The sequence below is a fragment of the Sciurus vulgaris genome (genome assembly GCF_902686455.1).
Source record: "Sciurus vulgaris genome assembly, chromosome: 4".
NCBI classification, from domain to species: Eukaryota; Metazoa; Chordata; class Mammalia; order Rodentia; family Sciuridae; genus Sciurus; species Sciurus vulgaris.
Genome location: NC_136464.1, coordinates 148,340,263 through 148,412,351, shown reverse-complemented (window position 1 = coordinate 148,412,351; position 72,089 = coordinate 148,340,263).

Genomic DNA, 72,089 nt, shown 5'->3' with positions numbered 1-72,089 from the left:
GGGAGAATATCTTTGCCACTCATACTTCAGATAGAGCACTAATCTCCAGAATCTATAAAGAACTCAAAAAACTCTACACCAAGAATACAAATAATCCAATCAACAAATGGGCTAAGGAAATGAACAGACACTTCACAGAAGATGTACAAGCAATCAACAGATATATGAAAAAATGTTCAACATCTCTAGTAATAAGAGAAATGCAAATCAAAACTACCCTAAGATTTCATCTCACCCCAATTAGAATGGCGATTATCAAGAACATAAGCAACAATAGGTGTTGGCGAGGATGTGGGGAAAGAGGTACACTCATACATTGCTGGTGGGGTTGCAAATTAGTGCAGCCACTCTGGAAAGCAGTATGGAGATTCCTCAGAAAGCTTGGAATGGAACCACCATTTGACCCAGCTATCCCACTCCTTGGCCTATACCCAAAGGACTTAAAATCAGCATACTACAGAGATACAGCCACATCAATGTTCATAGCTGCTCAATTCACTATAGTCAGATTGTGGAACCAACCCAGATGCCCTTCAGTTGATGAATGGATAAAGAAGCTGTGGCATATATATACAATGGAATATTACTCCGCCATGAGGAATGACAAAATTATGGCATTCGCAGGCAAATGGATGAAATTGGAGGATATCATGCTAAGTGAGATAAGCCAATCTCAAAAAACTAAAGGACGAATGATCTCGCTGATAAGCGGATGAGGACATATGGGGGGGGTAGGAGGGGTTAGTGTTAAGGTTAGGGTTAGGTTTAGGGTTAGGGATAAGGAGGGTGGTAAGAATGGAGGAAGAAAGGAATGTATAGAGGGAAAAGAGGGGCGGGAGGGGAGGGGGGAAGGGAAAAAATAACAGAATGAATCAAACAACATTGCCCTATGTAAATTTTTGATTTTTAATTAAAATAAAAATAAATAAATAAATAAAAATAAAAACTAGAAAATAAAAAAAAGAAAAAAAAAAGAAAAGCTTATTTTATAATATACAAAAATCTCTTCTAAATAGAAGAGAGACAAAAACCCAGTAAAATAACGGGCAAAGAATCTGCAGACAAGTAAATCAACAAGCAAATGAAAGGATGTATAAATTCACAAGCAGTAAGTATGGGTATGCAAATAACAACATGATCATCACCTTATGCCCATCAAACTGACAAAATTACAGAGCCACACCCCTGGTGCTGGTTAGGACAGAATGAAAGAATATTCTCAGATACTGCTGGAGGAGAGGGAAGTGATTTAACCTTTGGGGGAGGTATCATCTCTTATAATTAAAACACATATTCAAATTAAGACCATTCAGCAATAATATTTCTGGCTATTCTATAATAATAAGAGTATTTCTTTGTAAAGATGTATATAAAAAGATATTAATTGCAGCATTGTTAGTGGGGGTAGAAGAAGAAGAAAAACTAGAACAAAAGAAATGCCCATAAATAGGAAAATGGCTTTTCAAAAACTCCAGTCATTAAAAATAGTGAATTGGAGTCTACTAGATGACTTGGAGAATTTTCAAATGAGATATTTTTGAGTGTAAAAAGCAAGCTGCACAAAACACAAAACATATGAACCTACTTTCATTTAAAAAAAAAACACACATACAACCATGTTGTGTACATAATGTGTGAACGTATGCATATTTGCATTTTATAGAAGAGTATATAAGGATAGATAGGTAGGTATATAACTATATAGCATTTTAAAAGATATTTTAGTATATATTGAATTTTAAATATTTTCAGGAAAAAAGATGAGAACACCAATAATAATAATAAAATGACTTCTCCAATCATCAAAGAAATTCAAGCAAGAATAATAGAATAGCATTTTTCCTTGGAGGATTACAGAAGATTTTAAAAATTGATAATATCCACTGGTTGTGTAAAGAATTAAACACTTTCACGTGTTTTTAAATGTGTATTGTCAGAACCTTACTGGAGGATACTTTTGCCCTATTTATGAAAAGGCTTTAAATAACCACTGTGCAATCATGCAGAAATGTATATAAAAATAAGAATGTGAGCAGTATTGAGAAACTGTAAGCAAATTAAATGAATGAAACAACATATATAAATTGCATAACACAAGTTTGGAATATTAACTAGCACTCAGTAAATGTCCTGAAACTGAAGGATTAATTAATCTAAGGAGAGTCCAGCTCACTAGGACAGAAAAAGATGATGAAGTATTTTAACAAATGGTACTAGCATCCTAAAATGGATAACAATGCAAATTTTCAAAATGATACTGGGAATCTATATTCATGCCTTAGACACTACCAAAATACAAAATATTATTGAAGAGAAAAAGGAAGGTGCAAAGCTGAATCCATCCTTGAAAAATGCATTGCGATTGCACTTGTGTAGAAAAAAATCTGGAAAACTATGTACAAAATAATAGCAGTAGTCATATGTGAGTGGTGGAAATTTTTTGAGGTTCATTTCTTTTTTTTTTTTTAAATCCATGTTTTCAGTTTTTCCATGAGAGTGCATTTTTGCATAGCTTTTAAACTTTCCAAAGCATAGCAAAGTGGATGAGTGTTGGGATACAGAGTAAGAATTTGTGCTCCAAACTTAATAGCAACGTGACATTAGATATTTGACTATTAAAAATCCATTTTCTCATCTGTTCATTAATTACACAAAACGAAAGCAACCCATCTCCTGGTCTTTCCAAGACAACCAGCATTTACTGTACATGAATTCACAGGCAGAGTGGAAGGAGGGTGCATGCTGACCTTAGTTCACACTAGCAAAATTTTTATGTTGTTCTAGTACATATTTAAAAGACTGGAACAGACGTAGGAACTTGCGTGGTTATTTTCAAACATCTCATGACTTGAAAGAACAGGTGTTGGAGAAAAATGTATCCACATATTGCTAGGCAAGCATTCTCAGGTTTCTTTTCTAATCATGGAAAAGATGATACATTAATGGGACTATTACCCCTACTTTCTGAAAACAGTCAAGCAACCAGATGCATGAAACCCACATTCAGGAGCAATGAAGTCATGGGTTAGAGTCCCAAGCATTCTAGCAATGAAGCTAAAAGAGTTGCATAACCTACAAGTCTCAACAAGTTTTCCCAGGTCCGCCATGTACCTAATAAAACTTTTCCAAGGACTACTGAACAATTTCCAATTCATCTATCATGACCTTTGGACCAACTCCAACAAAATACAAAGTGTCCCTGATGGGGATGTTTAGGGATGCAATTCTTGCACGCTCAAGGTTACTTTGGAAATGTTTGATTCACAGATGAAAAGAGGAAAGGAGGAGAGGACATTCAGTTCTGGAACCAAAAGACTACAGTGACAATGACGAGTAGAAAGTGGGATGGATGCCTCCAGTCGCCTTGGGAGGCAAGGGGAGGGAGGACAGTGAGACCTTGCAGGGAGCTTCTGCATCACCCACCAGCCCAGCACCAGTACCATTCTTGGATGCTGTGATTTCCTTTAAAATTGAAAGCAAGTGATTCTGCTTCAAGAATAAAAAGAAAGTTGAGTGCTCAGGATGAATTCAGTGTGGAGTAAAATTAAAATGATGCAAATCAACCCTCTTTAAAAGTTAGCTGTCATCTGTAGCCTGGGCTTGTGCCATGGCCTCCGCACTGGTCTCCCTATTTCTAGTCTTGCCTTCCATTAGTCCACCTTCCAGAGTGATCCTCTTAAACCACAAATCAGATCGTGTGCTAAAGATTTCTCTTCACAGTTACAATATCCAAAGTCTCTACTGTGGCCTAGAGGGTAGTTTTCCTTTAATAATCCTGGTTTATGGCTATGGAGGGTGGCCCCACCCCATACTCTCATGGGCCATTCCTTTGCTTGATCCAGGTTTCTGGTCATACACCATCTCCTGAAAGAGGTCACCTCTGTTGAAGAACAATGTTCTATCTTCATTACATTTTTATTTCTTAATATCTCACTGACTGGAATTATGCCCTGAGATGGCATCACTTTGTCATCTTCACTTCCCTGCTCCCAGCACTGACAGTCTGCATCTGGTAGAGGCTCAGGCAATATCCAAAAAATGAATGAATAGGAAAGTGACTAACTCTGGCCCTGCCTGCAAGGACTCATTCACGCTGCACTTGTACTAAGCATTACTTGAGCTAGTGATTTGTAGAACCTATGGCATCAGGTACAACTGCACATGCTCAAACTAAATTCGTATTTTACTTCTCATTACTTTACTAGTTTCCAGGTGTCATGGGCATTATCTGTAGAAAATATTTCTAAGACAAGGCCTGAGTATGGCTTTCCAGCATCAAGCTCTCTGTATGGGCGTTTCGCCCAGCCCCATGGTCCAGGCTTAAGGGTCTTTACCTACCTATTAGACACCCCTACCATTGAACTTCACCCCTCTGCATTCAAGAGCTGAGCAAGGAACTAAGAGCAAACCTGACCTTGCATTTGTTATAAAAATGTCCTGAAAAATACAGAACCAAAAAAAAGAAGTCACCCGAATCCCAACATATCAAATTTCTGTTGAAGCAAGTCACACAGTGTCACTGAGGTAAGGAAACTGATTCTTTGAGGGTTCATGGGATGTGCCTCAGTTCACATAACTGATAAGTGACAAGGCCCAAATGTCTAGATCTACATCTGTCTGGCACCAAAATCTGATACCTTCTAAAACATGAGGACGCCAGTTTTTTGAAGGGAAATGGATTTTCGTAAACTTTTTAAGTAGCTTATGTCCCAAAGGAGACCTGAAAAACATATTCTTGACTGGACGGTAAACAGTTGTCAACAACAGCTCCCCAGTGACTCAAACTCCAACACAGCCTATCTACAAGTTTCATTTCCCACAGCTTTGAAGACAGGCTATAGATGGATGGGTGGATTATACTTCAGCCACACTGCAGCCCAGGGCTCCTCCCTTGGCCCAGAATAAGAGGCACATCTGCCTTTGTTCTTCTGTTGCCAATAAATGGTTGCTCTTGAATAATTCCACTAGAAGAAAGAGCTGGCCTTTTGTGCAGCTCTCAGGGAGCTTAACAGTTACCACTTAAATCACTCACAAACTAGATTTCTGTTTTCAGGTCTCAGAACCTGTCAGCAAGACCGCTGTGGGAGAAACTCCATCCCCCATAGGAGGTTCAGGGAGTAGGTCCCCAAAGTTCCTGTTTCGCTCTGTCTCAAAGCAGACATTTGAGATCCCAGTCAGGAGACCCATAGCATCCAAAACTGTAAGCTATGGAAAGCATGTGACATCCCTAGGCTTGCAGGGGCAGCAGGTGGATGGCACCATATTGAGCCCTTCACTTGAAAAGTCTTAACTTAGGAATTGTTAACCCTTGCAAACAGAGAGCTGCACAAACCCTCTAGCTCAGTTCTCCCTGCACCTAGCTTTGAATGTCACAAGGGAAGCCCACTGTCTATTTTTGATTGTCTCTTGGCTTCCCTCTACCTCCAATTTAACCCATGGTACCATTAATGGGTCTGAAAAATGGCATCTCGTCTCTGGAGATTCTTCATGATATCCACCCCAGAGAAGGTGGAGAGGACAATCCTGAGAGAATGAAGACATGGGGTGGCCGGACACCCAGGAGCCAACCTATGCTGAAAGCCCACCTCCAAGACCTGGCAGAGATGCTGCGCTCCAGGATGAGTGGGTGCAGGCTGAGATCTAGGGGGATGTCGAACAACCATTTCTTAGGGGTGAAGAAGGCTTGCCCTACATCCTGAAAGAACAGAGGTCACCTGGGGCAACTACTCCTCTGGTCTCTGTCTCTATGATTTTGCTATTTCCAAAAAGTCGTATAGATGGAATTCTATAGTATGTAGTCTTTGGAATCTGTTTCTTTTATTCAACATTACACGCTTGAGATCCATCTATATTACTACTTGTACAACAGTTGTGTCTTTTTTATTGCAAATAGTATTCCATAGAATGGACATACCCATCAGTTGAAAGATATTGGGGTAAATTCTAATTTTTAGAGATCATGTGTGAACCACTATTAATATCTACTATTTCTTTTCTCTTGGGTAAATATTGAGGAATGGTACTGCTGGGTTCTATAGTGAATGTGTGTTCAACTTTATAAGAAACTGACAAATTCTTTTCTAAAGTGTCTGCATTAGTTTGTGTTCCCACCAGCCATGTATAAAAGCTTCCATTGCCTCTCATCCTTACCATCCATGATATTTTGTTAGTTTGACTTTAAATTTTACTTCAACTATTCTAATATGATTGTAGTGTTATATCATTGTGGCTTCATTTTACATTTTCCTAATAACGAATGATGTTTAGCATCTTTTCATTTCATAAAGTATCAGTTCAAATATTTTGTTCATTTTAAAAATTGACTTGTTTTCTCGTTGAGTTTTGATAGTTCTTCATATAGTCTGAACACAAGTCTTCTGTCAGGTATGTGATTTGAAAATATTTTCTTCCAATCTGTTTCTTGTTCTTCATTCCTACAGCAAAAAGTTTTAATTTTGATGAAATCCAATATCGAATTTTCCTGTTATAGATTATTCTTTGGGTGTCAAGAATTGTTTTTGATAATCTCAACACAGAATATTCTGTGAATATCAAATACATTTCATAAGCATTATTAAAAATAAAAAGCATAGCCAGGTGCAATGGAGTGCACCTATAACCCCAGAGTCTAGGGAAGCTGAGGCAGGAGGATCGTAAGTTCAAAGCCAGCTTCAGCAACTTAGCAAGGCTGTAAGCAGCTTAGCAAGACCCCGAGTCAAAATAAAAGGGGCTTAGGGATGTTGCTCAGTGGTTAAGCATCCCTGAACTCAATCCCTGGCACAAATAAATAAGTAAATAATAAAAATAGAAAGATTAAGAGAGGTTGGGGAAGTGCCTCAAGACCTCACCAGAAGATAGCTGAACGGAAATCAGAACTTCACTCAGGAGACTCTTACAGGAACACAGCATGTTTAAATAGAACTTTACAGTCTTCAAAACACTTCCTTAGCCATGAGCACATGGAGGTATACCAAGTGAGGGAAGAACATTCAGAAGTCCCTTTTCACAGAATCGACATTGGTGCTGGCCACAAAGGAGAAGCTGAATAAACATTTATTGAATAAATTACAGAATGGGCCAAAGGAAAGAGAGTCAAAACACCAGGCAGTTGGGAAGAGGAACTGGAGAGCACGCGCCTTAGACGTGTTCAGAGAGGGAGCTCAGTTCCAACCGCTCACCTCTACTGGCCTCAGGCCATGTCTAAGATCCAGCAAGGCTATGAAACCCAAACTCCCCGATAACTGAAACAAGTTTAAAAAAATAAAAGGCAGCTAAAGCAGCAGCTACCTGTCATTACTCTCATTTTCATATTCCTCTTTGTTTTGTATGCTTGAGTAGTTTCCTTACTTTTTTGAGAGCTCAAATATGCACTTAAAAGAATGTTTGTTATAGTCCATCCAGCACTTCCAAGTGCTTTTAGCAGGAGGGTTTCAGGTTATCTGGTTTGCCTGTATTACTGGAAATTGAACCACATTTTTAAAAAAGTATATGTTTTCCAGTGGTAATGGAATTCTACTTCATGTACTTAGCCTAATATTACTCACCTAAAGTCACCCTACTTCAATACGTGCTTGGAAAAAATACACCCAGTGCATGCTCTGTCCTGCCTCCAGGTTCCTTGTGAATGCCTGCTCTACATATTACCATACGTCCACCTCCCTTCCCATACTGACCCTCACTCAGGTCCATTTCCCCCTTCCTTTTCCTACCTTGCTTCAGAGATCCTTCATCCCCTGTTCTCAAACTTAGGGAATCAATTGTCCAGCCCAAATCCAAAACAGCATTCTCCCAAAAACAGCTCCATGCACAGACCAAAGCAGGTCATAGTCTCTTACTTGATAGTTTGTCAAATGTTTTTACAAACCATTTTCTCATTTTAATCTTCTTAATATCCCAGGAACATGGGCCCCATTGTCCTCATTCTAGAGGAAGGGGAACGGCTCAGATGGCTTAGGTAGCTTACTTTTTAAAGAGAGGAAGTGGTGGAGGCGGCTTCAATTCCAGGTCTCCTGAATGGACATCCAGTTACCCTGGGATCACAGCAGTCAGCACCAGACTGTAGCTCTACTCCCTAGTCTATGTCAGGGAGCAACTGGTTTCTGAGCACTTTACATCTTTGGCACTCAAAGTGTGGTTGAGGGCATCGACTGGGAGCTTGTCAGAAAAGCCGATTCTCAGGACTTGCCCCAGATCTGTAAAATCAGAATTTGCTTAACAAAAACTAGTGATTTATGTGCATTTGAAACTTGAATGAAACTACCCAAATGACTGAAAATCCATAGTGAACTTGCTCTTTTCAGAGGCCTTTATTATTTCTTCTCTCTAATCACGGAGGATGGTGTTCGCTGGGCTTTGTATGCAAATTGAGCAAGGTCAGATGCTCTATTGGTTATTCAAAAGAACTATTCCCCTTTAGACTCTCCAAAGTTATTTTCAACTTTTATTCACTCACCAAGTTGGGTGTTTCCTCTGTGCTTTCTTCTCTTCTCTTTTTTCTCTGAGGCACCAGTGAACTTTCATGGTTATCATCTGGGGTGAGTTTGGTGATGTCATCAGCAAAACTCTCCAGTTGGAGAGACAGCCACAAAACGAAGAAGTTGGTATGTGGTCCAAATCCTGGCTGTACCAGAGTGCAAGAAACTTACTTCGCCCCTCAGTCTCCCCAATTTTATCTGAAATAAATTCATATTTCAAAGTTTTGTTAAAATTCAAGATAACGTAATAAGATACCAAAAAGTACCTGATTCTTTGCAGACAATGACTGGCAGAAGGAATAAATACACCAAGGAATTAAGAAGTCACTAGGAGAAAGGAGGACTTGAATGGGAAGAGGTCAGAGGTAGGGAAGGGATAACAACTAGAATGTTTTTTAAATGCTCTTTCCCATAACTAAAAGAGGGAAGATGATGAAGAAAATTTTGATATTAGGTTTACTAACCTGACAGGCTCTTGATTAATTAAAGGCCTATGAATGCTAGAACAGGGAAATATCCAAACTGAGCAAAAGCATCATGGATATTATCAAGTACTTTCCAAACATGAGTACTAGTATTACAGGTGACAAATAGAAGCACTGCTTCAGTTATACATTCTTTTTTTTTTTTTTGCTATTCTTTTATCCATTACCCTAGAGACAGCAACATTTACATTTCTGCAACTGATCAGTATAAATCTGATACACACTAATGTCTGAGAACTATTTACACTTTTGAAGGAAGTTTCCAGAGGACAGTCAACAAATGTGGGGAAGGTACAATAAGAGCTAGATGAGGAGTGAGCTAAGCAATGGGGATCTATAGGGCCAGAGGACAGGGACTGGGCCCCGATCATGTAACCTCCTTTGCCTTACTGCTTGGGAAATGAGTTGTAAGGAAACAGCTTCTTCCATGAGGCTTAATTGGCTATTTCACAGCCCTGCCACCTTCTATACTCCACGAGGTAGCTGGGCATCTCTTACTCTTAATCAGTTTGCTCTGAGGGTCAGTGTTAGTTATCCTGACCATAATAAAAATATTTGGCTATCCTTCAGCCTATGTGTGCACAGGGTCTTTAGACATAATTGTCAAGATTTTAGACAAAAGAAAATCAAAAGCATTGAAACCAATTTTTAGAGCACTCTTAGTTTTTCTTCAGACCTGTTACTAAGAATCTATGACCAAACTTGGTGCCAACTGAAAGCATCAAGGAATCTGTGGGTCATAGCTAGAGATGGTCAGGAGAAGCCAGACACAAGCCAGGTTCCCAGAGCAGTGAACTGGACTGAGGCTGCTGCATTCTCTACTGACAGAGGTGAAAGTCAAACAGATGTGCAAGTCAATTCTCTTTACATCTATATTTTAAAATATTAAAGCAAAGAATTACATTCTTGTTTTAATTTTTTAAAAATCTCTTAAAACTAAGGAGAAATAGCACATTTTTTGACATGTATAAAGTTCCACCAAGGACTTCCTATATCATTTTATCTTTCAGTAAACTTTCAAAACAAGACTAATTTACATTTATTTAATTTGTACTATCCTTTATGATGGAATTTATTTATTTATTTTGCCATCAAATGCTCCTGTTTTTGTTTTGTTTTGCTTCGTGTGGAGGAGACTATTTTAAATTTTCTCTGCCACAACAATCTACTATTGGGGGTGGAGGTGGGTTCTGAGACTCAAAGAATCAAAGGCAGGTGCCTGAGAATGAACCCAAAGTAGGTGACTTTAGCCAGGCATTCAAAACCGAGGGTCATCAACAAATGCATATATCTTATCTGGAAGATTTCTCTTCAAAGACATGCTTGCTACTCTTCAAAAATTCACAACACAGCACCATCCAAACTCCATTTTCTAAAACGCTGTTGTCTAAAATGTGTTCTAGAAACCACCAAATCCATGAGCTGCTTTGTAGGGGGGAGAAAGCAATCTGTGAACAAATCAACTTGCAAAGCTATGTTTTCTGACAATGAGGATAAAAACAGTAATTATAACAGTTAGTGGAGACTCAGGCCCTAGCAACATTATTATTCACAACTAAAATAGGAACAGCAATAGAGATCACTTCACTCAGTTCAATTGCACAACCCAAGAGGAAAGACTGGGAGGGTGTCAACACATAACACAAAGAAATTGCTCCATAGCCTTGCACACAGAGAAAGTACTGGAACATGAGCTCTGTCCTTCTTAGCTGCAAAGCCACAATGTTCCCCAAGATCAGGACAGAGGGGTCAAGACTCTCTGACAAATGTTCTCCAGCACACAATCCATTTCTTCAAGCATCCAGTGTTTTACAATGATGTTCTTTCTTTTCTTCCCTCATTTACTATGTAGTTCTCCAACCTAGAATGTAAGCTCCAAGAGAAAAGAATCATATCATTCATGTTCCCAGCTGATCTAGCAGCAAGCTTGACATAAAACATAAATATTTGTAACTAAGTAAATGGGTGAAGTCCCTGATTAAGGCCTGACCTTTTTTTTTTTCCTACATTTTCTTTTTTTTATTCATCTTTTAATTTTTTACAGACTGCATTTTGATTCATTGTACACAAATGGGGTACATCATTTCATTTCTATAATTGTACACGATGTAGATTCATACCATACATGCAATCATACATGTACACAGGGTAATGATGTCTGTCTCACTCCACCATTTTTCATACCCCACTCCCTCTCATTTCCCTATACATAATCCAAAGTTCCCCCATTCTTCTGTCACTCCCCATCCCCCCCCCCCCCCATTATATATCATTCTCCACTTATTAGGGTAAACATTTGGCCTTTGGTTTTTTGGGCTTGGCTTATTTCACTTAGCATGCTATTCTCCAATTCCATCCATTTATTTGCAAATGCCATAATATTCTTCTTCTTTATGGCTGAATAGCATTCCATTGTGTATATATACCAGAGTTTCTTTATCCATTCATCTGTTGAAGGGCATCTAGGTTGGTTCCACAATCTAGCTTTTTTTTTGGGGGCGGGGTGGGATACCGGGATTGAATTCAAGAACACTCAATCACTCAGCCACATCCCCAGCCCTATTTTGTATTTCATTTAGAGACAGAGTCTCACTAGGTTGCTTAGCACCTCACTGTTGCTGAGGCTGGCTTTGAACTCACAATCCTCCTACCTCAGACTCCCAGGCCTCTGGGATTACAGGCATGCGCCACCACACCCAGCAAGGCCTGACTTTTAAGGGGTAGAGTTCACTAAGAGTCATCAAAGTGATAAATTTTCAAGAGGAACTGGAAAACCACATCATGCCAATCCTGAGAATTACATCTAGACCATGTCGGCTTCTCTCTGCCACTTCCCACAAGCCCACCCTACTTGCATTCCCAAGGTCTGCTCCACTTCACGCCTAGAACCATTCAAAGGTCACAATATGGGGTCACAGGTTTTCAGCTGACTTACAATTTTTCCAGACAACTCTGCTTGTCTTTATATTTTAAATAAATCTTGTTGATTGAGATTCAACCAGAAGGGCCAGGAGAGGGGGGACTCTTCCCTGAGCTTTGCCCTCAGTCCCGGCCAGTCCACATGAGTTGTGACTCAAAAGGACAAAACAGCCTTAGGCTTTCACACATGAGAAAGCACAGCTTGGTGGAGCCCTGAGGGAGGACTGTGTGCCTTGAAGAATGTGTGTCCGCTCCTTCCACCACTTTCTCATCTAAAGTGGAAATCCCACTTACCACTCAGTCTTAGACAACAGTTCCCTTCAGAGCAAAGGAACTCAGTCTACAGGCCCAAATGCTGATCAGATCATGAAAGCAAGAAGCGTGATCATAACATCCAATGCTTAGGTGGTATGTACCAGGAGTCTGTGTGCCCTGCTAGGCACAGCATATGCATGGTGATCACAACCGAGCCCCTCAAACACCCTACTATGCAGATTTTGCTGTTGCTACCATTTTACAGAAGAGAAAAGTGCAATAACTATTAAATCAAATGACAGAAACCCAAGGTAACAATCAAAGCAACCCAGGCCCCTTGCGGGTGACAGAGAAGATGGAAGGACTAGAGTCTAAGCAACGTCTGCCTCTCCTGGCCACCCAGTCGCACCTGAGAAAGATTTCATGGTATTGATTCAGCTCATCTCAGATGCATAGGCTATGGGTCTAAACAGACTCCCGTACCTGCATTAGTCACCCCAGAGCCTTGAATCCATTACTTAATGCATTACTCAGATCCTGGTACTGGGGAGGGAGCGGAGGGAAATCGAGTTCAGTTATACATGGATGAAAACAATAATAATCTTGAAAACACCTGCGCCTGTGAAGAAAGAGCCATAGTTTGAAAACATCTGACTGTCTAAATGTTTTAAAATTTGACATTTAAAATGCCTGCCATGGATCTTATTTTGAAGCACACAATATCTTCATGTGAGTGATCAAATTTTTAAATAATCATCCTCTAATTAAGAGTAACCCCCAATCAAAAGTGAGTCACTGACCTTTTCTTTAGTGTTTCATTTCAGTAAGCCAGTATAAACACATGAAATTGTTACTATGGAGATCAAAAGTACTGAAGAGACCCAGCCTCTCATTAAAAAATTGAGACACCAGCAGGAAAAAAAAAATGATGGATGTTGTAGTTATTTTAGGGAAAATCATATCCCAAATTTGAGGTTAAGTCCACCACCCCTTTTCCTCCAGGAAAAAAAAAAATTTCCGATGCAAATGGTTTGAATTAATGCCATGGATATTTATAACAACAGTCTGGTTAGGGAACTTACTTGCTATTCATCAAGTAAATGTCCCCAAGGATTAAAAGAGCCCAAAGAAAATATTTTTGAAATAATAAATGAAATGTCTTTTGGGGTGGGAAGCAACTATGTTCATATTCAGCAACAAGACTGCTGGGTAGAGTCCTCAAAGCCCAAGTCACCAGGCGGGACAATTCTGCAGTGTCTTTGGAAAAGATAGCAGGACATGTGTCTCCACCCTCAGGCCCATGGGACAGCCAGGGCTTTCTTAAGCTAATATTTCAAGGAGTTAGAAGCCAAGAGTGGCCCCAGCATGGTACTCAGATCTAAAATTGGAAAGGCATTGATGGTCTCTTCTTCCATCAACTCCTTAGGTTTTAGAGAGAAAAGATGGAGTGAAAGAGGCTTAACTGGTTAAGTATATCATTGAAAAATGCCACCCTCACTTTATTGATTGATCGATTGATTCTTTTTAATTACACATGAGAGTAGAGTCCATTTGGATATAATTATACAAGCATGGAATATATCTTATTCCAATTAGGACCCCATTCTTGTGGATGAACACAATGGTGAGTTCACTGTGTATTCATATATGTACATAGGAAAATTACGTCAGACTTATTCCATTATCTTTCCTACTCCTATTGTCCCTCCCTTCCCTTCATTCCCCTTTGTCTAATCCACTGAACTTCTATTCTCCAGCTCCTGCCCCCACTTATTGTGGGTTAGCTTCCATAAATCAGAGAAAACATTTGACCTTTAGTTTTGGGAGATTGGCTTATTTCATTTAGCATGACAGTCTCTAGATCTGTCCATTTACTAGCAAATGTCATACTGTCATTCTTCTTTAAGGCTGAGTAATACTCCATTGTGTATATATGCCCCATCTTCTTTATCCATTCATCTGTTGAAGGGCACCTAGGTTGGTTCCACAGTTTATCTAGTGTGAGTTGAGCTACTATAAACATTGATGTGGCTGCATCACTGTAGTAAATTGATTTTAAATCTTTTTGATACATACCAAAGAGTGGGAGAGCTGGATCAAATGGTGGTTCCACTCCGAGTTTTTTGAGGAATCTCCATATTGCTTCACAGAGTGGTTGCACCAATTTGCAGTCCCACCAGCAATGTGTGAGTGTACCCCACATCCTTACCAACATTTATCATTATTTGTATTCTTGATGATTGCCATTCTGACTGGAGTGAGATGAAATCTCAGTAAAGTTTTTCTATATTTTTGGATTTTTCTAATTGGTAGAGATGGTGAACATTTTCTTCATATATTTGTTGACTATTCATATTCTTTTGAGAAGTTGTTCAGTTCCTTTGCTGGTTTATTGATTGGTTTGGGGTTTTTGTTGTTGTTGTTGTTGTTGCTGTTGTTATTGTTTTGAGATCTTTGTATATCCTGGAAATTAGTGCTCTCTCTGAGTCTCTGTTTATGTTATTGTTTTCTTTGCTGTTAAGGAACTTTTTAATTTGATGCCATCCCATTTATTGATTTTTCAAATTTTTCTTCTTGCACGTTACGAGTCTCATTAAAGAAGTCAGTTCGTGAGCCAATGCTTGGAGTGCTGGACCTACATCTTCTTATAGTATGTGAAGGGTTTCTGGTCTAATACCTAGGTCTTTGATCCACTTTAAGTTGAGTTTTGTAAAAATAGCAGGGAATGAAGACTGTTTTGGTGATGTGAAGCCTACAGAGGCACCACCCAAGTTGTCCTCCGGCAGGGTGACTCTGTGAGGGCCACCTGAGCATGCAGCGCATCCAGAATCAGGCCAGGAGGCCAACATGTTACCAAGGGCCAGAGAAGGCCTTGTAGGGGTGGGGATAGCATTGGGTTCATCCTCCTGCCTGGTCTTCTCCTAGCTGTCTGGTCCCAGGTGATCCAGGACCATGTTGACTCTGTCTTTATTTTAAATATTGATATTTCATTCAGGTGTGGATTTTCCTTCTCATTCGTTTTTTAAAACTTTATTTCAAATATTTACCTGTTTATAAGTATTGCATTAAAAATATTTGTCTTGATTATCATATTTTTGATGACCCCTGACTAACTGTGTGCCTGAGGCAAATGGCTCACTCACCTCACCCTAACACCTCAACCTGTGCTCTGCAGCCTATCAGAAAAAGAGAACCTGCTTCCCCGGGGGATTCTGCTCAAGGTCAACTGCTGTCAGGGAGAGTCAGCTCGCCAGGGGCCCTCTAGGCAACAACTTAAGCTCACAGAACTTCCCTGCTCTTAACCAATCAGTCCAGAGTCCCCTCCAGCCCCAAGCTGAAAGACAGGTCTGGAGTGCTGGCACTGGGGCCCTGTGCCAGCCTCTTGCCTGCCAGTTAGCCAGACCTCCAAGCCTCGTGTTAACTAGGGATAATAAAGTCTTCAACCTCCTGGATTTGCTGTGAGGAGTCAATGGGGCAATAGAGTCAATCACCAAGAAGTACAGAACTTTATTTTTGTACCAGGGATTGAACCCACAGTTACTTAACTACTGAACCAAATCCCCAGCTCTTTTTTATTTTTCATTTAGAGACAGGGTCTTGCTAAGGTGCTTAGGGTCTTTCCAAGTTGCTGAGGCTGGCTTTGAACTTGTGATCTTCCTGCCTCAGCCTCCTGAGTTGCTGGAATCACAGGTGAATGCCACTGTGCCCAGCTATAAGTACAGAACTTTTGATCAGTGTCAACCATTACTATTGTTCTCTAAACCTTCATTCCTCCACTAGTAACTTCACCTCCCAGAATCTCAGGTTCCTCTTCCTTAAATGGGGAAATATTAGCAATGACTCTTAAGGTTGCTGTAAAGATTAAATGGGTTGCTGTGCACAAAGTACCTAGAATGATATCTGCATTTGGTTAACTACTGTTATTAAAACACAACTGCAACTGTTGTTATTATCACGAGTTTATTCTCCCTCCTCCTATAAGTACTGCTGTTGCTACCGCGGCTGCTGCTACCATTACTGTTCTGGAAGTTTGGGAGTGTTATGGTTTGGCTATGAGGTGTCCTCCAATACTCCTGTGTTAATGGTGAAATGATTAAATTATGAGAGCTATAAACTAATCAGTGGATTGATCCATTTGATGGGTTAATAATTGAATGGACTAACTGGTGGTAACTGTAGGTGGGTGGGACATGGCTGGAGGAGGTGCATCATTGGGGCCATTCAGAAAGGTTCATCTTCCCTGCGGCCCTCTTCCCCTCTCTCTGTGATTCCCAGCTACCAGGAACTGTGGAGTTCTCTTCGCCACCAGGCCTTTTGACCATGATGTTCTGCCTCGCCTTGGGCCCTGAGAAATGGAGTCAGCAGGCCATGAACTGAACCTCTGAAACTGTGAGCTCAATAAACTTTTCTTTTTCTAAGTTTGTCTTGTCGGGTATTTTAATCACAGCCATGAAAAACTGATTAGCACGGGTAATTAATACAGTTATAGTGAAACAGCAACTTTTTCCTCCATGTGAGGGACACTTAGGTTATGTGTTATGAACGAGCTATGCCTTTAACAAAGACCAAATACATTTTTGTTTTTCCAGAAAGCCAGAATTTACTGAAAAATAGTAAATTCACAAGCTACACTGCTTTCATTGGCTGCAGTTCACTTAATACTCATAGATCCCCTGCTGGGCACAGGCTGAAAAATCACGTTATTTTATTCCACTCCAAACTTAATTTCTAATATTGATAAGGCTCAAGCCCCATATTATACTTCACACAATGAGATATGAGAAAGAGAGAGAGAGAGAGAGAGAGAGAGAGAGAGAGAGAGAGAGAGACAGAGAGACAGAGACAGAGAGACAGAGACAGAGAGAGAAGAAAGAAGAAAGAAATATGAAGCTGACTGCCACAGGGTTAGAGGATGCTATGCCAAGAGCAAAGGCAGAGAGAAGATAGGAATACAAAGAGTCACTGTAGGTGGTCAGATAAGGTGCTAACAAATCAGTTCTGTACAGTTGCCTAGACTAGGGGAAGGTACCAGACTGACATTAGTTTCAGAGTGCCAGTTTGAAGTGTCAGCTTGAGGCGTCAGGTTGCCTTAGCCTTGCCCTGTTGTCACTGGCAGGAGAAACTACACTGAGCTGAAGCCCAGGGACAGAGAATAGGAGCCTCAGCACTGCAATTTTCTGGGGCAAGACTCAGGATGAGTGACCAGGTGATGGGGTCAGGGTGCCACTGTGTGCAGTCTTAGGGGTCTCTTCCTTTAATGGGGCTTAGGTGAGGGGATCGCATTTGCTCCTGTGTCTAGTATTTCTGATACAATCTGGGATGCCCACATGTCCAGGTGCCCCTGATTTGATTTGATAAGTTGGTATGAATAAGTTATTTATCAACTTTTGCTGTATGGTTGTGCCAAGCAGATGGTGGTTGTTGACTTGTACAAACAAGGTAGAGTTGTTTGACCTTGGCACTTGCATTCAAAAGGGAGTAACTCATGGCAAATTTGTTTTACAAAATAGAATAACTCGGGGTTAGGCTTTGGCCTGAAAACTACTATTCCATACATCGTGGGGTATTTCAGAGCAGGGCACAGGCTGCTCTCCTCACTGTGTTTAAACATTCACATTAATTTACCATATGCTATGCTATTTAAAATGTTTTAAGCTGTTTAAATATTTTTATATTTTCTTCATACAATGCCCAATAACCTGTTGGGTTGATTTGCTCCTTTTTTAAGCTTAGTTGTTTGGGTATGCTATAGACAGAGCCTGAGACAGCAGAAGAGTTACTATACTTCAATTGTTTATAAGGGAGCAGCATAAAAATAATCTTTAAAGCTAAGGGAATGCTAATATTTAGATCCATCTAAGGGAAAATAATAACAGTTTGTGATTTCCTCCTTCCTCACTTCCAGGGCAAACATTTTTAAGGGAGGATCTTATTTTGGAACATAAATTGTTTTCTATATAACCCAAAAGACATGAGTGATTAACAGTGAGCTATAGAAAGAGATGTCCTTAATTAGCAGCTTGGATACAGTCAGATATAAACACATATTTTGTTTGTGAAACATGTAGATTGGAAAAAAAAATCACATCTTGCTAGATGTCATAGTAGGGTCAAGATGTGAAGAAAAAGGTTATTAGAACAATGATATTTTTAAATAAAATCAAAATGTGATGTGATACATAGGCACAAACATATACCACAGTCAGCCTGAGACAAAACTGCATCCAAGTTTTTCATCATCATCATCACTGTTGCTAATCATGACTTATATCAATACTGGTATTACCTTGCGATTCTTATTTAACTGGTATAACCTTTGTGTTTGTACCTTAATCAAACACAAGTACCTTGAATGCAGATAAATAAATGCTTTTCATATAATGGGTCACTAACATTTTAATACTGTACAATGTATTCTATACAATTTATTATCACTAACAATAGAATTAGTAGCCACCTGGCAGTACATGCCTGTAATTCCAGCGACTCAGGAGGCTGAGGCAGGAGGACTGCAAGTTCGAGGCCAGCCTCAGCAACTCAGCAAGGCCCTAAGCAATTTAGTGAGAACTTGTCCCAAAATAAAAAATAAAAAGGGGTGGGGATGTGGTTCAGTGGTAAAGTGCTTCCTGGGTTAGATCCCAGTAGAAAGAAAGAAAGAAAGAAAGAAAGAAAGAAAGAAAGAAAGAAAGAAAGAAAGAAAGAAAGAAAGAAAGAAAGAAAGAAAGAAAGAAAGAGAGAAAGAAAGAAAGAAAGAAAGAAAGAAAGAAAGAAAGAAAGAAAGAAAGAAAGAAAGAAAGAAAGAAAGGAAGGAAGGAAGGAAGGAAGGAAGGAAGGAAGGAAGGAAGGAAGGAAGGAAGGAAGGAAAGAAGGGAGAGACAGAGAGAGAGAGAGAGAAGGGAGGGAAGGAGGGAGGGAAGGAGGGAGGAAGGAAGGGAGGGAGGAAGGAGGGAGGAAGGAAGGGAGGGAGGGAAGGAGGGAGGAAGGAAGGGAGGAAGAGAAAGGAAGAAAGGAAGGAAGGAAGGAAGGAAGGAAAGAAAAGAAAAGAAAAGAAAAACAATCCACTGTATTGGCACCAAGATGCAAAGACAATTAAGATGAGGAGCCTGTCTTGCAAGCCAGAGGAGAAAACAGATACTACAACACGAAGCAAAGTTCTATCAAGAAGAACTTCCTAGGACTCGGTTCCATTTTTTGTGTTAAATGATTTTGGACTAATTAAATTTAGCAGAATTTATTTAGCAAAAAAAAAAAGCAGATCAGCCCTCAGAACAGAACAGGTTTAGAGAAACTTGCTCTGATATGCAGTAAGAAAGCATCTATGAACAGAAAATAGAAGTGAGGCACAAAAAAAGGAAATGAGGTACAGAAACAGTCCCACTGCTTGCAGCTTGATGTCTGCCCTATTTTGACATATTTAACACTTTAGGCGGCCTGAAATGACTGCAGCTTGGCTGCTGTGATTGAGACTCAACTATTGTTATAAGAGTGTACTCCTGAGTTAGTGTCTCCTGTTGGTTTTGCTTAAGCTGGGTTGCAGTTCCTTGCCTAATGGCCCAGTAGGGAGGCCTCCTCAGACAAAATTTAGTTTAAGTTAATATCCATATTATGTTGCAGGACTAGGCTCATCATCCACTCAGTCTCCACAATGGCCCCAGTTCCTTTCCTCCAATTCAATCCAGATTACATCCGTCTCCTGCAAAAAACTTCAGTGGCTCCTGAGGGTGCACAGTGGTATTTCCCAATCTAGGTTTGGGAATGCTACTTCCAGGAAATCTGATCAGGTATTATGCAGAAAGGGGGCTGATGGTTAGCTCCTAAGTAGGTAGATCTCTTGCTGAGTTCTTACCTACAGCTCTCCACTGACAATGCTCCTCAGCCTATTCCCTTATCCACCTCCCTATTCTCCATGTGAATTCTTACCAGTACTGCCAACCCCACGCGAACATCACCTTGTCCACACTGTCTTCCCTAATCTTCCAGTCTGGGTGAATCAGTCCTTTTCTATATTTCTGTCAACCTATATGTTATAGAACGGGTCACTTTGTATGACGCATGTCTTTGCCTCTATCAGTAGATTTTAAGCTCTCCGGGCTTCCTCTTTGTACCACCCCAGCATCCAATGCATTGTTTGACACACAAATGTTTGCAAACACACTGAAAATTTCATGCCAGTGTTCCACACATTTGGAAAAAGACTCCCTCATTTCTTTTGAAGTCACCAAAAAAAAAAAAAAAAAAAAAAAAAAAATGCAGGTCTCAATTTGATCTGTACCTTTCACCTAAATTTAAATTCCATGTTTGAAAGAGAGATCTTATCAATAAATAGGCATCTGCGGTTACTCCAGAGTGATTCCTAGGTCATGCACTGCATCTCAGTTTTTGTTTTTCTTCTGGCTGATGATCAAATGACATGTCATTAATTCCCATAGTAGTTTAAATTTAAAAGTTTAAGTTATATGAAATTGCTCAGTATCTTCCTATAAACAAAAAGGAAAAGAGAGGAAGTCATACTTTATGTCTTCACAGTATGTTTCAGTGCCTGAACCAACAAGTATTGGTTGAATATGTTTTAAAAAAAAAAAAAAGAAAGAAAAAAGAAAAATTATACTCTCTTGAGAAAAAAAAATAATCCGTCTAAATCCCAGATGGAAGAAGCCAACCTGCCTGCTGCCTGGGTTCCCAGAGCTTTTCCTTTAAATTTTCTTTCTTTTGTGTTGTATCCTGCCTCCTTATTTCCAGACACTTCCAGAAAATCAGAGAAATGGTGGACTGTGGCAGTCTCGGCCCTCTCTTCCTCCACATGCACTGTTCTCCCTCCTCCAGTGCCTTCTCACTGAGACAAAGGCAATTTGTTCACTTCACCAAATAATTTGCAAACACTTTCAACTCGGCAAAGAAGTTGACTTATTTTGCTTGCTGTTGCTTGCTGATTGGCAAAAGAAAAAAAAGGACATTCTCCTTATTGTTAAAACACAACTTGTTCTGGTCATGAAGGGAAAAACCTGCATGCATATTGGTTCCCAAATGTTAAGATGATCAGTTAAATGGCACTGTATTTTAGTCAACTTTTTCACTGGCTGTGACTAAAAGATCTGAGAAGAACAATTTTAGAGGAGGAAAAGTTTATTCGGGGGCTCACGGTTTCAGAGGTCTCAGTCCATAGACAGCCAGTTCCATTCTTCTGGGTTTGAGGTGAGGCTGGAAATCATGGCAGAAGACTGTGGGAGAGGGGAGTGGGTCCACGATGATCAGGCAGCAGAAAGAGATTCCACTCACCACATGCAAATTATATAGACCCCAAAGACACTCCCCCACTGCCCTACCTCCTCCAGCCACACCCCACCTGCCTCCAGTTACTCAGTTAATCCCAACAGGGCACTAATTCACTGATTGGGTTAAGTCACTCATAACCCAATCATTTCTCCTCTGAACCTTCTTGCATTGTCTCATACGTGAGCTTTTGGGGGACACCTCACATCCAAACCATAACACACTATTTCTCCACCTCTAAACCCTCAGGCTCTTGCATATACATGCAGTTTCTCCCAAGACTGTACTCCTTCACCTTCCTTCTTACTATGCCCAGCTCCCCAGAACTAGCTGGAAGCAGGGTGCAGCTTGCTTGTCAAGGCCTCTGCATCTGGGATTTCTGCCCTCATCCCAGACTTCCAAACACAGCTCAGGAGCTCCTCCAGGAAGTCCTTGCTGACTACAGGGCACATGGTGATCCTTCCCTATTTGCACAAGGTATTTTATGCACTAATGTCTTTGTGGGCATTCAGAATGCTCCTAGCCTTATGTTCATTGTTATGTCTTGACTCTCTGACCAGCCAGGCAGGGAGCTGAAGGAAGGGCATGGTATCTGAAGTCAAGCAGCTGTTGGTTCTAGATCCTAATTTCTGAGCTACATGAGGCTCAATTTCATTTCTGTAAAAAGGAAGAAATTAACCAGACCTTGCAAAGTTCAGGGTTGCTATGAGCCCTATGCAAGTTCTCCCATGTGAAGCACTTGCTTCATGCCCTTCGTGAGCTAGCTGTCTTACTGCTTCCCTGAGGGCAAGACCATATCCTTCACCAGCTCCTGGATCCATGGAATGCCTAGCACAGTTATGCAGGACCTGATCAGCACCAATTCTTGATATGCCCAGAATTAACAAAAAGTTGGCAAGGAAATGAGACAGATCTTTAACCACTCAAGACCAATGTGCCGCTAGAGTGGAAGTGGAAAATGAAATAGCATAAAAAAAGCAGACCAGTCATTGCACACAGATCATCTCAATAGTTTGAAGCCTATTTTATTGAGCACACATAGGAAAAAAAAAAAAAATCTAACACCTTTTGTAAGGGCTGCCTTGAGTCTTGCTGGGATATGCAATAAAAAGATGCCTCCTTGGTTTTTTTAACTAACTGAGGTCTTCTTAGCTTCTATAATACAGCAGATCAAAAGGCAGGGATTTGAAATAACAATCAGATATGAAGTACATTTCTTCAGTTTCTATGTGAGCAGAGAAAACGCTGCACTGTTAAGTGGTGGGGTTCACTGACTAAGCCTTCCTCTTCACTTCAGAGGTCAGAACAAAAACAACAGAACTTTATCAGCTACACAATGGGTGTGAGGCGAGGACTTCCAATTTACATGATTCCTTTAATTTTCGATCACTAAATAGAAGAAAATGCCATTCATTCACATAAGGGGTTTCATTGAAAAGCAAAGCACTTCTCTCTGCTTACTTAAGCACTGAGCTAGAATACAGAAAAGCACAATAAATTCTAAACATGGTGCACATCTGGTCCAAAAACCACAATCAATTTATTGCTGCATCTGAAACATTTTCAGCGACTGTCATATAATATATTTTCACACATTTCTAACAAGACATTTTCTTGGAAACAAAATAGACAGGTATATCTGTCAGTTCAATTTCTTGCAAATGAAACAGAAATATGTTTGGCTCAGATGTCTGTATGGTCTTTGGAGCAGCGTAACTATCATATGAGAAGAGTATTAGTCAAAGATGCCAAAAGCTCAGCGATTACTTCCAAAGGGTGGAATCACTGGCCATACAGAAAAATGAAAAGATAAATGTGTGTATGTGTGTGCCTTCCTTTTTTCCCATTCCAACATAACCATTTATTGAACTTACTTAAAAGAGTTGTGCCCGCATCTTGTTAAACCCATCTATCTCTGAGTACTAAAATATTGGAGTCCTTATTAAATGAAACCTTTTGATCCCTGTGGCTTTTTAAACAGAACTTTATTAAAAGTTTCATTAAAAATTAAAATGCAATTGAAATCACATTAAAATGCTTAAAAGCTCCATGTTTTCACCCTAACCCCTCATGGGTGTTTGCAAAGAGAGTAACAAAGGTACCTGATAGCCAAGGAGTCCCAAGCCCAATAAAGAGTGCTGCCAAAGTGTCCCAACATTGGCCCCAGTGAAACCATTTACTGGCTCACTGTTGGCTGCGTAATCTGCCTTTAAGCACTTTCTCCTCGGCAAAAACCACAGGACTCCTTTAAGAGCTGTGTCTCAGTGCATGAAACTTTCAAGTGACTCACCCTTCTCTCCTTCCTTCCCTGCCCAGCTCCCAACCCCAACCCTAACCCCCTTCCGTACAGGCTTAGACCTTTCCTGATAATCCACTCAAACCCATGTTCTATTTTCAGGGCTGGCAAAACATGAGAACAACATTCCTGGACCCCTGACAAGGTTCAGAAACAAAAAGGACATGGTCAATCTCATGACAATTTCTGAGCCCTTACCTGGGTTGCTCCCTCTACCTGCCCTGGCTGACTTTGCCTAGTCAATGCCACATCATACTTCCAAAGCTCAGTTCAACTAAGACTTTTTGATGGTGCTTTCCCAACACTCATCCATGCCCTAAATGAGGTGGTCTGTTCTCCAGCATGAAATGAAGCATCCCAGGAACCCCGACACCCTCCCTCCATTACACTTGTATCCAATAGATGATAATGCGTGTCATCGTGTCTGTTTTCCACATTAGCCTGTGAGTCCCTTCAGGGCAGCCCCAATCATACTCTTCTCACATCCCCAGCACCTAGGATACTGTGATTTATAAGAAAGGGGCTCAACAAATGTTTAGTGAATGAAAGAACCATCACAGCAAGCCAGAGAATTCCTAACAATGTTCAGACTGATGAAGAGCTTCAGTTTCAGTACATGAAACTTTCAAGTGACTCACCCATGAATATGAAAGAGAAACTCAGCACACAGCCAACTCAGAATTTTGGGGTCTTTTGACCAACAAGAGATGACAGTAAGGAAGTCTAGCTGATTGTGAAGAAATAAAGGAGAAAGACATTTGCTTTTACAACTGGGGCACAATGATTTGCTATCAGAAGTAGAGAAATAGGAAAGTGATCAAGGAAAGCATCCAGAAGGAAATTTAAGGGATCAAAATGAATAGACTCAATGGAGCACACACTCCACTCAGAAAGACAAGCTGAAGACAGGGTCAAGTGAGGAAACCAGGCAGTGGTGGGCAGGATAGGATTTATCAGGCAAATTTCAGCACCCTACAAAAGGCCTCTTCAATATGAAATGAGGTGTATTCAGGAAAAATGTTAAGACTCTCCTTACATTAGCAAACAAAAAAAAAAAAAAAAAAGAAGAAGAAGAAGAAAAGCAAAGGAGACTAAAAGGAGGTGGGTGGAAGCCCACAAAACAAAGTGACCCCATGTTGTGCTCATTTCTGTTGAATGAACTGTACTGATGAATGAATGTGGGTCTGATCTGGTGCTGAAGTTCACAGAGGAGAATTCCGATGGAAAACAGAAAAACATATGGGCAGTTCCAGGAGTACAGACGGGTGCCCACGCACGTGTGGGGAAGGGGTGGTGCAGCCACAAACACGTCGTGTTCTGCCTGCAGGGGCAGGGTCCATAAAGCAGAGCAGGTGTGTTTGTAGGAGAACGCCTAACAGCAGCTGAAATAACCAAAAACAAGGTGGTGAATGGCTTTCCTTGGCCAACATGGGACAAATTGGCAAAGTAGGTCATTCCACACAGAGCTCTCTCCAGCTGTTTGAGAATTCTACCATCTCTCCTGAGAGGCCCTGGAAAAGGCGGAGGGGAAAGGTAGAGGCTTTTAAAACCTTCTATGGTTTCTCAGTCATCTGAATTTTTAACAAAAAGTTCTTAATAATGTTCTGGATAAAAGACTGGGGTACTTAAGAGATCCTTTTTATAATGCCAAACTCTTTGTGCAGTGTATGTATATATATATTTTTAAAGATCGTGGTCTGGCAAATACTGACAGCCTCTAACACACACCATATTCTCCTTCTGTAGATGGAGCTGCTTGATGCTGTGGCCAAGGGCGAATCTGTTCAATGCTCTGCTCTGACTTTGCTTCATGTAAAGGTGAGGAGTTTAAAGTGAAACGTAACATAGTAGTCATTTCCAGTAGCCTTAGCCACTGATTTGTGTTCACCCAACAGATGCTGTCTAATGCTAGCTTCTGACACATTCTGAAGCCCAAGCATATGAGTGGCATGTGTCTCGGGTGCACTTCTGGGGGTGAAGGCCATGTGGGAGTTGGCCATCACAACTGCCTCTCATAAGCACAGAATGGAATCCTTGACACTTTTCTGTCATTCAGTTAATGCTTTACAATTGACAAACTCCTATTTTTGAGGCTCACAGAAGTTTCATGATTCATCAAGACTCTGTGGCTCAATGCCAGGACCCGAAGCTTCACAGGCTTTCTTCCTGCAGGCCAGGTTCTGAGGACCATCTGACTAAAGCACCTGCAGCCAGGGGCGAAGGCAGCAAGAGTATGTAATGATTGACAGCTCAGTTCTGGAGTTGTGCAGAAAAGTGGCCCTTGAGCTAGATTCAAGGGAAGAGTCCAAGGCACCTCTCAAGGATGGATTAAACATCGTGTTCAAAGAATAACCGAGAAACCATCCTCATCACAGGAGAGAGGTGGTACCACAGCATGGTCAGGAATGAATAACGGGGATCCACATTACAGAATTCAAACATTTTTGGAAAAGAAAATAACATTTCATGAGTCCTAAGCATCAGGAAGTTGCTAAAGGTTTAGACATATAGACAAATGTGCCACTCAGAAAATGAGTCACTTGATTAAATCTTGTTACCCTTTGTCTGAGGAGGAAGTGTCAGGGAAGCTTGAAGAGAAAGACAAGGCTCCCTCAACAACGAAAAGCAACACAATGTTGTTTTTTTGTTTTGTTTTTTTGTTTGTTTGTTTGTTTTGCAATGTTGCAAAAGCAATACATTTTCCCAAGCTATTTGTATCCTGCTTGCAAAACCAGATTTTCTTTTAGCTTCCTGAATTTATGTCATGGGTTTCAAAACTCTTATCTGAATTCAAAATTTGATTTTTTTTTTCTTCAAAGAATTAAGAAGTTAACAATATCCTGAGAACACAGACCAAACTGGAGAAGGAAAATCAAACAATAAGAAAGTGGGAACTTTTCCATTCATTCTTACATGTGGAACTTGACTCATCTTCTAAGGGAACAGTACATTGATCCTACTCTGTAATTTAGCCTTTTTGTTCTCATCTATAAAGAAGGAAAAATAATAGTATCTGCCCATGCCCATGGGTTGTTGCTATATATTACTTGGAACAGTGGCCAACATAATAAATGATAAATAAATGTTAGCTATTATTCTTATTCCAATGAGTGCTTTGGTTCCTATAAATCATAAAAAGTGATCCTTGCACACATGGGTGCAAGCAGTTTCCAGTGTTTCTTTAGGTCTATGAAATTTGATCTCCCTTGCCTTTCCTTGGCAGCAATCTTAACTAGCAAAAGTTATTGATCCAGGTAGCAAGATCCACAGCTCGACATGACTGTTTCCACTCACTGAAAATTTCCAAAAGGTGATCATTTCAGGCTGAAATTGTCCACACTTGGTCTCAGCCCAATGGAAACACACTTGCATTGGAAGATGGAAGCAGAAGCTATGCCCTGCTTAGGAGTACCTAGAGTTGAAGAGCAATAGACTAATTTCTATCCCAAAATCATGGCTAAAATTTAACTGAACTTTAGAAATTTCACTGAAACATTATAAGTTTAAGCTTCCCTGATCCCTGCATTTAATGAATGTGGGACCACCCACTCGGTCACTGATGAAGACACTTGTCTTGAAGTTCCTTGTTTGGAGAGTAGGTCTCACTATGTTGCCTGGGCTGGCCTCGAACTCCTAGGCTCAAGTGATCCTTCAGCCTCAACCTCCTCAGAATCTGGGACTATAGGCACATGCCACCATTGCTGGAACTCCTGTCAATTTTAAGGTGTATTTTTTCCCCTATAAGACAGAGTGATCCCAGGTTGAAATTTTGTTTTTCAGGTCCCAGTTTTTCAGCTAAAATACTTTAGATTTTCATAGTTTCTTCTCTGATTTTTCTCTCTTATTTAACTTTGCAACATATTATACAGCTCTGAGATGCTGGTAAACTGGTTTTGGAAAATATTTTTACCATATATTAAATGCCAGAAGCCCTCCACCCTACCTACCAGACCTGTGCAGCCACAGTTTTTGTCTTCATGGTGCCAAGATTAGAGCCCATTTTTCAGTGGTCAGACAGAACATAGTCTGCATCTAAATCATCAACATCCTCAGCAACTGGCCCAGCACTCACCTCACTGGTAGGAAGTAAATGTGTTTAATGGATAAAGAAACTATGGTATATATATACACAATGGAATATTATTCAGCCATAAAGAAGAATAAAATTATGGCATTTGCAGGTAAATGAATGGAGTTGGAGAATATCATGCTAAGTGAAATAAGCCAATCCCAAAACACAAAGGCCGAATGATTTTTCTGATAAGTAGATGATGATACACAATGGGGGGAAGAGGTGAGGATAAGGGAAGAATGGAGAAAGGATGGATTATGTAGAGGGAAATGAGGGGGCGGGAGGGGGAAGGAAAGACAATAGAATGAGACAAACATCATTATTCTATGTACATGTATGATCACATAAACGGTGTACTCTACTTTGTGTACAACCAGAGAAGTGAAAGTTATGCCCCATTTGTAACAATGAATCAAAAATAATTTAAAAAATCAGGGTTGTAAAAAAAAAATGAATGGGCATTAAGTAGGCCAAACTAGCAGATGGTTTGCTGAATATTTTACTTATCTAGAGATGTTTTCGATCTGCTGTAAGGTTTCTTTCATTATAAGCACTTTATTTCTCTATCATGAAGGTCTCTTTTCTCTTTGACCAAGTTATAAAAGCAGTGGCTACTCATCCTCAAACCCATGACCATTCAGGGTTATAGTGGTTTTGACTGCATGACAATCAAAGTACAACCTGCCTTAAGAAAAGTGATTCTGAAATGAAAAATGAAACCCCTCTGGCTTCCCTTTTCTCTGCCACAGTTCCATAAATCAAAGAATCTATTCTGATCTAAATTAGGAAAAAGCATGGATAGAAGGAATGGAAGAGGGACAGGGGCAGAGGGACCTTGACACAACAGAGCACACCCAAGCACCTCCCCTGTCTTGATTCTGCATCAGAGCAGTCCAGCAGGACTGTGCAAACTCCCAGGAGTGAAGGATACAGAACTCTGGCCCAAAAAGCCTGCACCCCATTCACACCACCACCTCCACAATACGAGCTCTGGTCAGCCTGAAGTTCCTAAAAAATAAAGTCCAAGTCTCTACTTTCTGGTATTCTCAGGAACCTAGTGCAATTTGGGGCGGGGGGGGGGGGAAGGAGGGTTGGGCATCTTGAGTATTTGGGGGATGAAGGAAAGATGGAATGAGAGAAGAAATAAACTAAGCTTCCTTGGAACCTGCATATTACTAAAATATTGCTATCAACGAAGCTGCCTGATGCCTTGGAAGCAAGTTAGTTCTTTCTCCTTTCTGCACTCATTCATCATCCCTAATTTCATCTTTTCCAAGCTCCTTTTACAACAAAGGAGGCAAACTGTCAGCAATCATCTGATCTACAGATATGATCTGTGTTCCACCACTGTTGCCAATTCTCTTAGTCTTTTCTAACAAAAAGCCACATACTGGATGACAGAAATTTCTTTCCGCATAGTTCTGGAGGCTGGGAAGTTCAAGATCAAGGTATTGTGCTAGTTGGTTTGGTTCCTAGAGGGGATTCACCCCCATGCAGATGGCCAATTTCTCACTAAGTTGTCATATGGCCTTTCCTCAGTGCATGCATGTAAGGAGAGCGAAAGGAATCACTTCTCTTCCGATAAAACCACAAATTCCACCATGAGGGCCCCAGCCTCATGACCTGATCCAACCCTAATGACCTCCCAAAGCACCATCTCCAAATGCCATCCCGTGGGAGTTAGGGCCTTAATATAACATTCTGTCTATAACAACCATTTTCAAATCTGGAATCTTCACGCAGGTTCTTGGTATCTCCTGAAGAATGAGAATATGAAGCTATTTGTCATCCCTTCACTCAGTTGTCATCTGGCACAAACTGGTTGCATCTGAATATAATCTGCCTCCTGTAGGGAGAGCAAGTCCCTGCCAGGTCACCATAGCCATGATGACTTTCTAATGTCATGCATCCACCTCTCTAATTTGTGCCTGGATCATTTTCAGTATTCTGGACAACAGGAGCCAGGAGGAAGACCTGATATCAGGTTGTTGTCTTATGTCTCCATGTCTGCCTGTGTGGTTTCCTTTAAACACACTGTTTGGCTGGAGGTAGGGGTTGATACAGAATCCTATAAAACACGGAATCATTGTGGAAAATAATGAAGCCCTTCCCTTTAATCTTCAAGATTTGTAGGCATGGAAAATTAGACACCAGAAGCCCATGATATTATCTCTGCACCCAAAGGCCAGATTCTTTGATTGGGCCTCAGGCTCTTGGAATCTCCTAATTGTTCATCTCATCCTAATGACCTGGGGGAAATACTAGAAGGTGAGTTAATGATGCTCATGCTGACTGGACTGGAAGGGAGGCACCTGAAATATCAGTGATTGGCTGAAGAAATCATTACAGGCTCACTGAATTAAAAACAATCTCTACAGTATTTCCCCACAAGTGAACAAGATTCAATTTATAAAATACTATGAAGGAAAAAAAAACTATGTACATTTATCACTGTGCACCTTAGAAAACTGGCTACTTTAGCTATGCACTCCCCAGAGTAATATCCCAGACAAATAGCCCCCCAAAACAAGATACAACCCCCAAACAAGAGGTACTTAAAAAGGTAAACCCTCAAACTAAATCCACCAGAACTGAACATGCCACCAGGTCCTTGGCCACCCAGGACCCAATGAACACTGAGCGGTCACTAGAAGTACAGAGATAAGGAAGAGCTCATCTGTGGGCTTCTGATTGGAGATGATTCTTCCCTGGGAGGAAAATAACAGGGAACCACATTCCCAAATTCAAAACCTCTGAACTTTGAATTCCCATGCTGGGGAGCATGCACTTAGTCCAAGTTCCTCTAACCGAGCTTGTGGGGAATCCCACCTTTGGAGTCAGGGGACACCCAGCCAGGTCGAGAGAGGCTGTGAGCTGGAGACCGGCCTTACTCCAGACTGCCAGAGACGGGCATCTGTCATCTGTAACCATTGCCCCCGTCTCTGTCTGGGTTTCCCATACAGAGGTTCCCAATGTGTTATGCATCAGAATCACTGAGGGAACTTTTTAAAACTATAGAATCCAGACCCTACCTCCGTATTGTTGAATCAGAATGCCTGGACTGAACAGAATCTACTTTTTAACAACCTTTTCAGGAAACTTTTATGTCATATTAGAGAACCACTGGGCAATACAAAGAACTTGGGCATTGGTGCCAGATAAACCAAGATGTGAAATCCAACACAGACACTTAATTAACATAATTAACCCTAGGGGACCTGGCTTAATTACTTAGCTTCTTTGTGACCCAGTTTCCTGTGTAGCAAAATGGAACAATGCCCAGTGTTGTTGTAAACTTAGAATCTAGTATGCAAAACACCTGTCACTGAGCTACTCTGATAATCTCTTCCCACCTCTGTTAACACCTGCTCGCAGGAAAACACATCAACATTCTAAAATTTGATTCAGATTTAAGTTACATTTCTCCAGGATTATTGTTCTATGGGTAAATTTCTAGCTGTAGAAAGAAGAACTTTGTTGGTTAATTTTAACACTCCAGGAAACAGATTGTAGATAGAAAAGATTCAGAGAACTGGGTTGGTTTTAGCCATCACGGTGCGCTATGTGTACCTTTCCATGGAGAGACAAAGTCACTTATAACCTGACCAACTGGGAGCAAGAGACATAAATCTGTTGCGAATTATGGGAAAGGAAAGAGGCCACCATTATTTCCCCTTCCATTTCTGTAATGTTACCATTTATTGTATGGTGAGAAATATTGTATACAAAAGGGCAATGGACCAGGAAACAGAAAACCCAAATTCAAATCCCAACCAAGTGACTTGGACAAGTCATTTCTCAATCTCTTAGTCCATGACATGAGAAGTTCAAGGTGCTAAAATTGTATTACATGGCTTATCGCTTCATTTCTCTCGAAGTACACAGTCTTCTACCAACAGTCACATAAGTGAAGCGGGAGGGTTCTGGCAGCCACCAGAGCAATGAAGAGCAAGGACCACCCTCTATCTAGCATGGTCAACTCCCAAGAAGCATGGGTCTAGAATGTCTTACAGGAGTCTGACTTCAGACAGCATTTACCCTGAATTTGCCGACCCTCAATCACATGAGCACTCTCGACAGTTAGCTTCAGTTCAAACCCCCTGTAAAAAGAAATGAGCAGAATGTTCTCAGGCTATCTATCCCTGGATGTTCCACAGGCAGGAAGCCCTCCAGAAAATGCTGGATTAGAAGTGGGCCATATCCAAGACAATACACAAAAAGCAAAAGTTCCCAGCTGGTATCCAAGAAAGTCTGGAAAAGACCATCAAGGGATGAGAAACCAGTCAACGGGGTCACAGGGGAGTTGAGAGCTGCTCTGGTGCTGCTGTGGCCGCTGTCACTCGTGACCCATCAGAGATTCAGACATACCGCTCCGTGTTGAGCCATCATGACTGTGGCAGGGTCTGCGACTGAATTACTCCTGGGAGGATGTGCCCTGATTGAGTAACCCCTGAGGAGGGCCATCAACGCAGTACTTTGAGAGAAAAAAATCAATGAACATTGTACTTCCTTAAGAATACCCAGGCCCTGGTACGGCCTCCCTCATCCTTGCCTCCTCTCCACTTCCTAATGGACTTGCTTTTCCTCACACCCTTCCTCTCATCTCTCCTCTCTAAGTGGATGAAATGCCCCCTCACTAACACCTCTGTATCCTTCCATCCTGAATAAACACACACCACCCCTTCCTAGGACCACAGAAAGACTGGCTCTTCCTCCTGGACATTCCTTCAATTGGTTTCCTTTAATGTTTTTTGGGCTTTTTCTCCTCAAAAATATTGTATCCACACTATGGCCTCAGCCACCACCAACCCCCAAATCAATATTAGAGTTCCCAAAATCAGGCTTAAGTTTCTGATTTCCAGTGCCCCTTTGTTTCCCCATTTTAGAACTAAAAGAAATGACCTGAGCTACAAGAAGGAGTCCAAAGTAGGATGTACCTCAGAAGGCCTTTCCTCCTTGGAAACTAGTTTGGGGATATTTCTTGTTTTCCTATTCAAATCACTCTCCCTTCCCAACCAACCCCACAGATTCTAAAGCAGATAGAGAGATAAGAAGGTGTTGGCACCTAGATTTGAATCCCATCTCCACCCTTAGGCAACTTACCCAACCTCTTCAAGTCTTAGCTTCATCTTTTGCCTCGAGAGGTTTGTAATAATATCCACATCAGTGAGTCATTATGAACATGAAATGAGATAATGCCTATAAAGTTCCATAGTGCCCAGCACTTAGAAAGAGCTCAATAATGTTAGCAATTATTATATGGTTGTGGTTATTATGCAAAAATGGCGGTTCACACTCCAACTTGTGCTATCTCCATCAGGTAGAAAAAAGAGAATGTGTTCCAATGCTTTCTAAATCCCTTAACCCCTTCCTACCCCACAGCTACATATAATGCCAGGTCGCCAGGCAGAAGAGGCTCATAGAGGGGAAAGACTCCATTTCTTTTGAGTTCTTCCAAACAAAGGATTTTTCCTATTAACCAGAATGAGTTCATTCATGCTGTTGTAGTCAGCTTTTTCACTGCTGTGATTTATTAAAGACCTGACCAGAATAATTTTAGGGAAGAAAAGTTTATTTGGGGGCTCACAGTTTCAGAGGTCTCAGTCCATGGACAGCAGGCTCCATTCCTCAGGACTCAAGGTGAGATTGAACATCATGGTGAGGTGTGTGGCAGAGAGAAGCAGCTCACCTGATAATCAGAAGCAGAGAGAAAAAACTCCTCTCCAAGTACAAAATATATATCCCATAGCCCCGCCCCCAATGAACCACTTCCTCCAGCCACACCCCACCTGCCTCCAGTTACCACGCAGTTAATCCCATCAGGGATTAATTTACTGATTAGGTTAAGGCTATAACCCAATCATTTCTCCTCCAAACCTTCTTGCATTTTCTTCCACGTGAGCTTTTAGGGAACACCTCATATCCAAACCATAACACAGGCCAAGTATCCTCCAACACAAGGTGAAGCTGGAAAGAAAGACTTATGTCTGAATTCAAATTGCAATGAACAAAAGAGATGAACATCAGGCAGAATCAGGGGAACAAAGTGCCAAGTATGGGAAGCAAGTTTTTTGTGTAAGAGAATCCTTTTTCAAAATTTGCCTTGCACTCAAATCCCACATTTCCCACATTTCCCACTTTAATTAAAATCCCACATTCTTTTTCTCAATCAAAAGGGGTGGGACAAAGAAAACTTGAGATCCCATAAGAGACAAATGATAGGAGAGACAAATTCTTGATCAATTAAAATAATGCCATCACTTACACCCTTTACCATTGGAGAAAAAAAAATTATAACAATCGCCCCACAGCTTCATTCTGCCCTCCCTGACGCTGTGTTTGTTTGCATCCTGCCCTGCTGAGCACATGCCTTCCCTCCTGCAGAAGTTCCAGCTTTTATTTTTTTCTTTAGAAAGCAACACTTAATTCACTGGAGCCTGCTGATTATGAGGGCGCACAGGCCCAGATGAATCATAGAAGCAGGCAGATGACACAAATACAAATCCTCTGCATTGTGTCTCACGCCCACACTAACCTTCTCATATGGCCTCCCTTCCCAGCATCCCTTTCCTTGATGACCTCATCCACACCCCAAGCACAATCAGTGCATTCAGACACTAAGACAGCTAACAATGCAAGGGAGAAGACAGGAGAGAGCCTCTGATTCCTAGATGCTAGGCGCAACACACAAGCAAAAGAGTTATAAACAGTAATGGAGGAGGGCAAGTGAGGTGGCATGCCATCCCAACCCCCACCAGAGCCCACGTACTCATTGCCTCAGCTGCCAGGCGTGCTGACTGCCAATGGCTCAGCTGAGTCCTTTTCTAGGTTATGTCTGTGGACTAAGGGAGCACCCTTTCCCACGGTTCTCCTCCTTCCCAAAGACAGACAGTGTCGCAGCCAATACCTACCTAGTCGATGTGGAGAGTTCTCTCCGCCTAAATTCAGAGCAACTCTGAATGGCCATCTCAGGTCCAGCTCTCTGAGCAGCACTGGTCAGGGCTATTATTTGGACCACACCACAGTTCATCTTTTCTTTCTACCCAATCCCCCTCTCAGCACTCCCTGCAAAAATCTCCTGGTTGCAAATCTCCACCTGAGACTCAGTTTGCCACTGAACCTGTCCAATAACGGGAACTCAGAGAAGCAAACATTTCAAGGCACTTGGAGACTGATATTCCAGGAAGGAATATCAAGGAATATTCCAGCAAGGAATACCAAGGCTGGATGCATTCCTTAAGATCCATGGAAAGCCATGGGGTTGTCTGTGGTGTTGGAGAGACAGGAAAACTGGTTCCAGGGCGAGATGGATGCTTAAATTAAGCTCTGGGGCATGGAAAAAGCTGGGATTGAAGCCAAGATGCCCTAGGCCTGGTCCAGTGTCACTGCTGTGTGCCCTTACAGTTTTTTTAGAGCAGTCCTTTTCAAATGATCAACGTTATGGGACCTTTTTCTTTTTCCAATCTTCAATATATCATGAACCGGTATTTTTATAAAGTACAATAAAATAAATTACAACTCCCATTCAAGCGTGGGCTGCACATGGTAACTTCCTTCAAAGATTGTAGTTTGGAAGGGAAAGATAACTTTAGAGTAGAGAAAACTGACAAACACTGCCTCAGTCAGGTGATCAAGGTCAGTGACTACATTGACAAGCCATGTCAATAGCATCTGGCTTTGATCTGATGTGATCAAAATGGCATTTCTGGTCTTCCTTCCCCAACTCCATAAACCCAGATTCATCATGAGAAAGATAAATCCCAATTGAAAAATACCCTACAAAACACCTGGCCCAAAATCCTCAAATCTATCAAAGTTGTCAAAACCAAGAAAAGTCTGAGAAATTGTCACAATCAAGAGAAGCCTAGGGATAAGACAACTAAAGGTAATATAGTATCCTAGATAGGATTCTGGAAGAGAAAAAGGACATTAAGTTAAAAACTAAGGATATATGAATAATGTATAAACTTGTTAATAATACTCTATCAATTTGTTCACTAATTGTAACAAATGTACCATCAATATATTAATCATAATAGAAGTGTCCTGTCAGGAATGTGGGAACTCTCTGTACTATCTCCACATTTCTTCATTCTAATGCTCTCCCAACTGAGCTATTTTAGCTCCACTCCTCCATGTTTCTGTAAATCTAAAAACTTGTCTAAAAATAAAATTTATTATGAAAAATAAAATAAATTACACATAAAAGAATTCTTAAAGGCATACAAAATATAAGCATAGGCATGGTTTATTATTTTTTAACTTTTTTATTTATCTTTTAATTTTTTACAGATTGCATTTTGATCCATTATACACAAATGGGGTACATCATTTCATTTCTATGGTTGTGCACGATGTAGATTCATACCATTTGTGTAACCATACATGTACATGGGGTAATGATGTCTATCTCATTCCACCATTTTTCATATCCCCCTCCCTCTCATTTCCTTCTACGTAATCTAAAGTTCCCCCATTCTTCTCTCATTCCCCGCCCCCATTATATATCATTCTCCACTTATCAGGGAAAACATTTGGTCTTTGGTTTTTTAGGCTTGGCTTATTTCACTTAGCATGATATTCTCCAATCCCATCCATTTATTTGCAAATGCCATAATATTATTCTTCTTTATGGCTGAATAATATTCCATTGTGTATATATACCAGAGTTTCTTTATCTATCCATCTGTTGAAGGGCATCTAGGTTGGTTCCACAATCTAGCTATTGTGAACTGAGCTGCTATAAACATTGATGTGGCTGTGTTACTGTAGTTTGCTGATTTTAAGTCCTTCGGGTATAAACTGAGGAGTTTAATATGAGTTGCCATAAATTTCTCTGTCAAATTGCTATAAAAGTTTCTAGGTACTTACTCTTGTTTTCAATATCTCTGGTGTCACCAAACAGTAGCAAGAGGCTCTCAGACAGATACCATCTGATGACTACATTCAAGGAGCTGTTAGTTTGACTCTAGGGCTTAGTTTTCTCATCAGTAAATGGAATAAGAGGATTAGATCTCCTCTATTCTTTCAAAGATGGCCTCTGTCATGCCTTAATAAGAGTTTACCTTTTGCCAAAACCAGCAGGTGCTCAGAATGAAATGCCCAGAACCAAGTCCTTCTCCTGACAATAACACAATAACATAAGGTCCTTACTGCCCAGCAGCTATTCTCTCCCCAAATCTTCTGTCTCTAGGCTTTTCCCTTTTCTTTTTTTCTTTTTTTCTTCTTTCTTCTCCTCTTCCTCCTCCTCCTTCTTGTTTCTCCCTCTCTCTCTCTCTCTCTCTCTCTCTCTCTCTCTCTCTCTCTCTCTCTCTCTCTCTCTCTCTCTCTCTCTCCTCCTTCTTCACCTTCTTCTGCTTTTGTTCTTTCTTTCTTTTTCAGTGCAGAATTGGGAAAGGGAGAAACGAACCATAAAAACAATGCTGTGTTCAGGCTATTACAGATGGTCCTCCAGCCAGGGTGGTGAGTGTTCCTTTTCTCTCTTTCATTTGAACCCCCGGAAACTAAGAGAAGCCTCTGTGCCAGGAGATTGATGGAGTCACGACCCAGCCATGAGCCAGGAACCACAGGGTTGTCTGCAGGCCATGAAGTGTCAGAGCAGAGACAGGGCACACTGTGCAAGAAGACACAACACAGATGGGGAAGTTGGTAAAATGATTAGAAGGCAAGCCTTTCAATGAGTAAGAAAGAAAAAAATTAACCGTCGAAAACAGATGGTAGCAACCTGTCCCATGGAATACACTTTGAGACATGAGTGGTAGCTTTCAAAACAACCCAGGGAGACAATTATATGGCTGAGAGGACTAGAGATGATTCAGTTACTTGTGGGTCTTGGAAAGCCTGGAGCTGATGCCTACAGCTGAAGCCCCAAGAAACAGGAAACACATGCAGCAAAAGCCAACAGGGAGTTTAAAACAAGAACACATGCCACCACTCAGCCACATGAATGAGATAAAGGACAGTGAAAGGTTGGAATGTGGGGGGATTTAAATATTAGAATATTGATTTATGTGTCACCCATATTATCTCTTATTAATTAAATATTATTTCTATTAACTAAACTGCTATTTCAATAATTCTGTGAGCCACCTTGTCTACACATTTGACCTCCATTGCAGAAATTTCCAGAGATGTGTCAGTGTAGACAGCAGGCTGTGCCCTGCTCTGAGTTACTCCATGATGTATGGAACATTTTTCAGATTGTTTCTCACCCTGAGTGAAAGAATAGTTTGCCATGAGTTACTCCATTTTGAGTATAAGTGCCAAGGGAGACTGACTCTATACCTCGTTTGTACCAGTAAATAACCACCATCTGCCCAGCACAACCATAGGCACAAAATGAAAAATAAATCATGCAATAAAAATGACCACCTGTGAACTTATCAACTTAATCAGAAAGCCCATGGATGCATGGGTGTATCCACCCCCAATAAGAAAAATCAGAATACCAAATGAAAAGAACCCCATCACCTGAGACCCAAAAAAGTAGGAGCAACCCAAGACTGGACACAGCAACTTCCTGACCCCATCACCTGGTCACTTATCATGAGCATTGCCCAGGAAAATCACCACAGTGACAAACATTTGTTTCTGTCCCTGGGCTTCAGCAATGTGAGGTTTCTCCTGCTCCTGACAGCCACACAAAGTCCACTCCAAGCTGACACTCTAAAACTACAACCCATCTGGACCCTGGCCTAGAATAAGTTCCATGCTTTGACAGCTCTGAGCCATGAACAAGTTCTTAGACTGGTTCTTAATCTTATCTGACCACCTATGTCTCTGCATTCCTATTTGCTCTCTGCCTTTACTTTCTGTTCAGCCTCCTGAATCCCTCTGGCCACTAACCCTTTCTTAGCTTTCCTGTTTTGTATGTATATAAACACACACACACACACACACACACATGCATATACACATGTTATATATACATATATTTTATATATAAAATATGTATACATATACACACCTATGTATGTGTGTATATATGTATGTGTATTTATGTATATGTGTGTAATATATACATGTATATATATAGTTGTATAAAGTATGATGTTTGACGTGGGTGCTATCTATAGATATTAGTAGTTAAGAATAGAATAAAAGAACTTGTGATGGTTCCGCTTATAACTAATAAGTGGCCCAAAAAGTATTCAGTGAATTGCAGCAGCTAAAAGTGGTATCGCTTGTGAATTTATTGTTATTCAATAAGATCTGACAATGGAAAGACACAAATGTGTTTGGTCTATGTTAATGGCATAGCTCGCTCACCACCCTCAGCAAAGGTAATATTCCACAAGAGTAAAGTATTAGTCATGGTCTGCTAATTGCTATAATAAACAATCTCAAGCTCTAAATTTCAGTAAATTTAACACATCAAATGTGTTTTGATGCTGGTCAGCAATAGGGGCTCTGCTCCAGGTCCTTCAGGAACCAGGTTCCTTCCATGTTGTGACTCCTCCAACTTGAACAGAAACCAGAGGGTGAGTCTGGGGGAGTAGAAAACAGAGAAAGCCCACCTGCTTTTACCTGCTTTGGCCCAGAAATAACATTGTTTTATTTACATCTCCCACTGGCAAGAACTTGTCACATGACCTCACTAGCTACCAGAGGGCTAGGAAATAGTTTGACTAAGTGCCCAGGAAGAAGCACTAGGTTGGATGAGCACCGAGACTGCCAGAAGTAATTATAAGAGGAACTCACAGAGAGCTGCCCAAGCATGTTGGTCTTCAATGGCTTCACACATCTTGGAGAAGAAAATACTCAGAAAACACAGGCACTGTCTAGACAGCTTTCTTATTAGCACTTTAGTCAGTGCCCCACCCATTAGCATGTATTCATAAGATTGAAAATGTGGGTTCTGGAGTTGGCTGCCTTCCTTCAAATCCGGGTTCTGCTACTTGCCTCCTGTTTCTCATTTCATAGGGTTATAATATTTAAATGAGATAATTCTTATAAAACTTTCAACAGTGTCCAGCACATAGTAACTTCTTAACATTTGTTAATACTTCCTACATGCCAGGGGGTACCTTAAGAGCTTTATATTAATAAATAAGCAACACTCACTGAGATAGGAACTGTTTTCCTGTGCATGTATGGACATTTCACAATGAATGCCACTATTATGTATAATCACAATGCACCAGTAAAAAAAAAAAAATTAAAGAAAAATAAATCTTGAGGGGTTATTCAGTGCAAAGTCATACAACTAGCAAGTGTAAGACAAGAAAAATTGGTACCCAAGATGTTCTGGCTTCAGAGTTCAATCTCTCTACACTATGATCACTCAACTCTCAATAAACATTTCCTTTTGTTATTGGTATTTAGTGCCCTATTGAGATAAAATTGGCATATAATAATCTAGACTTGCTTAAATTTTGCAGTCTGCTAAGTTCTTTCTCAGATGCACACGTAGCTGTGAAACTGTTGCCACAATCAGGATTGTGAACATTCCCATCATCCCTAAGAAATCCTCCAGCCCCTTGGGAATTCTTTGCTCCCACCATTCCCCACTCTCATCCATCCCAGGCAACTACTCATCGGTTTTCTGTCACAATGGATTATTCTGAATTCTCTAGATTTATATATAAATAGAATCATACGGTACATTCTCATTTTTATCTGATTCTACCAGTGTACTTGTAATGAATTTTACTTATGTTGGTGCATGTATCAATAACCCATTTCTTTTCATTGCCAAGTATTCCATTGTATGGATAGGCCACAAATGGTTTATCCATTCATCTACTGATGGACATTTGGCTTGTTTCTAGTTTTATTAGTATTATAATAAAGCTTCTTTGAATAATCGTGTTCAAGTTTTGTATAGACATATATATATATGTTGATTTCTCTTCAAAAAAACCTAAGAGTAAAATGTCTGGGTTGTATGGTGGCTATGATTTTAGCTCCTTACCAATTGGCCACACTGTTTTCTGAAGTGATTGGACCATTTTTCACATCCATGAGCAATGTGTTTGTTTCTCCACATCTTTGACTTACCATGATCAATCTTTATCCTAACAGATGTGCAGTGGTATCTCACTGTGGTTTAAAATTGTCCCTAAAGAATTATTATATTGAAAATTTTAATGTACTTATTTGCCATCTATATTTCTTCTTTGATGGTGTCTTTAAATTTTTTGTCCATTTTTAAACTTTGATTGTTTTCTTATTACTGAGTTATGATAGTCCTTTATTTCTTACACAACCTTGTTAGATAATTGATTTTAAACTATTTCCTTCCAAAACATAGCTAAACTTCATTCTGCTAACAATGTTTTGCAAAAAATAAAAGCTACTGATTTTTGGTGAAATTTAATTTTTATTTTTTCTTTTATGAATCATGTTTTTGGTATGAAATTTATGAAAACTTTTGCCTAATACAATGTCATAATTTTCTCTTATGTTTCTTTTTAGAAATTTTATATTTTTGAATTTTACATGCAAAATTTTTATTGGATTTGTACACATTGCCAGGTTTGACTCAAAGGGTTTTGTTTTGTTTTGTTTTTGCATATGGATGTCCAACTGTTCCAGAACCAACTGCTAAAAAGACCATCTTTTCTCCACTTACTTTTAAACTTTTATCAAATATCAATTGATGGTATATGTGTGGATGTATTTTTCCATTCTACGTATATATTTATCTATATTGACACCATTACCACACTATCTTGATTACTGTTATTTTTATGGTAAGTTTTGAATTAGATATGATTCCTCCATGTTGGTTTTTCTTAAGTTGTACTTTGTACACTTCTATATAAAGTTTAAAATCAGTTTCTCAATATCTAAAAACAAAAACCTATTGGGATTTTGATTGGGAATGCTTTAAAATATTGATTTAGAGAGAATTAATGTCTTAACAATATAAATTCTTCCAGTCCAAGAATTCAGCATGTCTCTCCATTTATTTAGATCTTTAACTTCTCTTAGCAACATTTAGTGGCTTGTAGAATACAGATATTGCTACTATTTTAATAACTCCCATCATACCCACATTATTTCTCTATCCAGATTGTCTGGGAGAATCACATTTTCTCTCCTATATCTTCACTTAGTTTCCATTTTCTCATCTTTGACAAGGAGAGAAAAGCAACTACTTCGCACAGTTGGGCAGAACTGCACATGACATCACCTAACATGTGTGCCTACTGCACAATTCTACCGATTACAGGGCCAATCATTTTATTTACTGCAAGAATGAAGGGGAAAACAGAGAAGTTAAAGATGAGGCAACAAAGTATGCATTCAAAGCATAAGACATCTGAACCCATAAAACAGAGACTAAGAAAAGGACCAAAGACAACAGCAGCAGGAACTGCTCAGAAATTAACCCCACGGCTCAGATAACCAAATGAGAAGCTGTTGTGGTGGCAGCATGGATACTCATGGCTAGACAGATAACGTGCAGCAAGAATCTGCTTTGTGCACATACATTAGAAACGAACAGGTGATGTGCCCATTAGGAAGGTGACTACCAAAGAGAAAGTCAGCCAGGAAAGGAGCTTGGGTATGAACATCCTCTGCATATCTGTAACTTTGTCCACACCCAGATAAGAACTTAATAAAGCTGACCTGGCATGCTTCTAAAAAAAAAAAAAAAAATTGGGGCAAAGGGTACTGGGGAGTGAATCCAGAGGCACTCAACCCCTGAGCCGAGATAGGGTCTCACTAAGTTGCTTAGGGCCTCTCTTGCTGAGGCTGGCTTTGAACCCTAGATCCTCCTACCTCAGCCTCCCGAGCCACTGGGATTACAAGCATGTGCCACCATGCCTGGTTAACATATCTTTACCTCTAGTCATTTGGTCCACCCAAATGACTAGACTGGGTAACAAAATACCCAGTGTAAAGTTCAGTGCATAGTAACCCACGATAAATTCTTGGTTGAGCAATCTTTTTCTAAGTGTATCAGAGTCCTAAAGGCTTTTTATTGACTGGTAGGTGTGTACAGAACATATAGATTAATCAAAGTCATCAGTATTTGTTATCATGAACAACAAACCAGAAATCTTAGAGGTTCAGCATATATAACTACAGAAAGCAGCACTGCTAATTCACAGCTACACTGTCTGGAACACCTGGCCTCCCCAGCTGCCATGTCAAGGAAAGAGAGGCTCGGAGGAAACAACCTGGCTCTTAACTGCCTGAGTCAGAAGGTCTACCATAGCCCTGGGGCCAGAAATAACCTCGAGGGAGACTGGGGATACAGGGAAGCAGCGGTGTTGCAAGCATCAATTACTTTACTGCAGACAAACCTAATTCCACTCCCTTTCTCCCTCCCTGAAGTGGAAGGGCACAAACTGTTTAAGCAAATGGTCTGCCATGAGGAGTGTGTGTGTGTGTGTGTGTGTGTGTGTGCACGCATGTGCGTGTGACAGAGGGGGAATCAGGCCACAGTGATGAAGGAGATAGCTCAGTGTTCATGGAAGGACTTTTGGAGAAGCATTGTCAAAATGACAATATTTCTGTACCCAAATGTTCACAACCAAAAAGCTCTGAATATGTTCCAGTGTACTAAACATATAACCAAGGTATGGGAACAGGAGGGACCCCAATTTCTATCACCTCCAGTGATCCACTGAGAGATGTGGTCCTTCCTGACCCCAGTTCTAAACTCTTTAGAGTTAGAGGCTTGGCCCTAAAGGGGTCCATTCTAGGCGGAGTTCTCAGCAAGAATTCCAGTGAACTATGCTATTACTGTTGACAAGGAGCAGCAGACCTCTCGTGCCCAGAAAAAAAACAGGCAAAAGCCATCACATCTTATGATGTGTCTGTGGGATCTGTGGTTAGATTGTGTTTTTCATTCCTGATACTGTTAAGTTGTGTTCTTCCCCACCCCCGCCTTAACCAGTCTAGTGACAGATCTATCAATCTTCTTGCTCTTTTCAAAAATCAACTTTATATCTCTCTGTGTGTTTATATTTAAAATTATATTTAAGGGTATCTCTTAAAACCAGCAGTCTCTCTCACGTTGTGTACTATTTCGTAGATTTCTTTTTTATCTTAATTAGTTCCATCCTTTGACTGAATTGGGACTTAAATTGCTCTAATATTTTTAGTTATCTAAGGTAGCACTTTAGGTCATTGATTTTACCATTTTTCTAATATAAGTACTTAAAGATAAAAATTTCCCTTAGGTATTATTAGTATATAATTATTTAAAATTTATGTCTGCCAATCCTAATATCTGAGCCATCTCTGGATTTGATCCACATTGATTATATTTCCCTTAAGCATTAAATAAGAGTCTTAAATCTTGCTCTTTGTATCTCAAATAATTCTATATGATATTCTCAATATGGGGGATGTTCTGTTTTATTGTGAAGACTCTGGACTCTATTATACTTCCAAAAACTCTGATATTTTTGTTTTGGTATTATAAACTCTGTTTTGGGGGCAATAGCTCAGATCTCAGTTCAGGTCATTTATTGAGTAGCTTATGGTCTGACTGCCATATGCATACATGGTTCAGGGAACAGCTAGAAACTTGGGCACTTGATATGCAGAATTTGGGGCTCCCCTCTCTGATTCTCTCCTTTTAGAATTTTCCCCTCATTTTTCTCTGGCTATGGTTGCTCTGCACTCTTTCCTCCAGTTCTTCAGGCCTGAAAGACTACTAGTATTATCTATAACCTGCTCTTAAGCCAAAAACGATAAATTAAGAAAACACATTTTATCTTGTCCTTTCATCTACGTGTCTTCCATAACTTGCTTGCCTTGATTCACTTCCTGAGATCTTCAGGTAAGTTGCTCCTTACATTCTTCATCTGTGGTCAGACTGGTAGCAACTTGGCCATCCCAGGAGCAAAAATAGTTAAGTGTATTTTTAAAATAACTATTAGGCATAAAACATTTAAGTGTGTGAATTAATTTCCTATATTAATATTTTTCACAACAAGATTTAGAGGAGCAAGAGAATACAAGAGAGCTTGGAAGAAGAGGGTAAAAGTTTCAGATCCAAAAGTGGAGAAAATACAGAAGGGAAGCAGAGTCACCAAAGACAACCTATTTTTGCATGAGGTTGTCTCTGGACTGAATCTGACCAAAGTAAAGAAGGTCACTGGTTAACAAATAGGAGAGCTTTGTGACCATGCTCAATACCTTCTGTTTGCCCCCAGGCCCACTCCCCACTTTCTCCACCTACCATCTGCCCTGCCATAGGCTGTTCTGTAAGCACCACATCAAGAGCTCCCAGGGCCTCAGGCTTCCCTGAGGATTCAACCAGTAGGGAGTATATGCAGGAGATGAAAGGGAGGCAGGAAATTGAGATCACGATCCCTCCTCCTCCCCAAGATCTTTCCCTGGTAGGTTTCTGTGGGTTGATGGAATCTCTCCACCAAGGTCACAGTGCCTCTGCAAAAACTCTCTAGATTCTGGCAAACGCTCCCCCTCATCCCCCTTCTGGCCTAGCGTTGGTAATGACTCCCTATTGGGGTACTGCAACATCCCTAGTTGCTTTTCCTAAATCCTGCACACACCTTTGTAAACAGTCCCTTTATTAAACTCTTTCCAGCATGAGTGCACCATCTGTTTCCTGCCAGGATCCTGATGAATTGAGCACTCAGAAAAATAACTTTAACAGGTCCTTAGAAACAGTGGATGGTAAAGCACCAGCCACCATCAAGCACAGGACGAGAACTCAAATACCTCCAAAAATAATACTTTGCAAATTTCATTCCCATGTGTTGTCTAATGTAATGTTAACAGCACTCTGATTGAGTATGTATTGATATCCTTTACATTATAGAGATGTCAAAACTGAGACTCTGAGACAGAGAGGGGTCACTGGAATCCCATGATCTTCTTTGGGTTATAAATCCCATGACCCTCCCACTACGCCCTGCCTTGCCCTGTTGGGGCTAAATGCAGAAATGTAGAGCTCTCCAACTTCTGGTGCAGCCAGGACATTTTTTAAGTCCTTGAAGCCCAGGGAAGGAAATGACCATTCCAACTTTACTCTCTGTTAAAAATCCAAATGCTAGGGAAATACTGGGCCAGTTCAGAGACCTGAGTTTATTGTTCTGGGACCCCTCTTACCTTTATTTAAAAGAAACTATTTCAAAGAAACTACGAATAGGAGTTAAAGTATGTACAGCTCATTTAAATATCTCTTTAATATCACCACGTGATTCCCCAGGAGCTCCCAAGTTTCACTTTGTGTGCAGCTTTCCTAGTCTCCTGATACAGAACAAAGAATGCAGAATAGGTGGAGACCTCCAGTTCTGGAGACAGGCTTTGTTTCACACTTGTTAGTAGCAATGTCCTAGGCAGACTGTATAGCTTTTCTGATCCTCCATTTCCTCTTCTATATGATGGGAACAATAGTACCTATATCACAATGTTAAATAAATTAAGTAAGCTAATGCATTTTAAGTACTTACCACAGGGCCTTGACTCTCCAAAATCACTAAATAAAATGTACCCAGTATTAATACCCTACCCAGATTCAAATTCACAGCAAAGATTCATCTTGCTATAAAATGGCATGTAAATATTAAAATTTTTCAAAAACCCTTCTAAGTACATATTAAAGCTCCCCAATTCACAATTTGGAAAGAAAAAGTAAGCCCTCAGTGTACCCACCATTGCTTCCATTTCCATTTTAATTAGAGAGAGAGAGAGAGAGAGAGAGAGAGAGAGAGAGAGAGAGAGAGACTCCAGAAGTTGTTGGCCTAAATAAACCTTGTCACTTCCTAAAGTACCCTATGTACCACTATGTATAAAATATAAAAGAAAGCTAAATGCTCATTTTCATCTATAGTTTCTTACCTATTCTTTTCCATTTCCTGTTTTAAAGCTGTACACACTCCTTAAATTGAAGTAAAAATTATTATTGTCATTGAATGTCTAGTCTGGAGGACACTCAATCCCCCAGTGAACTACTAAGGAGTATGTTTTAAAATTAGGACTGGAATGACTTGGGAGGCTGAAGTAGGGGATCACAAGTTCAATGCCAGACTCAAAATAAAACATATATATATATATATATGTATATATATATAATATAACACATATATGTATGTAAGTATATATGTGTATATATTTTTGTTGTTGTTGCTGTTTTGTTTTATTTTTTAAAGAGTTGGTAATGTGGCTCAGTGGTTAGGGGATTTAATCCCCCTGAGCTCAATTCCCAATACCAATAAATAAATAAATAAATAAATAAATAAATAAACAAGGGCTGTGCTGTTTGCTCTGCACATGGTTGTGGTCTTGCCACTCAGTGTGAGCTCTTTCTGCAGATGAAATTGCTCTAATATGCATTTTTGGATCCAGATTTTGACCATGAAAGGCATTCTAAAAATATTTATGGATTGATAGATTTATCAGAAAAGGGAATGTTTCTATAGTATTTGGTCATCTTCTACAGGGAGACCAGAGATTCCCCCTTTCAAAGTCTTTTTAACATTTGAACTATTTCATCCCCAAATTCCATTAATTCTTTGGGAGAACCTCCAGTCTATCCTTACATGCCACAAAAGTGGCCTTCCAGGTCATCCTGCAGCACTGGATCCAAGGCCAGTCCTTCTTCTCCCAGGAATTAGAACCCAGTTCAAATCCCTTACACACTCCCATAGAAATAACCATGAAATCAATGCTATAATAAAATATTTCATGTATTTTTGTTTGTTAGTTGCCTTCTTCATAACCTGTGTTCTGAAAAGTTAGAAGAAGTAAGTTGCAGTGGTTAAGATTTTGTGCAAATGGTCTCCCAGATGGACAGCAAGACCCTGAAACTATACACTTGTGACAAATTTTATCAGTCGTAAACAGGCATAATCTAAACCACAATGACTTTCAGCACCCCAAGACTTGAATCAAGTAAGCTTAGGTGTCTCTGGGGAAGAACTACTGAATTTCACTTCAAAATATTACAAGAACTTCATTGACTCTGAAGACAGATATTTAATCTTTCCTTAATAGTACCATAGGCTTGTGAGACACAGAAGTCTTGGTGCTACCAGTATAAAGATCACTAAACTGTTGGACGAACTGTCTACAGCAAAAACCAAATTTCAGATTTCAATCACCCAAAAGAGCACATCACTGTGGCCACTGTTATCTCAGGTAGACCCACCACCGGGCTGGGTCTCATTAACAGAAAGGAAGCCATTGAGTGGTGCTTCTCAGGCTGTGAGCTGCAAGTTTGGAATCCAGGAAGTCTGCAGATACGCGCAGAGCATCTGGAAAGCAGGCTACCTGCCGCCTGGTAGGGAGGGGACAGCACCATCAGGCATGCTGCCCCACCCACCACAAGCTAAATATCAGCAGTTGGAATACACAGGGTGGCTCTGGCTCCCATTGCCACCAGGCCTCCAACTGTCTCCATCGCTGGACACACACCCCTGGCCCTGACCACTGGGAGGTGTCACAGGGAGAGGCTGTGGGGGCTCCTGCTGTCTACATATGGGAGGCTCTTTCAAGGGCTGCTTCCTCGGCCTTGTAAACCACCACCGGAAATTGGAAAAATCAAAACTTTGCAAGCAATGATAAGAGGACTGAGAAGAAGCAGATTTCCTGAGGCTTGAAAGGAAAGGTCATTGGAAGATATTTTTCTCACTGGCCCGCCTGTGTTTTCTTAGGCCCAGTAAACCCAAGGCTGGTCTCTCCCTATCTGAGACTCTCCAGAAAACTGAGGGCAGGCAGCTGCCCAGGGGACCAGTGAGCTTGCTGCCTAAGATGTATGGCCATGAGTCCAAGAAAAGGATACGAAACCCTCAGAAGAAGGTGTGTAATATTTTTGTTGAATCAAATCGTGGTTTTGTAAGGGGAAAAAAGACACACATAAAAGTCCATTTAATGTTTGGCAAAAGGATAAGGGGAAAAAAAGGGCTTTCTGTGTTCAGTGCAAACTCACTTCAAGGGAGCTGTAGATCAAATTACCAGCCTGTGACATGTGGAGATTGGCCGAGGAGCGGGTTAACAGTAACTCAAATTCCAATGCTTCTGGACTATTCCCGAACCCATAAACTACACAGAAAATGATCCTGTTTGCTGAATTTTCAGTTGCAACAGCTGCTATAACAACTCAGAGAATTTTAATATGTATATACAGGCCTGGTGAGTAACCACTTCAAATACCCTGTGATGGGGTCTTCTCCTTCCTGTCAGTCCTTTTAGCTGGAGGTAAGAGAGTTGCCTTGAGGGACCCAGAAAAGTGACTGAGCATGGGTGCACGTTCAAGGGGGTCACACAGGAGTAGAATTAGCACTGGAATTCCAAGTATATATCTCTGCATATAAACATACATACAATAAACATACTGGTGCCTTACTTTTATAATGTAAAAAAGTGAATGTTTTTTAAAAATATGAATAAACCTCAAACATCATCATGATGAAGATGCTATATGAAAAATAAGTTCTCCAATGAGTTTGGAATTTACCAAGATGGATGTGCAATTTACTAGGAAGTGAATATACAAGTGGGATTATGGAGTCGGCAGACGAGGTTTGGTTGGTGCATGGATTTGTGGACCTCTTGTAATAATAAATCAAGGGAAGCGGGATGAAGCCCAAGTTGTGGTGTCCTGGAGTCAGGATTGGAAGGACATGTTCTGTTGGTTGGAACAGGGCTTTACAGTGTTTGAATATGAATGGCCCTAAGAGAACACACCCTTGTGTTGTCACAGCAACCACCACACCCCTTTATCATACACCCCTGATTCACACATCCACAGGCCTAATCCATAAGGCAGTTGAGTTTCCAATGTCTGCTGTCCCACCTTATCCCTTCCCATTCTGACCAGGAAGTGGAAAATCAAAATAATGTGGGTGAGTGCAAATGTAGACAACCATGATGAAAATCAGTGACACAAATTAATGGGATCGCACAGTCTGAAGTAGCATTCCATTGGTCTATTTGTTTTCCAGGGCTGCTGCAAGCAACTGCCCCAGATTGGGTGTTTCAAACAACAGAAACGTATTTTCTTACAGTCATGGAGACTGGTATTCCAAGATCAAGGTGTTGGCAGGATTGGTTTCTCCTGAGGCCTCTCTCCTTGCCTTGCAGACAGCTCTCCTCACATGTCCTCCCTGTGTCCTCACATGGTCCTTCCCTTGTGTATCTGTGTCCTAATCTCTGTATAAATACACCAGTCATATCAGATCAGGGCTCACCCATGTGACCATATTACCTTAGTTACCTCTTCAAAGTCTTTATCTTCAAATAGAGTCCCAGGATGTCAACACATGAATTTGGGGGGACACAAGTCAGTCCATCACAGTGCCATCAGGTTCCTATTCTTTTGGAGTTTGCATTTCACATACTATTTCATAGAATACCTGTGTTGATTTGGAAATTCCCTCAGTTTTCCAGTCATTTGCATTGCTCTTTGTAATTCTGTAATTGTTGTTTTCATGTTTATTTCCAGGAGATCATTTTCACAATCCTTTCAATGGAAAGATGAGGAGAAGGCGAATCTTTCCATGTTAGGCTATTTAGTAACATCTGAGAAAGATGTTAACCTGTGGTTTTCCTAGTTATATATGAGCTTTTTGAGAACCAATATTGAAGGGGTGGGTGAAGTGAGAAGGAGGCTTGTCAGATGACCAGAGAGAGTACCTGGCCTCTGACCCTCCAGGTCAATAGATGCACTCGTCCCTTCCTACCAACCACCCTCCAGACCAAAGTCATGACCTGACTTCATAAAAAGGCCCCAAGCAAAATGTAAAATAAGATCATAGCAATGAATCATGTCACATTAAAAATATAGAAAAGGTACTAACATAAATAAAAACATTCAAGTTACCAACAAAAGGTTAAAAATAACCAGGGGGAGGGAGGAGGGAGAGAAAAGGGGAAAGACTGGGGCATAATATTGACCAAATTTCATCATTATATCATGTGCATGTGCCAATATGTAACAACGAATCCCACCATTATGTACAACAATAATGCACCAATGAAAATATGAAAAAAGGTTAAAAACAGATAAAGGAAAATCTTTATAATGAAATTTTTTATACCTACAGAAAAGGTGAAGACTAGTAAAGCCAATACCTATATTTCTTTTCTGTAGATTCAATAGTAGTTGATATCTTGCCATATTTACTTTATCTATCTTCCTTTTACGTGGTCTGAGGATAAGGATAATCTCCTATAAAACCTTATGTCATTATGACACTTAAGAAGATGTGCGGTTATTCCAACAGTATGTAAATTTTCACAACTGTCTTAAAAATAACTTTGCTAGTTGTGATTTTTTTTGTTGTAGAATCAGCCTGTAATCATGGTTCAAAGTTACTTGTGGTTAATTACCTGTGATCTCTTTTAATTTAGGAAATCTATACCCTTATCTTTTTATTTTCCTCCATACTTCTGGCTCTTTCCTGGATTTATCTGAATGTGTCCTTGGGCTATTGTTCAACTTTTCTTTATCTCCTGTATAGAAGGAAGTTTTTAAAGATTAAAAAATATTCAAAAAAAATTAAACCTGTAGCATCATAAAAGAAAATAACTATGATGTGTTATTAAGCTAGTAAAATACAAAAATTTTTTTAAAAAAGAACTGAAAGTCAGTATCTGTGGGGAATTGGTTTCAGGAACACTCCTACCCCAGCATACTGAAATCTGCAGATGCTTGTATGTAGATACTCAGTTCCTTGTATAAAATAGTATACTATGTGCATTAATCTACACACATCTTCCTGTATCTTCCTGTATTCTCTAAATCATCTCTAGATTATTTTCAATATTCCATACAATGCAAGTGCTACATAAATAGTTGATAAACTACATCTTTTAAAGAGTAATAACAAAAAACCCTACTTGTTCAGTACAATTTTTTCCAGAATTAAAATCTAATGTATTTTTTAATTCTTTTTAGAATAGTTTGAATACACATGTATTTATAAAAGGGGACTCATCATTGGTCTATATGTTTTGACCCACGTGAGTGCTCAGAATAGTACCTGATACACAGTGACAGCCACATAACTTTTCCACTATACTCATCATCATCATCATCATCATCACAACATAAAATGGATATTGAGTAAAAATAAATATTAAAACAGGAAACCTAAAAGATTCATGAGGGAGGGGAAAAAAGGAGAAGATAATACTATACTGAACAAGAATTCAAAAAAAATTAAGAGAAACTCAAATCATTATTAACCAAAATATTCTTATTGCCAAATAACACTAAAAAATGTTTTGATTATATAAAAAGTTAAGATGTGATAGGGAGGGCTGGGTTGTAGGGTGCTTGCCTAGCATGTGTGAGGTGGGTTCAATTCGCAGGACTGCATATAAATAAATAAATAAATAAATAAATAAATAAATAAATAAATAAATAAATAGAAGTCCATCAACAACTGAAAAAATATATATATATAATTTTTTTAAATAAAAAGATGTGCTAGGGAGGAAAAAAAAAGTCACAGAAAGTGAAAGATGGGTCCTATCAAGGGTCACCTAGCAAAGAACCTGGGCAGTTCCTTCATGAGGAGGGCAGCATCCTTTATGACCCAAAACAGAGATGTTCCCACATTTGCTGCACACAGGGGAGTCTCCTGTGCAAACCCTGGCTCTCCTAGAGTGAGGGGTCCTAGAGGCAAGTCCAGTCTCCCTGAGCAAGTGGCCATGTGCCTACACCTACCCAGCAGGCCATTTGTGTCAGGACGCTTTCATTTTATTCTCATCTGCAAGATACGGAGTCAAACAAAACTATTTCTAAGATATTTTTCAATTGCAGAAGTCTATAAATGTTCTCAGGTTCAGGTTTTATTATTCATCCATTTATTTATTCATTTACTCATTTCTGCAGTTGAATTTCCCAGTGTTTTGGTTATGTCTCGTCGGTCAGACTTGGCTTAAGAGATGGAGACACAGACCTGAAATGGTAGGACTTCATACACCCTGTTTACATTCTGAGGACTGTTTTCCTCTATTCATCCTCATCCACATATGGTTATAAAAGCAAACCATGAAAAACACCTCCAAGATTCCCATTTTAAATAAAGACCAAATAAAAATCCCTGAGCCAGCAAAACGCCTTTATGAACCTATTCATAATTCACAATGTTGTCACCCAGTAGAGGGAGATGGGGCAAGTGCCCTGGCAAAGCCCACAAGGCAGATGCTGACAGACGGGTAACTATCTGGGAATTTGCAAATGTGTAGATACACCACTGCTACAAAATTATATCGGCTGTTTAGAGCAAAGGACACATAGCCATGTGAACATTTTGGAAATGACGGAGGACGAATCATTCATGAAGGTCTGCCACACAGGCACAAACCCTGCACCCCCGCCCCATAGTTGCTGACATGCAAGGCCCAGGGCAAGTGCCAGCCCTTAGAAGAGAAGAAAGACATGCTCTTGCACTTCTGCATCCTAGGGGCTGCACCAAAACCAAATGGGTATTCTTTTAGAGGAAATGGAATTGGCAGGTCTAAGACAAATCACCTTTTTTTGAGGTTCTTCCCAGGTATGTCACACATAGCAAAAGAAAAATCTCCACGTAGAAATTCTGGAATTGCTTCCAAATATTAAAGTATGGCAGTTATTCCCTTCTCTCCTACACCTGGTCATCTTTCTCCAGCAACACCCACCTACCCCTCTTAACCTTCACCCATCTCCTTTCCCATTGCTAATCTGTTAAAAAAAAAAAAAGCATCACAAAGCACACACTTAGGGGAACAATCCACAGACTCACAGTCCACTTGTTAAAAACAACAATTTTGGATAAATGTGTCCCAGCTTCAAGTTTCTCCAGATGCTATTGTCCAGACATTATGGTGACCTAATCACAGAACTTTCTGGAGAAAGAAAATGATCTAGCTGGCACATGAATGGCTGATGGCTGTCACTGGCAGCAACAGAGACACACATTGAAAAGAAGAAGGACCTCGCAAAAGCAGTGAGAAGCACAGGTTGGAGAAGCCCAAGTCAGCTCTGCCAGCTACATAGGCTCCTCAGCCCTCTACCAGCCAGAGTTTCTGGTCAGAGCTCCATTCAGACCCCAACTGCTCTGTGGAACTTTCCTGATTCTCCATTTCTCTAGCCAGGAAGGAAGAGATCCAGGGACCCTCCCAGTTCCCAAACGCTAGGATCTACATAGAACCTGAGTTCTTGTTCTTTTGATAACCTACACTACACAGTTTTACTTTCCATACTAGTTCTCTTGAACTTAAAGGTTAAGCAGAGCAGTAGTAATCCATTGACTAGAATTATTTAACAGGATGCCCCAGCTGGATAGAGATTTTGTAAATCATTTCTGTTCAACACAAAAAATCTCTCATTGGCACTATTTTTTATCAGTGCTGTTCAATGTTTATTAACCTAATCATTAATAAATGAACCTATTTTCCACTCACCCAAGAAAAACACCTGATTTTATGACTAAAGTAAAAGGGTTGGATTCTTGGAAAACATTTCTAGAGGAAAAGCCATGGGCTTTCTGAGTCAATAAGAAAAGTTCACCAATCACAATTTAAGTTGTGATTTCCCTAAAATATAAACAAAAAGAATAGCAAGTGCTTTAGGCAGAAAACTTCTTGTTTTAAACAAAAACCAACTGTGCCTACATTTGCAAAAGATATTTACCCATATTTTTACTTATTTTGTTGTTGTTGTTCTCTTTGCTCAACTTTTCTTCTGTCCCTCAAATGTTCCTTCTGGGATCCTTCCCCTCCTCCTAAAGTGTACTCTCAGGAAGTTCCTTTCCTAAGACACTTATGGAAACAAGGGCTCTCAGCTTTTGTGTGTTTCAAATTGTCTTTGTTTACTTTGACTAAGATAGCTTCCCTGGCTATAGAAACCTCTGGCTGATGGTTTCTGCTGTTCTGTATTTATCTTCTAAGGGAGTAATTTAAATCAGGAATAGATGGTCCATTTATTGAGCTAAACACCTTCATGGCTGTTGAAGGACAAGAAAGGGGAGACCTCCTGGGCTCAATTTGGTTGTACTAGGACAAATCCAGGAGAGGTGAATCCCCCTCTCAGTAAGGTAAAGGAAATTTTGCATTTCTAAGGGCAGCCTGAAAAAGAATGAATATGCATTCTTGAATGAGGTAAGATTATGACATTAAAAGGTTCTACATAAAGAGAGAACTTCAAAAAAAGACCCTAATCAATGAAATTAAGAATGACTTATAAGTTTCTAGGAAGTTCTCATCAATGTAACTGTGTAAGGAAAATCAACCTTACCCAAAAGAGAAATTCTGGCTTTTGTCCTCTGCTGTTAGGAGGTAATGTCTCAGCTCCTGGAGTATCTTGCCTAGAGGAAGTGCCTTTGCTTACGTGGGGGATTTGGTCACCAGAGAAAGTAACTAGTGAGGATTTCAGAGTCTAACTATGAGGATGGTTGGAGGCCACCGGAACCTGCAGAGTAACTGCAGATGGAAGGAGTTAGCCTCAACCTCAGGGAGGACCCGGAGACCAAAGGTCAGTCATGAACGTGATCAAGCTCCAATAAAATCCTAGACACCAAAGTCTCACCAAGTTTCTCTGACAGGAGGAGATAATGCGAACCGTAGCTAACCTGGAGTTGCACAATTGGACCCCTCCTGGACTGTGCCCTGAGCTTCTCTTCCTTTGGCTGTTGTCAGTCTTTATCCCATCCCTGCCATAAACCATGAGTGCAGCTTTCAGTGAATTCTGTGGCTCCTTCTAGCAAATCATCAAGCCAGAGTGTGATGTGGTGTCAGAAATGAGAGCAACCTGGGGGGTGGCTCCCTAGGCCCTTGTAGTTTGGCAAACTCCTCTTTAATTACTTCACACTACCCCCAAAACCCTCAGAAAACTCAGCTTCACACCACCGTCTACATTAGCAGCACGTTAGGGAAATAAAGAAAGAGAAGAGAAATCCAGCACAGGAAGCAGTGCCAGAACAAGTCCTCAGCCCTGCATCCCTACAAAAGAAACCTCTTGGAAGTACTGGGCGAGGCTCTGGCCCTTTGGTCATGCATGGGAGTAGGCTCACGCCTTTTTATTTAATTAAAGAGCAATCCTTCAACCTTCCCACTCCACCCCCTATAAAACTAGAGGATCTGGAGACTTCCAAGGGATAGATTATTAGGTTGTAATAAAACCAGGAATAATAATATATAAAAGTCTAAACTCCTTGCTTTTAGTGAATCTTAAATTCTTAAAATACATACAAATATTTTTAAATGTGCAAAGCATGGTGCATAATACATATTGAACTGATGTTTTTGAACAAGGGAAAGTGAATGAATAAATGTATGGAAAATTCGGTTTATCCTCAATCACAAGAACTTATTAAGAAGGACATGAATAACTAAATTAGATAATTCACAAAAGCCCAATGTATACATTTTAGTAGCTATCCTCAAATTTTTCCCAGAAGTTATAACTAGAGAGGCAAACTGGGAGTTTATAACTGGTCTGACAGGCGTGGTGGTGCATGCCTGTAATCCCAGCAACTCAGAAGGCTGAGGCAGAAGAATTGCAAGTTTAAGGTCAACCTCAGCAACTTAGCAAAATCCTGTCTCAAAATAAAAAATAAAAGTGGCTGGGGATGTGGTCCAGAGGTTGAATGCCCCTGGGTTCAATCCTCAGAAAGGAAGAAAGAAAAGAGAGAGAGACAGAGAGAGAGAGAGAGAGAGAAAGAAAGAAAGAAAAGGAGAAAAAAAGGAAGGAAGGAAGGAAGGAAGGAAGGAAGGAAGGAAGGAAGGAAGGAAGGAAGGAAGGAAGGAAGGAAGGAAGGAAGGAAGGAAGGAAGGAAGGAAGGAAGGAAGGAAGAGTGAGCCCAATTTTACCTCTTCAGTCTACCTTTCCTGGGTGCATTGGAACTGCCATTTAACAGCAAGATGCCCAAATGCCTTTTGGACCATCAAGGGCAAGAGTTGGACAGTCCACAAATAGGATTCTCATGCCCTTCTCTTCTAAACAGTTAGATGAATGGTACACAGTGAGAGTTGCACTGAAGTTTTTAATCCTGTCCTAAGCTATTAATGCCACACAACATCTGTGACATCTTTGACTAGGGCCACAGGTGATTGGCTTTAGCTAGTATATCAGGAACATAATCTGAGTTGTCATCATTTTTAACACATTTCAGCAATCAGAAATTACCTGAATCCTAAGCAACCATGTAATACCAAGCTGCATGCTATGACATTCTTTGGTTTTATGTTCTTAATTTATTTGCCACAAATGGAGATCTGTCATTTCCCAGTGGAAGCAGATCATCTGAGGCTTCCATTTCTCTGCTGCTCTTGCTGCATCCCAAAGCTGTACAGGTGAAAATAAAATTTTATTTCTCCTCTACTGCTTATTAATAAGCAGCAGTTCAATGGAGGTAGAAAAAGAAAATGTGGGGTACTCTGACGCAAAGCCACAAGAGCCAGCACTGAAAAGTGTAGGACAAGTGATTCCTTAGAAGCCTAAAAGCTTGGAGAAAAGGCTAATGCTCCAAAATCAAAAGGGAAGGACAAACAACTGTTAAAATCCAGAAGGTTCTACCAGGTGTTGGGGGGTGGGAACTCCTGGAAAGAAGCCAAACAAAGCAAGCTTAATTAGGAGAGACTATTGGATTGCATGTAAAACAGACCAGACATTCCAAAGGGAAATTTCTATAAGTATCAAAATCCTTAAAACTATATATACACTTTGACCCAATAATTCCAGTTCTAGGGCCTTATCCTAAGAGATAATTGCAGATATATGCAAACACTTACCTGCAAGGTTGTTGTCACAGAGTTGATTATATAGAAGTAGCAAAATAAATAAACAATCAAAATGTCCAGTATTGGGAACTGATTACTTTGGACACACAAGGATTATGGTGTGATCACTAAATATGTTGCAATTTAAAAAAAAAAAAAAAAAAAAGGTATTTACCATAGTTAAATGAAAAAATGATACAAAACAGCATGTAAAATGTGCTCACATTTGTAATTAGAAAGAAAGAGACAACATACACCCTATATAGATAGGGGACAAAATGTAAGTGATTATCTGAATGGGAGTAATTATAGATATTTTTTATTGTCAGCTTTGTACCAAGTCATGCTATTAATTTTGCAGAAAGAAAAAAATTGTTTTTCAAAGAAAAAAAGTCTTAAGAACAAGCCAGAGGCATTTGTTAGACTCTTTTTTAACTGCAGTATGCAGAGTTGTCTGGTTACCTCAAGTTATGATGGAATTTACTGTATGTATGCACTGGGTAATAAGGAGTTACAATAAAGTCAGGGGAATAAGAACAGGAAGGTCTTGGAGCACCCAGGAAGTTGCTTAGTTGAGTCTGCAGAAAGCCAATTGGAGGGTCTCCTGAAGAGTTAATCTAAAGAGAAGTTACCTCACTGCCCCTCTGCTGGCTCCCATTTCCTGTCTCTCCATCCACAACTTATGAAGCAACCAATCACCCCACGTCACCCCTCCTGCCCTGTTCACTATGCTTATCTTCCATCTAAGTTCTTGAGACTTTGTCTACACTTGACCGATTTATTCAGAGATTCTCAGAGATCCAGTGGCCTTATGGAGTCTTTGTATGCCCATTAATTGCTTGGCCATGAGCTTGGCCATCCTGGGATTGGGTGCCCACTTTCTGCTCTTAACAGCCATGGGGAGAGGATAGTGAAATATTTCTGTCTGTGAGCATGATAACTGAATAGTTTTCCTTAGAAGAAACCTGTATCAAGTGACTGGACTGCCAGTAGACCAGTGCCAATATTTCAAACACCATATGCCTAAAACTATGGTGTCCCATGACATGATAGGTTTGTTGACAAAAGGAAGGTTTTTCATGTTCTAATACTCTTGGGCATTCCCAGAAACTCAGACCAATCTTGGAGATTCATAATGCAAATTAGTACTGTCAAAGTTGTGAGGGGTTCTACATGAATGAAACCTACTTGATTTTGTTCAAAGCAAAGTTTCACAAAGTTGATTGAGCACAGGATCCTTTTTCTTTTTCCAAAACACCAGTGAACCACAAGACCCAGTCTACAGATTGCTGCTACGCGGGAGCAAACTATCAATACGGAAGGAAAGATAAATTAACAATGACATTTCTTTCATTTTTTTCACGTCTGGATTCTTTTTTTTTTTTTTTTTTTTTTTTTTTTTTTGCGGTGCTGGGGATCGAACCCAGTCATGTCTGATTCTTAATATAAATCATTTGTTTAATTAAGATCGTCCATCTTCATCAGAGAAATCACCATGAAATATCTGACAAACCTAGATTCATTCTTATTATCAGAATCAGGAGACTTGGAAACAAAACAGACTTATAAACAAAATGATGTTCAAGAGTTTATTGGCTTTTACCCTGTGAATTATTGGGGAGCAGAGGGCACTTGAAGCTTAGAGAGAGAGAGAGAGAGAGAGACCAGAAAAGGGAGAAAGTTCAGAGCTAAAATACTCTGAGGGAGAGGCTGAGCCATCTGCAGTCAGAAGAGAATCAGAGCAATGGGGCCCAGGAAGTAGTCATGAGCAGCAAGTCCATTTGGGTACAATTCTGAGTTGGTTGGTTGCTAGTCACTTGGTGTTTTGTGTGTCTTTTTTTTTTTTTTTTTTTTTTTTTTGTTGTTGTTTTCTCATGCCAGTTCACCATGACTTTGGCCTGTACTCTGTGCTGACCCAACTGAAATCCCTCTGACTCAACCCAGACTGCCAACTCTGGAATTCCTGGTCATCAGAATCATTGTGGTTAGAACACTCAGGTCTTGCTGAGAAAGAAGGGCACAGAAATCTAAGACAAGTCTGATGCTGGCTGTTCATTTTACTATTTTTGTTTCTGTTTGGGTTTTTATCTTTTTGGAGAAAAGGCCTTCTGTCCATACACATGTAAATGAAGCTTAAAGAGCCCACCCAGCAACCTAACCAGGTTAAAGATGACCATTCCCATCACTTTTTACATGCATGGATTTTAAGTCAAAGCCCTGTGTAAGATAAGGAGGAAAAGAAAGAAGAAGGCAACAGGAACCAAAATAAACATCAATCCAAAGAGTTCCCATACTGATAATATTAAATACCTGATTATTTTTACCTTAAAAAAACCTAATAACATGGGGCTGGGGTTGTGGCTTAGTGGTGGCGCGCTCGCCTGGCGTGCGTGGGGCCTGGGTTCCATCCTCAACACCACATAAAAATAAAGGTATTGTGTCCACCTACTACTAAAAAATCAAAAAAGAAAAACTAATAACAATAGCCACTGTTATTACATAGGTACTATACACCAGTACTATGTACAATATATCTTACAATATTTTATTCTTAGTGTATTTTTTCAGTTAGGTACAAATAGATAATTTCTCATTTGCCATCTAGAAATCCAAAGCTCTTAAAAATTAAAGTTTTTTTCATAAGTCTGGAAGAAATTCATTGACAGCAAAACCTGATGATCTAACATAAGGCTACTTATAGTCTTTTATCCATTGGGTGCACATTTCAGTACAGAATTAATAATGTGTCTCATGGTGGGGGGTACTGCCTTTAAACCCATCTTAAGAGTTCTAAATAATAAATTAAATATTAATTTTCTCACCATTCTAAAATATTAAGAATCCTGAATTCTGAAACTCATCTGGCTCCCAAGAGTTTAGGATAAGGGGTAATTTCTCCTTATCATACAGATAAAGAAACTGAGGCCATTTCGATTTGTCTTTGTTGACCTATCTCTGATAATTTGTATCTTTGGGACTTTACTTTTTTGGTGATGGTTTAAATTGTTTTCCTCTGCACCAGTTCAGTTGGCTTTCTCACTGACAAGATTTTACCAAGTTCTCTTAGGGAAAAGTTTTAAAAGACATCGTTTTTCCCCCAAAATGGAAAATGCTGACATCCTCAGAAATTTTCCTTGAACTCAAGTGAACTCGTTTTCCATTCCCCCACCCTTCATTTTCAGATTACTCAGTGTATTTAATGCTATCCTTCCTCAATTCCACACCGAGCTCACATGCCGTATATAAGGACATTGGTTAGAACCCAGCAAGGAGACTGCGTGGGGTCTAGACGTTGCTAAGCGCTCTGAATCTGTGGTGAGCGCCTCTACGTGAAGATTACCCCTGCTGGGCTCCAGTGTTTCGATCTCAACCCCAGAATGAGCACCCGGTCACTCTGTGGTCTACACTCTGAGAGAGGAGAGCATTTCAGATGACCCTGCATTTCATAAACAATGATTTGATACATGGAAGAAACCATAAATATTATTTATCTTACCATAGGCCTTAGAATGCCCAAACACCACAGCTAATTAGGGTTCAATAATAGATTCAATCAGCTGAAGCCTGTTTTTCTGGTTTATCCTACCAAGTACAGCAAGGGTCATTACTTTCTCATTTGCAAGCGTTTTGTCTGATGGCTCTGAGTGGAAAGTATTCTGGGCGGCTGGTCCTATAGCTGTCCATGCAACACCTAAGGCCAGCACTAAACTACATCTGTTGTCATTTAGGATTCTTTTTCCATTTGTTGAAGCACATTATTTGTTAGAACCAAAACATATATTCCAATACAGATGAGGCTTTTGCTAAAAGATAGCCAATCTTTTCTAACCAGCAACACGACGGTTAGGTCCAAGGAAACAGATGAGAATTTCTCATTCGTCAGTCTTTTCCTGGCAGTTGGCGTGTGTGAGGATTGTAGCTTATGTGCTACCAATGAGAACACAATTGACATGATGAAGCTAAATACACTCATACATTTCACCTCTTCTGAGGAGCCCCGTTGAAACCTTTTAATCAAGACCTTCTGATCCAGAATTTCTCAACTTCAGCACTATTGACCCTTAGGGTCAGATAATTCTTTGTTGTGAGGTCTGTCCTGTGCCCTGCAGGATGTTTCCCTGGCCAGTACTCACTAGATGCCAGTAGCACCCTCCTTACCAGTCACAACAACAACAATTAAGAAGCATCCAAACATCACCAGTGTTGCCTGGGGTGAGGGTGGGAGGGCAATTACACCCAGTGATGTTTTTCCTCCCCTTATCAGTGACACACAAATGATTAAGTCACCACAGATGTGACTTTCTAACATTCATAACCTTCTTCTTTAACAAACATATACATGAGTGTGTAGCCTTATTTAAATAAATGGAACACATTTAAAATACATCATGCTATGGACTCTACTCTTGCCTTGCATATTTTACATAATGATATATCTTGGAGAATATTCCATTCATTTCAGAAAGGTCCACCGAATTATTTGTAATGGCCACCTAGTATTTTCTTGAGTGGATATGCCATAATTAAAAGGCCCCTATCAAAGAACACTATGTCATTTTCCAATTTTTTGCTACTAAATAATTCTTCAGACATAACCTCATAAACAAATCAGTGAAACATCAAAAATAAAAGAAACAAATGAACAAACTATTTATCCACACAGGTGAAATGAATCTCCAGAAAAGCAATCTCAAAAAGTTTCATCCTGTATGATTCCACACATTTAACATTCTGGCAATGACAAAATTACAGAAATGGAGAGCAGATTAGTGATTGATAATCAGGAGTTAGAGGTGGGGAGATGGGGTGGGTGGCAGGTGGGTCTGATTACAGAATATCCTTGTGGTTAACAAACTGCTGTGTAACTTCACTAAGGAGTCACATACATGAACCCGCACATGTAGTCATATTCATGCACAAGGTAATACCAATAAATAAAACAGGAAAATCTGAATAAGATCAGTGGTTTGGATCAATGTTGATGTCATGGTTATGATATGCTATAATCTTACAAGATGTTACCCTGGTGGGGAACTGGGTAAGGGTTATGTGAGTTCTCTCTGTACTGTTTTTTACAACAGCATGTGAATCTACAGTTGGCTCAAAATGAAAAGTTCAATACAAACACACAGATGTCTCAAAATACGATGCAAGAAAACATCAAAATAGCAGTGGTTTGAGTCATATGTTGTGAATTTGTCTTTCAGTGTGTTTGTCTTTTGACTTTGGTTATGACATTGTTAATGTCAAAACCATTGATTTTATGTCGTTCATTTCATTAATCTTCTCTTTAACAGCTTCAGAGCCTTGTGCCAGATTTATATATACCTTCCTACAGTAAATTAGTACTGACATGATTTCAACTGTATTATGTTTAAATCTTTGATGCATTTGATGCACCAAGTTAGGTTGTAAGGTGTGGTGTTTGTGTATATGTGTTACAAGTGGATACTCAAGGGCCAGGCTGTACTTCAGTACAGTACAGCACTTACTTAGCTTGTGTGAGGCCCTGGTTTGATGCCCAGAATTGCAGAAAAAGAAAAAAGAAGAGGGAGAGGGAGAGGAAGAGAAGAGAAGAGAGAGAGAAGAGAAGAGAAGACGAAGAGAAGAGAAGAGAAGAGAAGAGAAGAGAGAGAAGAGAGAGAAGAAAAAGGGTACTCAATTACTCACGTTATTTGTGGAATAAACTCACCAACTGGCCTGCCATTCCACCAATTATCTCCTTTGCCCTTCATCCTCATTCTCTTCAACTTCTGTGGAAGTTGAAATGCATTCAGTCATGTATCTTCCTCTCTTTGAAGAGATCTATACAAACACTGTCACCTTCCTTAGCAGTCAAAACTGCAGAAGGAAATCCCTACAACTCCGAGAGCCTCCAGAGTTTTAGATGGAGATCAACCAGGTGGCAACGTGTTCAAGACCAGGTTTAGCAAGAAGGAAACTTGGGCTTTGCTGAAATAGCAGGTTAGGAACCTTCCTATGACATAACCTCCCGGTGAGACTGGCAGGAATAGAATTTCTGGGTTTGAGGGCGTCGAAAAATTTATAGCCTTCTCCCAAACCCAAGCCAGAGGCTGAGGTTGATCTGCCCACCTCTGTGCTCTGGAATACTGTAGACCCTGGAGCAAGTCCTGCTAACAGGGCTGCTCGTGTGGGGGATCCAGCCCTATTCTGCAAGTCATCTTCACAACATTATTTTCCAACTCTCTTGCTGGATCATAAAAGAGGAATTTCAGGGTAAGGAGAGGAAGGGGTGTCAGCAGCTTAAGTTCACACCTTATTATGTTTTTATTACTCTTCGTAGTCACATCTGAACAGTTCACGGTAAGAATGCTTTGGAACTTGGAGGTATGCTGTGGTTACTCCTCAGCCCTCAGCTCCCTCTCTCATGGGTTAGTCTTTCCATCCAGTATGCAGTCCACCACTCTTCTCACCTCACACCTCAGTTCCTAGAACAGGCAGTCTCCTCGCTAATTTTCTTCCTTCATCTCTCCCACTCTACTCCATCCCACACACAGCTGTCAGAGTCATCTTCCAGGAATCCCACTTACATCATGAAATGAATTTAATTACTCCTGTCTCTCCCTCCCCACATCTTTGGGCTCAGTTTGAGTACTATCTCCTCCCTGAACTGTCTCAGAGTGGCCCCAGTCCTCAGGGAATTTTGTTTCTCAAAACTCTGATAACCTGGACTGATATTCCTGTTCACACCCTAAGTGTGTTCTGATGGGACCAGTACTGACTGAAATTCAGTCTGATGCCTGTGCAATATCAAGTGTTACTTATTGTGACTGTTATCCTTGTCTCTGTCACTGAGGTAGATTTCTGTCATTGTGAAAGAATACCTAAGATAAACAAATTAAAAAGAAGAAATGTTTATATTTGCTCACAGTTTCAGAGGTTTCAGTCCATGGTGAACTGGTTCTATTGCTTTGGGTCTATGGTGAGGCAGTACATCATGGTGGGAGTAGGTGGTAGAGAAGCACTGTTCACCTAATGGTAGCCAGGAAGCAAAGAAAAACAGGAAGGAGCTAAGAATCCAATATCCCCCTCAAGTGCATGCCCCCAGTGACCTAACTTCCCTCCACTAGGTCCCACCTTCTAAGGTTGCTTCTACCACCTCCAAATAGCACCACAGGCTAGAGAGCTAGCCTTCAACACATAAACCTTTGGGGGATGTGCAAGATCTAAACTGTAGCAATCACTGATCTGAATATAAATAAACTACAATGCCTTGTTATTTAAATAGTCCCTGGGTGCATGTGTTTTGACTTTCCTTCTAGATTATGACTTGTTCCCTAAGGGAAACCACTCCTCTATCCCAACTCCCTAGACTGGAGACATCTGCAAAGCTGGGTCCTCCCACACTGACTAACGGAGTCAATAGATAAAGTAAATAAATAATTAACAATAAAAATTAAAACCCTGTGCTTACATAGTGTGTTACCTTCTTGTCACTATGACAAAATACCTGAGATAATAAACTTGTAAAGAAGAAAGGCTTATTTATTTATCTCTGGATAAATGTAAGTCATTTCTGAAAGACTTTAAATTCCCACTCAATGCTCCAAAAAGCCAGGGAGTTCTGGGCAAAACACATATGCCAAGTAAGATATCACAGTTTCATGGCCAACTTGCTTTATTGATGATTTATTTTAACTTTAACTGAAGGAGACTATAGAACTAACCATGCTGTTTAAAACTGAAAATATGCTCTGCCTTCACAATCCTCCTTAATCTGCGCTGGTTCTTTCCTATATCATTCATCTTCTTCTAATAGTTCATAATTTATATATTTAATCTATTTATCACCCATTATCTTTCTCCACCAACTAGAGCTATTAGCTCTATGGGCAAGAATTTTCTTTTCTTTTCTTTTCTTTTCTTTCTCTGTGTGTGTGTGTGTGTGTGTGGTGTGTGTGTGTGTGTGTGTGTATGTTACTGCAGATTGGACCCAGGGGTTCTTAACCACTGAGACACATCAACAGCCCTTTCTTAGATTTTATTTAGAGACGGAGTCTCCCTAAGTAGCTTAAGGCCTTGCTAAGGTACTGAGGTAGGCTTTGAACTTGCAATCTTCCTGCCTCAGCTTCCCAAGCCACTGGGGTAGGCATGTGCCACCACACCCAGAAAGCAGAAATATTTTTTAATTGTGAAGTTAAATAAAGATGATGAAAGGCCATTGTTTAAGACTTAGCTCCGGCACTGGGTTCCAACAAACCTGACCAAACCAAAGTGGAGTCACTGGTACTAGGTGCTATGTAATTGAACTGATCTGTAAAACAAACCAGTTTTCCCAAACAGTTCATAACAACCAATCCAAAGGAGCCAAGTCAACCTGAACTATCATGATGAGGTAGTCCCTTCTGCTTTAACTGAACAACAAATGTAACCTTGAAATAACCAATCTGCTTTTTGTTCTTTGTTTCTACTTCTTCAGCCTCTTTCTTCATATAAAGCCAACCTCCTCTGCTCTGTTCATTAGACTACTGTTCTATTACATGAATGGGATGCTATCCAATTCACAGATTGCTGATAAAAACTAATTAAATCATCAAACTCGGTTGGAATTTGATTTTTTGACAGCGGTAAAATACATATACCATAAACATTAAAATGTAACCATTTTAAAGTGTCCAGTTCCATGGCATTAAGTGCAATCACATTGTTTTATGACCATCACCACCATCTAACTTCAGAACTCTTTTCGTCTTGCAAAACTGAAACTCTATACCCATTAAACAACAATCCCCATCCCTCTATACTCTTCCTGCATCTGGCAACCACCCCTCTACTTTCCATCTCTATGAATTTTGCTACTTTAGATACCTCCTATAACTGGAATCATCTAGTATTTGTTTCTTTGGGACTGGCTTACTTCACTTAACATAATGTCTTCAAGATCCGTCCATGTTGTAGCATGTATCACAATTTCCTCCTCTTTTAAGACTGAAAAAATTCCAGATGTGGTAAATGAATATACAATAGTCACTCCTTATCTTTCGAGGGTACATTTCAAGACTGTAGGGAATGCCTGAAACTGTAGAAAATACCAAATCCTATGTGCTAATTTTTTCTATACATATATTTCTATGATTAAGTTTTATTTATGAATTAAAATCTGGGTAACCATCTTTTACTTGCAGTAAATGACTTAGTGTCACTTGTTTCAGGAGGTTCATTGCTGTAAGTCTTCATATAGGCTTAACCCTTCTTGTGTAACACATTGACATCAGTTAGAATACATTTTCTGTTCTTTCTTCTGCCCACAAATTCAATGCCTTTTCAATGCCCTAACAAAGCACTTATCACACATTCTGGCTGTAACTTTTGCAGTCTGAGGTTCAACAGCAAGACTAACATTAATTTATTTTTATTTTTTCAACAACTTTCCAGAAAAAAAAGATATTTCTTACTGCAAATCTTAGAAATATTAGCATACTTATTTTCCCCTTAAGTTGAGAACTTTCACCTTTTCACTTAAAGGAAGAATTCTATGGCATCTCTTTGGTAGCTGAATTGTTAGCACCACTACTCTAGCACTTTGGAGCCATTAATAAGGAAAACAAGGGTTTCCTGAACACAAGCACTGCCATTCCACAACACCTAACCTCGTAACTGAAACAGCTACAAAGGCCCAATGGATATACAAACCAGTGTACACAAACCAGATGTGCTGGACAAAGGAACAATTCTGATCCTAGTCAGGACAGAGTGGGATGGCATAACATTTCATCATGGTACTCAGAAGAGTACATGATTAACTACTTATAAGTTGTTTATTTCTGGAATTTTCCCCTTAATATTTTTGGACCATGGTTGATCATGGGTAACTGAAACTGAAGGAAGTAAAACCCATGGATAAGAGGGACTATAATATGCCAAGTTCTGTTTATCCATTCATCTATTGATGGATACTTGCCTTGTTTCCATCTTTTGACTAATGCAGTTATGAATATGGGTATATGAAAATCCCTCCAAGATTCTGCTTTCAATTATCTAGGGTATATACTTAGAGTGGAATTGCTGGTTCATATGGTCATTATATTTTTAATTTCTTGAGTAGCTGCTATACTATATTCCAGTGGCTGCACCACTTTACAGTTCCACCAACAGAACACAAGTGTTTCAGTTTCTCCACATCTTTATCAAAATTTGTTATTTGCTGAAAGGGCAAGAATTCTTGTCTTCTATTCAGTGGTATATTCTAAGCACATAGACAAGGCTTGGCATGAAGTCAGCATTTGATAGCCATTTATTGAACTCTGCTATAGAATTGGTGTTGACCAAGAGGCCCAGCAATACCTAGGCTTGAGTCTTATCTCACACACTCAAACACTACACTATGAACATATTGGCTTCCTGACATTCAGGTTATCATGCATCTGTAATAGCATCTCCTTCAAAGGATGTTATAAGAATCTAATAAGATTGTGTTAGTCCGTTTTTCATTGCTGTGACTAAAATACCTGACCAGAACAATTTAGAGGAGGAAAAAATGTATGTGTACTCATAGTTTCACAGGTTCAGTCCAAGGTTGACTGAATTTATTGCTTCAGGACAGAGGTGAGGCAGAATATCATGGCTGAAGTGTGTGGTGGAGGAAAATTGCTCAACTGATGACAATCAGGACAGATCAGAGAGAGAGAAAGAAAGAAGCCAGGTGGGGACAAAATATATTCCCCAAGGACATGCCCCCAGTGACATTCTTCCTCCCACCATGCCCTACCTATCTATGGTTACCATCCAGTAATCCATTCAAATGATTAATTCCCTGTTTAGGTTACAGATCATTATTACACCTGTGAACATTTCTGCATTGTTTAACATGGACTTTTGAGGGGACAGTTAATATCTAAACCATAACAAAGATGAATATGAAGAACTCCCAGTCCAGCTCCCTTCTCTCTTCAGTAGTTTGAACAACACATTACGTTGACTCAAATAGAAAGACTATCAGTAGTCCAGGTATTTTTTTTTTTTTTTACATTGAAGTCTCTGCATTTTGGGGGTATGTTTCATTTGAACACCTCTTGACTGGTAAATCTAAGAGAATCTCCATCAACCAATAAAATTATGTTCTTTCTTTGTTCTTTGAGTTGGCTTTTTCATCACTGTGACCAGACAAGGACAATTTTAGAGGAGGAAAAGTTTATTTGGCTTTCCTGGTTTCAGAGGTCTCAGCCCACAGATAGCCAATTCCATTCCTCAGGGTCCGAGATACAGCCCGATAACATAGCAGATGGTGGAGGAAAGCAGCTCAGGACATGGTACCAAGAAGTAGAAAGAATCTTACCCTCTCACCAAGGACAAAATACATACCCCAAAGGCATACTGCAATGACCCAGCTCCTCCAGCCACATCCTACCTGCCTATAGTTACTACCTGGTTAATCCCTATCAGTTGATTAATGCATTGGTTAGATTAAGGTTCTCATAACGCAGTCATTTCACCTCTAAACTTTCTTGCATTGTCTCACACAGGAGCTTTTGGGGGAGACCTCATATCTAACGTTCTTCATAGCACGTATCATTACCTGAAAGTACATACATGTCTATTTTTGTTTGTTTGTCCATCTTCCCCAGGAGAACATCAGCACCATGTAGTTAAGGCCCTTGTCTATCTGGTTTACTGCCATATCTATACAGCCAATTGCAATGCCTAGCACATAAAAAAGCCTCAAGAAATATTTGTTGAAAAAAATTAATGTAAGTAGGAATTACTTGATAGACTCTGTGCATACTACTAGACATCAGATAAAATAAAACATAGTTCCTGCCTCCAAGGAGCTCGTTTCATTAGCAGATGATTGATAAACAAACTATTAAATATAGTATAACATGTACAATAAAGAAGTATGCAAAAAATACAAAAACAATTATTAAAGTCTTGCTGAAGGCCCTCATAAGAAAGAGTCCCTTACAAAGTTTTGGTGATTAAATTTTTCCTAGTGAAAAGAAGGAAAGTTAAGTTCAAGTGATAATAAAGTCACAGGGACAGGACACATAATGATGTAATTGTGGAAACAAATAATTTTGTGTAGCTAAATATAAAATGAAAGATCATGTGTAGCAGGAGAGAAACCCAGGAAAGGAATAGACCATGGAGACTTGTTCAGATATCATGCTTAGACTTGATTCTGCAGACAAAGCCACTAAAAGTTTATACATAGCAGTAGCATGATGTGATACTCATTTTAGAGACTCACTAAGGATTTTTTTTTTCCAGTGCTGGGATAGAACTCACAGCCTCACACATGCTAGGTGAACACACTACCACCGAGCTACATCCCCAGTCCTAGAGACTTGTTATGGCCCTGGAATGGCTGGAAGCTTCCTGGGGAGAAGAGCTCCACAGAGCTTCCTGGGGATGGAATCAAGCATTCTATATTCATGCCATAAGGACTGCAATGGGCTGCTAGGCTAGCAACTAGGCACTGGATTCAAATTTGCACTTAATCAGCAAGTTCAGAGAGTCTGAATCTCTGCCCTAGCACTTGAAATGAAAGTTTTATCATGGTTCTAGTCATTTGGGTTTTAGAATAGCTACTTGGGTTAGGATAGTTATATTGGATGTGGAATAAATAGGCATTGGACACTTGGCTTCAACAATCCACATTCAAATTCCTTTTCATTTATGTAACTAGCCTAGCCTATACTTTTGCTGACCCACCAGTAATAAAAAGGGTGTCTATTAAGCTGGGGCTAGTTCCTGTTATTTGAATGAGTGTACTTTGTGTGGTGGGAGGAGAAAGATTTGGCCATCCAAGCCAGATTGCTGATTGCCCTCTCTTGGGTTCAGACTCCACCAGGAGTTGGGAGACTTGGGGTCAAATGTCTTTCAGACTCATCATGACACTAAAACCAGCTTAAAATCTATCTTCTCTAGTAACTTTGTCTCCTCTGGTCATCCCCTTAACCCCACATCATCCTCACCACATACTGTATGTGACACAACCAGTGCTAGGTACATGTTTCTTAAGGACAAGAGGGCATTTCTGACCATCTTAAGTTTTCTAGAGCTGCCATACAAGGTACCACAATTCAAATGATTTAAAATAGAAATTTATTATTTTCCAGTTCTGGAAGTCAGAAATGCAAAATCAAGGTGTTAGCAGGGCTGAGCTTCCTCTAACCCTGTAGATGGGAAGACTTCCTGCATCTCTTAGCTACCAGGGGTTGGCTGGCCATCTTTGGCTTGTAACTGCATGAATGCCAACCTCTGCCTTCATTGCCATGTGGCACTCTCCCTCTGTGTCTCTGCCTTCACGTGGCCACCTTCTTATAACAAAACGGTCACAATGAATTAGAGGCTGCTCTGGTCTCAACGTTTGTGCCCTCCAAGCTTTGTGTGTTGAAATCCTAATCCACAAGGTGATGCTATTAGGAAGTGGGGTTCAGGGGGAGTTATTAGGTCATAAGGGAAAAGGTTTCAAGAACTAGATTATTATCCTTATAAAAGAGATCCCACAGAGCCTGCTCATCCTTCCACCAAGTAAAGACACGGTGGGAAGGCACCACAGGTGAACCAGGAAATGAGGCTTCACCAGACACTGGATTTGCTAGTGCCTTGATCTTGGGCTTACCAGTCTCCCAAAGTGTGAGAAATAAATTTCTGCTCTTAACAAGTCATTCAATGTTCAGTTTTTTGTTATAGCAACTTGAACAGATTGAGATATGTACTACCTCACCGTGAGGAAGAATCTGTTTCAGGTCTCTCTCTTGCCTTTGTGGTGGTTTGATGGCAATCTTTGGTGTTCCTCAGATGATATATGCATCACCCTAATGTTGTATTGACATGACATTTTCCATTTCTCTATGTGTTTGTGTCCAAATTTCCCCTTTCCATAAAGTATACCAGTCATATTGGTTTGGGGCCTTTCATACTCCAGTATGATTTCACCTAAACCAATTATACCTGTAATGCCCCTATTTCCAAATAAAGTTACATTCTGAGAAACTGGGGGTTAGTGTGTCAACATGTCTTTTTCAAGAGGACACCATTCAACTTGGAGCACCTCCTCTTCTCTGGGCTGCTCATCTGCATATTTAGTTCAGTGCTCTGATTGTGACAGGCAATGCTATTTACTCACGTGAATGAAGCCACCAAGCCAGCTGGCTGTCTATAAAAGAGCCCAGCGGCATCATTACTGCCTCGTGCTACACACCACACAGCTTCACTTTCAACATGACTGGAGAAAACACAGAATGGGATTCAGTCAAGGTTGTGGCCATTCTGACTAAAAACTGGAACCAGAACTTTTCAGTGTCTCTTAAGATATAATGGTACCGTCAGATTTTAGCATGACACCACACAGAGTTAAGGTTAATGGGGCCTCTTTGGGTGCTTCTGTGCCATCAAATCATTCCAGGACTTTCAAAGGACAGTGATACTTTTAATCACAGCCTCTCTGTAATTAGAAATGACAATGCTTCCTTCAGGTTGCCCTAGAGGGCTGCAGCATTTCAGGTTGTCACCCTTGTAATTGCCAGACTAACAGCTGGCAAAGAGCCAAATTAGGTGGGGTGGAGGAGGTAGCAGGGAAAGGTAGGTTCCCAAATCAAATAAGGGTTTGTTTTGAATTAAGCACTCAGCCTTCTGGTAGGGAAATCAGCTCTGATTGCACCCTGCCATTTATATGTGTTCAAAAAAAAGTTAAAATAAAAATCTAAATTCTG